The following is a 72,089-nucleotide window of genomic DNA, read 5'->3' as shown; positions in this document are numbered from 1 at the left end:
TTTGATCAGTTTAATCATTCCTCACTGAATAAAAGTAATTTTTTAAATAATAATAAAATATAAGCTTCTGAATTATACACATGTGCATGAGCATGAGTTCATCTCGAGATCTCCTGAGTGTGTGCAACATCGCTTCTGAAACGAGAGAAACCAGAGGGTGAAGTCACTGCTCACTTAATAATGTTGGGTTAAAAATAACCCAACTATGGGGTGTGTAGCACCTTCCCAACTGTGGGGTATTGTAACCCAGTGCATTGGGTTAAAGGCTAGTTGGGTTAAAAGTAACCCAACAGTTAAGCTAACTATTTATTTATGACATTATTTTACTAAATAAAATACACTTTGTTTTCAAATACAGATTGTTTAGTTCTATTAAACAATAAATATGTCTCAACAAAAATATATTTTTATATTACAAACTAAATATTGGATAATACATTGGATAATTGAATATACATAATTGTGAACATAAATTAAAAAGACACAAGTGTACATACAACATACATATTTTAACAGCCAACAGCCGGGTTATAACTAGAAATTACCCCGCGATTTTAAACATTTTTGGAAAATAACCCAACATAGTGACCCAATATGTGTAACCCAACGTTTGGGTAAAAAAAAAATAACCTTACGTTTTTTACTGTGTGGAGAAACATCTGAGACCGAGGGATAATCTCGTTTGTGACTTTCCCACATTCCGTTTCTCCTCGTTTGTCACTATGAAACTGCCGCAAACACACACACACACACACACACACACACACACACACACACACACACACACACACACACACACACACAAGTGCCAAATAAGCAGCGGAGGAAGGAAGGCACACAAAGAGACCCGGAGCATGTGCCCGTGCCGTAGCTCTTTCGGGAATCACTGATCCCGTGTGTTCCAGTGGCCCGGCACCGCTGGTCCCCCTGCCAGTAGATACAGGCTATTTAAATGCTCCATTGGAGAGAGATTAAAGTTTATGCAAGGTCACTGGGGATGTGATAATTATAATCACAGGTTTTTGGCTCTGCAATGACAGCCATTTGTTATTTTCACTTGAGTAATTCCCGCAGCCCGAGGATGTTGACAAGCGTGCACTGATTTAGTGGCCTGCAGTCCCCTCTTCCCTCCGGAGCCCCCCCACACCGGCCCGGACCAACCAGACCAGAGCCGGAGCCTGACACTCCCTCTGGGACGCCTCAACACCTCCTGGAGGAAACCACATCTGAACTCACACATATGGAGGACTGCACTGTTCTGAGTTTCAGGTCATACAGCGACTGTGTTCATCATTTTAAACATAGTAACATAAAAAGCTCTCGCTTTAACGCATGCATTCTTAAAGTCCCCCTGTGGTGAACATCCAGCTTTTAATGTTGTTTATGTGTCTATGTGGTGTTTTTAATATGCTTTAACTCAAACCATGTGTAAGTTCATAAGTCGACACCATTGCTGAGTATTTCCTCCTTAAAACTGCAGTGAACCAAAGACAGTCTCAAACACACGCTTTGAAATCGCTGGTGTTTCTGACGTCACAAACTACCTTGTAACCAATCAGATCAACGTGTGATCGTCAACCAGTGGATCTCTGAGCTGAGTGAGTGAGTGGAGGCGGGGCTCATTTGCATATTCATAGAACCGCGCATACTAAATGAGGCAAGGGTGTCGAGTTACATTGCAAACTCTGACTCAACATGCACCAATGATACATTTTCTATATGTTATAATCATTATGTTTACAACTTGTATTATGCACATTTCTGAAATACATAACTTGACACAGTCACCTCTGATAACAGATCACTCTAAATTGTAATGTAATGCATTTTCTGTGAAGCTGTATTGCGAAAGGCGCTCTACAAATAAATGTGAATTGAATTGAATTGAAGGCTATACAGTAGATGTCATTTTTCCCAGGCCGGGCATCACTGAACCAGCTCTAAAAAGACAACAGTGTTATTAGTCAGTGTTGGTGTCCAACGATAGTGTCAGTGCAGTCAAATCAATAATATACCTGAATATTAAGTGTCTTTTAAAAACACTTCTTACATGAAGACAGATAACCATATACTGTAGCAATAAGGCCCGTTCACAGCAAGAACCATAGCTATAACCATAACTATATTAGATATCGTTCTGGGCCCGGTTCCCCGATAACGCTCACTCTTAGCGCGCTAAGAAGACTCGAAAGATATATCTTACCAAAGTTGTTTATGTTCCTAAGTGTGTTCCCCGAAGTGTCCCTTAGGAAGCTTCTCTTACGCTCGACGTTACAAAGGCGCCGTCCCAAGTGAAGATGCTGAATTAGTTGGCATCGATTGCTCAGGATTTTCCACTTCACGCGAAGGTTTATCACGGCATTAAGAAAGACAACACAAATGAAACATTCCTCATTTCTATGAAGGAATTCTTCATTCCGGAATTCTATGCATTCGTTCTATGTAAATGAAACATTCCTCAAATTATTCCAGTAACATTTATTTTAACATAGTTTAAGTTATCAGTAAAATATAGACTAATTGTCAGTAATATGTTCAGACGATATGTTGTGACGGGTAGACGAACCGGATATCCCTCGCTAACCATCCACCCTCCTTATCCCGTTGTGCCACTTGTGCCGCTTCTTGACATGGGTTTAACGACTTCTAAAAATGATGTAATACACTTTTATATTAATGGTAAGGTGCTTTACAATCAGAATTGATTGGCAAGCAGCTGCAGTTACTTCTGTTTAAGACGGTATTGATTGCCATTGGTTAATGTTTTCAATAAAAAGCAACCTATCTACAATGAACAGAGAGAGGGAGTTAGATACAGAATATGGTGGGGAAGCAACGTAAAAACAGGGCACCAAGCTTCTCGTCAAGTTTTGCTGGACGAGGTGAGCTTGCACAAGGTGACACTGTTTTCCAGCTTTCGGGATAACTTGTGCAACAGCAACAAAAAAGAGCTATGGAGCGACCATAGCAAGGAAGATGGCTGCCTCCGGATCAGGCACACCAAGGTCCTGGCAGGACGTCAGGCAAAATGTCAAAAGGGCGTAAGTTTTGCCGAATAAAAAAATTGACATGGACTCCGCGGCCGGCGCCGTCTTTGATCGCTGTTGACACGTTGGATCGCTGCCATAGTTGGTCGCTTACTGGACACCACCATGCTTACCCATTTATAGATCTTAGCCATTTAGAGCCAAATTGTTTGCCAGATTTTAATTATCAAAAGTGATTGCCAATTTTAACGCTTTAATGACATTACGAAGTAGCCTAGGCTAATTACCACCATATTAGTTCTGATACCAAATAAAGTCAACTTCATAAATAGGCCTGTATCCACTGCGAACATATTTTATTATTAGTCTTAAAATGTCCATAACATAAAATCATTGTTGAGCCACAACTTTGTCAACATACCATAGTTTGCGCTGATTTCTAAAGACTGCTGCACAGTGGCGGCGACTAGCGTCTTGAGCTTAAACAACGCTGAGAGAGAGCTTACGAATGGTCCAGACCAACCTTACGAAAGTGTGACTTACAGAAGATATACTTAGGGTACGAACGTGTCGGGAATCGTGCCATAACGTTAAGAGAGAGGTTAAGGAATAGGTTAAGAACTACTTAGCGATAAGAACGTTTTGGGGAACCGGGCCCAGTTTATTCTCAGTTTTGTTGTCTTGTTGCTTTAAATGCTCAAGCTCTTTAAAACAGGATGGATTCTGATTGGCTGTCAATGTTTTTATTGTTCATCAGCAGGATAAAAAAAAAAAATCTGAAAGTGATTCCAACTTTATTGTTTCTCTGTGCCGTTATCGTTAAAGTTGTGCTGTGGACTCTGCTATTACTCAGTAAAAAACATTGGGTTCTTTTTTTAACCCAGCCATTGGGTCACTATGTTGGGTTATTTTTTTTTTTTTTCAAAAAACATTGGGTCATTTTTTTAATTGTTGGGTAATTTCTAAGTAATAACCCAGCTTTTGGGTTAAATATGTCTGTTGTATGTTCACTTGTGTATTTTGAATTTATGTAATTACGTATATTTACATTAAATTCTAGAATCCCCACTATTTAGTTAGTAATTTAAAAATATATTTGTTGAGACATTTTTTTTTATATATATATAAATAAACAATCTGTATTTGAAAATGTTGTATTTTATTTATCAAAATAATGTCATAAATAAAAATAAATAGTTAACCTAACTGTTGGGTTACTTTTAACCCAATGCACTGGGTTAAAATAACCCACAGTTGTGAAGGTGCTACACCACCCCATAGCTGGGTTACTCGTTGGGTTATTTTTAACCCAACATTATTAAGTGAGTACTTTATATTAAGAAAAAATTTTCTCAATTTTCAATATCTTTATGGTTATAGTTTTCATCACTGTTGTGGACGGGCCTGAAATAAGATGCGATATACAGTCAGGACAGGGACACACATTCATGCCACATTTACAACTTACTCTCAGCATATTTCCCAGTCAACAAATGGAGGACGACCTATTTGCCATCCAGCAGAAAGAAAAAGCACGAGAGAGTCAAAGAAGAAGAAGAAGAAGAAGAAGAAGAAGAAGAAAGCACTCATTAAGCATTCCACTCCAATGGCCTTAATCCCAATTGGATTTGTGAGAAATCTGAAGGCAATGCAATTGTGCAATTTGCACACAAAGTGGTCTGAATTGATCTAAAATAAACCCTCAACTTTAAATGTGCAAAAAAGACTAGCAGATAATTACATCATTTAGGAAATTGATCGGCCAGGAGTCAATGCACGAGCTTTCGGAAACTGAAGATAAATGGCAGCACTGGCTGTTTTAAGGGAGCCATTGACGTTGACGATGACCAAAAAGAGATTAAATATTTCAAACGGCGCAAGAAAGGTGAGGACGAAAATCAAAGCGCTTCGGGGGAACAATGGAAGACAGAATTAGGGCCAACAAAAGATTTCATTAAGCCAAACAAGGCTTAACTACAAAATCAATATGTCATAATTAAAGCTAGAGCCATGCCTTTAGAGCAAAGAAAGAGAAGAGTTAAAAGGGACTTATTTGGCCTAAATGATGGTCAGGGTTATTAAGATCAGACGATAAAAGTATTTCCTGCACAAAAGACACTACTTAATACATACTATATATTTTCTTTCCAGCTCCTTTGAGGCCGGGCCTTCCTTTCAGAGCATCTCAAAGAAATGGCGCTTGATAAATCTGTGAATGCCAAACAAGCCGAGGATTAAAACGAACCCGTCGTACTTAAGACAATATGGCAGACGCTTTCACTCAGACATTAAAAGCCTTTATATTCTGTTATGAGAGTGAAAGAAAGGATACGTTTTCTGATGTGCAGCATTTTAAGATGAACTTTCTATTCGTCAAAGAATCCCAAAACCGTGTATTGGGTTAAAAGCCAGTTAAGATAACTATTTATTTTTATGCATGACATTATTTTAATAAATAAAATACACTTTGTTTTCAAATACAGATTGTTTATAGTCTAGAGTCTAGAATTTAATGTAAATATACATAATTGAGTACATAAAGTGAACATACAACAAACGTATTTAACCCAACAGCCGGGTTATTACTAGAAATTACCCAACGATTTTAAAAACGACCCAACATTTTTTGGGAAAATAACCCAACACAGTGACCCAATAATAACCCAACTTTCTTTACTGTGTAATTTGCTTCTTTTTTCTTATTTTTAATAACAGAAATTAGATAAAATAACACAAGATAACTATATTGTGATATATATCGTTATCGTGAAACAAGAATTTAGGCATATGATCCACCCCTAGAAAACAGCTATTTAAAATTGTAATAATATTACACAATATTACAGTTTATGTTTACTTTATCCTTGATCAAACAAATGCTCAAAAACATTTAAAAATCCAAACTTTTGACCACAAGTGATTTTTCGCCTGGCGACAGTCAATGGCACACATCTCCTCAACAAGTCACATGATTTGAGGAATCACGCATGTCTCCGGCACAAACGGCGCGGGACGAACGGCACACTTAAGTTTAATACTAAAGTTAGGGGTTTGTTCAATTCACTAACTCTAAACGTGAGCGAAAGTAATAGTGATGCTCGCCTCAGCAATAACTAAAAACTCATATCAGCATCTCAGATAGTTGGGATTCAATTTGAAATGCATTCTGGGTAATGTTCTAGGCCTGACGTCCTCACAGCCGCACGTTTCGTTCTGTCACTCTGAAGTCATTAGACGCAAATGGTGTTTCACGAGCGCAGCCCTGATCAGTCTCCGTGATGATGGCTGCTTTTTAGGGCTCATCTGTGTAGAAAAAGCTCATAATCCGCACTGTGCGCAAGAGGGCGGTTTAATACATTACACTTGAATGGGAGTACAGAATACCTGCACACACATCTGACAAATGAACATTTGTTCTGCTTCATCTGAATCTCATGAATACAGCGCCACAATCCATCAGAAAGCCTTTGTTAGCCTCTCCCCAGCTCTCATCTCTCGGACTCTTCATTAATCTATATTTGTGGGAGTAGCAAGTTGCACGGTTTCTCCTCGAATGACCCGTCATTAAATATGTTTCAGGTCGGGAGATACAGGAGAAGTATGGATATTTTTCCGCTGGGATGTACGCTTGGCGTCCAGGTCGCGGTGAGGTCACGCGAAAAGCCCTTAGGCTACGAGAATGGTCAATACGCTAGTCCGTCTGAACAATCAGCGTTTTATCTTTCCATTTCCATTAATTAGCTGTTATCAATTAATAGACTTGTAAATCTAAAAAACCTTTTAAAAAAAAAATCAATTTTTAGAGTTTGACCTAAAGCTATTGTGTATATGTTTTCTTTTGTTTTCAGAAAGTGTCTCGATAAAAACTCAATATGAATTCATGAGGTGTGAAATCCTCCTACTATTAATTCTGATATTTTTATGAATTCAATTAGCAGGTGAAAGTTGCTTTAAATTCAGCTTGAGTATAGTTTAGCAAACATATGGTTTATGATCTTTCCATGCCAGTTTAGGATGAATATAATGCTGATTTTTAATAATTAAAGAATATACAGACAATGCAAGACAATTGTGCAATTAAGTGTGTGTGCAACACTTTACAATAAGGTTTCATTTGATAACATTAGTTAACATGAACTAACAATACTTCTACATAATTTATTAATCTTAATGTTGATCTCAATATTTAATAATACTTTTTTAAGATCAAAAGATTAGTTCATTGTGATCTAACATAAACATCAACATTTTTATTAACTAACAATAACAAAGGTTAATAACTGCTGTAAAAATATATATTTTGTTAAACTTTACTATTATTATTACTTTTACTATTATCATTATTGATATATATATATATATATGTATGTGTGTGTGTGTGTGTGTGTGTGTGTGTGTGTTATCTATGTTTATGTATTGACTTTAGTTGTTATTTATTGATATTTTGTTTTAATTGTAATTTTATTTTTGTTAAGTTTTTTGTATATGTTGGGGTGGGAAAATTGTTCTGTATCTGTATTGTTCTTGTGCATTTTGTTGTTGTTGTTGACAAAATTAATAAAAAATAATATATATATATATAATATATGGGATTCCACTTTATTTACAGTGTTACATATAACTGTAAATGATGTGTAATCACATGTGACTAAGCCTATAAGTACATGTAGTTAATTACTTAATGTTTGATTACACTGTAACAAGGAAACCTTAAAATAAAGTGTAACAATATATATATATATATATATTTTTTTTTTTAATGCATTAACTAATGAGAGCTTACTGTAAAATGTTTACATGTGTTTACCATATAAATAACAATAAATATGGATTAATGTCTAGCAATGTAAATGTCTTGAAGAAAGTATGCCTTTGTGTTTTGTAAAACATTACATATTTAGTTTTATAATAAAACAGAATTTTTCAAAATTGTGAAAATACTGCGCAGTAAAACTGAGAAATGCTGACCAGTAAATACACACAATCCTTATAAAGCAGTTGTTTTAGTAGCCATGACATTAAAAAGGCTAATGCATTTTACACTTTATTTCTTTATGTCTCTTAAATAAGTTATTAGTGATGGAGTGCATGTTTAAGCGCTGGATATTTCTAGCAGGTGTAGATATCTCTAATGAACACACAACAACTCAGGATGTAATTCTGAAATTAAAGATGTATTGAGTGTAAAGTGGTGTATTAATCTGCAGTGGGTCATGAGGAAGGGCTTTCATTAGCGCTGGTGTTGATCTGCTCATAAATAACACACACCAGCCGCTGCTGATAAGAGGATCTGCTGGTGATACTGGTCCTCCACCGCATCGGTCTCGTTTCAGGGGTCAGCGTTCCCCACACAAATACAGGAATTAATGGCAGTAATACTCACTGCTCTTCTGAAGACACTGAATGCACTCTTCAGATCCCCACTCATTCTTTATACGCAACTTTATACGCAAATCAAAGACTTTAGATGTACTCTGATGGTGCACTGCTATTACTTATGGATGTGAGAAAGTGCAACGGCGGAATAAGTCCCGCCTTCCAAATGAAAGAGCCAATCACTAGCCGCGTTTCCTTTACCATTCAAACTGCACGAACTGAAAATATGGCCAATGGAAACACGTCATTTCAGCAAAAACTCCCACATATCGCACAAAAGTGTTACGCTCGCATGAGGTGGTTTTTCAGGCAACTCGAAATATTTCGCAAAACTCCAATGGAAACAGTTTTTGTGCATTTACAGTCACCTGACGTACGTTAAAGTCGATCATGATGTTCGTAAAAGTCGGCGCGGTATATTTGGACAGAAGACGAGACAGAATTCTTTATTAAACTCATAAAAGACAAAAAGTATTACGGGAATTCTGGATTCCAAACAACAAAGAAATGCCACAGTTTATCAAGATGCTGATTAGACAGAATGATTATTGCACAGGTGTGCCTTAGGCTGGCCACAATAAAAGGCCACTCTATAATGTGCAACCTATGGGGAAAAAAATTACATTAGTAACTCTATTCAGTGTTTTGTTATAGTGATAATGCAAAATATTAGTGTTTCATAATTTTGAGACGACTGATTTTGGTTTACAATTGCGTTCGCTTTGCGACAGAAGTGTTAGTTACTCATGATTCTGATCCAATCTATCCAAGACTGATTATCTATTTTTAATTTTGAGTAAATATTTTATAAACTTATTGGAGTTGACTGAGGCTAATTACCACACTTTGTACCGCAGTGAATATTTTATATCATATTGGTTTATTATTATTAAGATATTATATTATTATTATTTATTACTGATAAGTTAGCACTTTAGCACTGTATAAAGTATTATAAATATGATTACATATCATCTGGATTACATAATCAGATTCCTAAAAAGAAATACTTGTAATTAATTATATTACATTTTCAAATACTCATAATCAGAATACAGTTACTTCTTTATTGATTACATGATGATTTAGTATTGGCAGTAAATTATTCATAATTCACTGATTCTCATTGAAACGTCAGGTCAGTTTGAGAAAGCCTGGCGTATGTTTAATGCACTTCATGTTGTCATTAAAGAGTGGGATAATTGCTCTTTCTCTTTGCATTTTTATATCAATATGCTACAATATTATTCTCTTCAAATCAACATGATAAATGAGTTATGTCAAAAGTAATCTAAAAGTAATCAGATTATATTACCTAAAAAGTATATTTTAATGGATTACGTTACTAACTACAGTTTTCATCATATTTTGTATTCAGTAATGCACAGCTCATAATGTACGGTATAATGCAATGTATATATTTTTTTTATAAATAATAGCAAACAAAGTTAAAATTCATTATAATATTTGCAGATTCCTTGTTTTTTTTTCTGAAATTGGTTGTTTGTCGTGTTTTAATGCACTATACTTTCTAAAGGCGTAACATAAGGTATTATAACTGTGGTTTCAATTATTCCTGAGATCATACAATGCATTATAAAGTGCATTACAAGGCATAATTAATGCATTAATAATACTTTTATAATGCATGCACATAAAATAGACTAGTGAGAGTATGAGAAGTGTGTTCAACAAGAGTTTACTTTCTGAAGGCGTAACAAAAGGACTTATGTATTATAACTGGTTTCAATGCTTCATGAGATTATGAGATGCATTAATAATACTTTTATAATGCACATTGTTAGTGGGCATCTTAAATAGACTAGTGAGAGAATGACAAGTGTGTTTAACAAGAATTTACTTTCTAAATGCTCGCAGGGCCAAAAGTGCGAAAATCCCTTCGCTATTTACGCATCTGAGCCTGAACTTTCATGCCAGAAGCTTTGATTTACGGGGCTTTTCTGAGAGAGCGAGCGAGAGAAGCTAATGTCATTATCTCACACCAAGATGGAGCCGGGATTAGCGGCCAATGTAAATGAGATATGAGAAGGGTCCGGCATTAGCAGCAGCCTTTCTTCAGCGGAATAGCTTCAGCAAATAGAGGGAGATAAGGAAATCCCTGTAATTACACAGAGACACATTGGTCAATTCAGCGCTGTGAGTCCCTGAGCTCTGTAGCCTCTCGGTGGGAGGGGAAAAGTGTTATCCCGGGCAATATTAAGTGATTCTGCGGGATCAATAGAAGTACACCGAGCCAAATGTAAAGATGAGCACTGGCCCTGCTGCCTCTTTGTGTCCTGCTATCGCTCCATCATTTTTTGGTAATATCATTTCTGAATTAAATTTTATGGCTCATTACTTTCCGGCGCAGACTGTCTATAATGGAATCTCAAGCGGGCGAGCGACGTCTTTGTGCCGTTGTTAAGACGTTATTTATTTCTAATTGTTGGAATATAAAACGGTAGCTTATCATTTTTGCTATTTACATGCCAAAAGTCAATCACGAATTGGTCCAAACATGGCCAGCAAACACTCGCTTCAGTGATCCGCGTCAAAAGCGGCGACCTTCATATTGCGGTATTGTGCGAGTCATGACTACACACGACTCTTTTCAAGAGAAAAGGAGCGCTTTCGGACCAAACGCTTTGGCTGAGCCTGTAGCAATACAGATAAAGGCTCCCGGTTTTTTGTGGCGCAGTAAATAATGGCTGTCGCGCCAAACAGCCCAAACTAAATCAGTTGTTCCAGTGTAAAATAGCTTGAGCTTTACAGTTCCCTCACACAGTGATTTTGGCTTCAGAAGACTCGCGCTGGTCAGTCATCCAGAAAGTGCACTCAGTCCCAAACTTGCTTTCTCTCTTCAGAGATGACTTTGTGAACAAGAGAGCTGAGCGAATCCCTTAAGATTCATTTTCTTGCAGGTCCGTCTCATGGAGTTAAAATTGAACCTATTCTGCGGGCGAGATAACCTTTTCTAGATCCAGCCCGGCTCAACGGAGTGAAATGAATGGTTGTAAAGGAACTCTATTAGGATGACAATTCATGTTTTAGCTCTGAAGCACAGGCTTTCCAAATTAAGGGTGAGCGAAGAGATGATATAAAAAAAAAAAAAACACAAAATCAAGCTGGAATATCTCTCTGAAGAAGAGCTGGTGAATTAGGATCACTATAAATGATCTTTCATTTACTGTATAATACACTTTATAACAAGGTCCTGTTCGCCACGTTAATATTATATGCAACATTTTCACGTTGCATCTGTTAATATTACTCAATGGACCTGAGCTAACATGAACTCACGATGTACAGTTGTGTTTTTATTAACAAAGATGCTGTAACAAATGCACAGCTCATTGTTAGTTAAAGCACTAAAGGGTTTTTATGTTTAAATGTGAATTAAAGCCTTAAATTCAATCTGTTCGGTACGTAAAGCGATCGAGTCTCTTCAGAAAATCCGGACTAAACCGCATTCGTTTTACGATCTCGTTATGAACTTTCTGAAGTGTCAAAACGGTAGTTGCGTAGCTGTCAATGGAGCGACAGAAATTCAAAATATCTTTCAAACATGAACGAAAGGTCCCCATGTACATGTTTGCTATTACAGTAATTACAATAACTGGGTAATAACTAGGTACCTAACCTTGACCCCTGTAGTTACCTTATATAACCAGTACTTTCTTAGGTAAGTACAGTGCACATACTGTAAAATAAAGTGCAACCCAAAAGTCTTACGGGTTTGGTTGAACTAACCCTTTAACAAACGTTAACTTTTGGGACCTTATTGTAAAGTGTACCAAAATCTTATGAAAACAAGACTGGGTCATATTTATCGATTGGACAGATAGTCTCGCCCCAAACTCACACCACTGGATGAGCCAGTGTTATGTATAACATAACCCATCTTTATATATATATAAATTATTACTTATATAACTATAGGTTATGGTTTATTTATAGCCTTCTCTGGATATTGAGCTGGTAAGTAACACCACAGTTACAGCTCATTTAGACTTTATCTTACAGATGTTTGTGTTACAGATGTGGTGTAACTCTTTTACATTTAAAATAATTGTTTGGTCCCACTTTATATTAACTACCTTTGTAAGTACTATGTATTTACATTAAAATTAATAATTTGATACAATGGACTTATTGTGTACATACATGTTTTTACACTCTACTTATATTTTGAGCTGTAATTAATTTATGTAATTATGTAATTACACTGTTGACCTTCCCTTACACCTTAACCCATCAGATTGTTTTGTCCTATATCTTTCTCGTTATCGTTAGTTATGGTGTGGACGGCCCTTTAGATTAGGATTTGGGTTTAGGGTTGCATGTAATTATGCATAATATTACTATAGTAACTACATGTAACGTTTAACAAGCACACTGTAAAATAAAGTGTTACCCACACTTCATCTTTAAAGGTCATGCAATAATATATCACTCACATTACAGTAATGAAAATGTGGTTAATTTTCATGAATATAATGTTAATGTTCCTAAAATAGGCTTCATTTTCTTTATGACCTATTTGTATTTCTATTTGATTGTATTGTATATAGTATTATTAATGTTATAGATAGGACTACCACATGAAAAAGAAATTTACTTTAAAATGCACATTTAATCAGAAAATACTCCATTTAAAGAAAGCTGTCCTGTCCTGCACATTCAGGCCATCAGCCGTGTGTGAACGGGCCGAACCCCCACACACACTTTCCCGTGGACTTTCAGGTCTTTGCTTGTCACAAGGTCACCGGGAAGGTTTTAATTGCTGTGGGCTGTTATGTGCTTTCACGGGCTTCGCCATGATAAATTACTCATTGGTTGAAAAGCAAGTCTATATAAACAAGCTTATCTCGTCTCCTCTGCAATGAAAAATGAGTTGTGAGTATCATTGTTAATCACAGTAATTGTTAATGTTAAGAGGCCTGGATTTCCAAGTCTCCTCATTATTGATCAAATTTCTTTTTACATTAAAAGTCTGCTGATTCCCCGACACATCCTACTTCCCGGTAATTCCTCTAATTAGTTATTTTTAGCCCCCGCGCCTCTCGTACCAGCCGCGAGAGATAAAGCGAATTACGTGTCGGACGGCTCACACTTGATGTGGCGTGGTTGTATGGCGGATGAATTTACCCCGACCGCCGGATGAATGGAGGGTCTCACCTCTCGCTCCTCACTAGATTACCACCTAGAGCCGGGCCGGGACAATGGCAAAGGCTAATTAACTTTAGCCGTTTAATATCTGCAGATTACAGAGTTCAGCTTTTCCACATGCGCTTGCGGTCGCACTAAACGCCAGCTCTGATGATTAATAAAAGAAAATATTTAAAGTCTGCACACTGTAAAAAAAAATGATCGTGATTTTAACGGTAAAAGACTGTAAAAATGCTACGGTGGAAAACTGTTAATTGGTTAACAGAAAGTTTCCGTACTATATAACCGTTATAGAGCTAACTGTACATTTAATGTCATTTTACAGTAAAATACCATTAAATTTACAGTTTTTGTAAGTGAAAAAGAACAAGTTATAATTTGGTTATATGTTAGGGTTAGGGTATAGGGTACTTAAGGTATATACTTAAACTATAGGGTATTTAATGTTGTTAAATTAATGTTACATTTTTCAAATGTCATGTGTGTTATGATGGTGTTTAGTGTGTGTGTGTGTGTGAATGACACTGTGCAGCTTCTATATATTAGTATTAACTGTCTTGTGGAAAAGCTGCTTGTGATGAGCTTTGATTCATCATGTGACTCTCATCACCACTGTGATTGGTGGTTTTCAGTACAAAACAGACATTAGTACTTCAATAGGTCGGTAAATTAACATCATATCAGTTAATAAAATACGTTGTTTGTTTTTTTACTGTAAATTTAAGTTAAGTCTGTAAAACCTTAGATGTTGCTACCGTATTTTTTACGGTAAATTTCTGGCACCCACAACTGCTGTAAATTTAACAAAAACATTTTTTCAGTTCAGGCCATCAATGGAACGGTTTTTCTCATGCAAACACAACAACTGAAAGTAAAGCTAATATTTCAACATTTCATGCCACAAGAATCACAATTACATTGCTAATTAATTATCCGACTCGCGGTTAAAACAGGCCGTATGTGTTGTAGCACGGTTGGCGCTCTGATGTTACGCAAAGCCAACTAATTAACCTTTCCTCTGCAATTGGATTTGCTACAAGATCATCACCGTGTTGATGAAATAATTAATGTAAATCCCATCTCTCCATTCTGTTGACATTGTTAATTACTTGTCAGTGATCAGCCACCGTTGACTGCGCTCCGCTGAAGTCGGGACGGGACGGGTCGACTCCTGGGAAGCCCGACGGCTCGTCACGTGATAATGGCACCGGCACTCATAATTAATTATCTTCTCACCCGAGATCTGCTCCAGATCACAAACTCTCCCATCTAATGAGATGGCTTCTCCAATTATCCTGAGCGGGAGCCAATGCCCACTTGTCAATAAATCAGGGAAAGCGATGGAAGCTCATTGAGGCTAAATTTCAGAAATTATCCTATTTGCAGGCAATGCCAATAAGTCACATTACTGCGCTGAAGACTCTTAAACACATTTTGCCATGTTTCCCCTTAGTGGTAATTGGTTTAAAAGGTTCAAGAGCAATTTTCAAGAGCAGAGGGAGGGGATGATGACAGCTGGTTGGTCCAGACTGCGTTTATTAATGGATTAGTTCACTTTTCAATTAAAATTCCCTGATAATTTACTCTCCCCCACGTCATCCGAGATGTCTTTCTTTCTCCAGTCGTAAAGAAATGAAGGTTTTTGAGGAAAACATTCCAGGATTTTTCTCCATATAGTGACTTCAATGGGGTCCAACGGGTCCAAATGTGCAGCTTCAAAGTCTCGACATGATCCAGCCGAGGAATAAGAGTCTTATCTAGACAAACCAGCGGACATTTTATAACAGAAATAAACATTTATGTACTTTTATCCACAAATGCTGGTCTAGCACTAGCTGTGATGCGCCACACATTACGTAATCAGGTCGAATCGTCCGACATCATTGTTTTACCTTTCATTTATTTATTTTTGTAAATGGCGCTTGACTTAGTCTTTGCACGTTCACTTTGTAAACACTAGGTCGGTACTTCCGCCTACGACACGCTAATTCAACGTGATTAGTCTTTATTAATCGATAATCTGCTCCTACAATCATAATTGGTGTGAAAAGGAATAAAAATGGTCTTTAGCTGCCTCGAATGTTCATTTCAGCTGAGAACTGCAGTGAACTGTATGAATCATAGACTGTAAAAAAAGATGGACGACGCCCCTTCGCTCTCTTCCATTGATGAGAACTGAAGCCTCCAGAGTCCCGATATGGCGCTGACATCTTGGGGCTTGAGTCTGCGCAGTAGCGATCTCGGGACCAGACCTGCGCAGTAGTGAGCAGGAAGTAAAGCCGCAAAATCAACGCTCCGCCCTCACTCTCGCAGAATGCACTCAGGGAGAGTGGATTCTGCACACTTTAAAAAAAAATGATTGCAGTACGACAAGAGGCTTGTTAAAATAAAGTAAATACAATCTCCTCAGTCCTCCGAAGATCCCGAAAAAAATGTCTGTTGGTGCTACAGTGACTACTTCGCTCGAGAACCTGTCAATCACAGCTGTCAATCATGACGTTACACCACCGCATCACGTAACTAACTAAAAACCAACTTATTTTTGAAACAGACACTTGAACTTACACCAGCGTGATAAAAAAGAAAGCAAATGAAAGAAACCACCTTTGGAAAAAAGATATTTGAAGTGTAATTTAATTGTTTAGTTGGTCTCACGTCCCGTTGAATAACATGGGGAGGCGGGGCTTATGACCTATACTAGGACCAGTCACCGGGGGGCGATCGAGACATTTTGGCTTCACTTTTCAGGGCTTGTGCGGCACGCTTGGTATGAATAAATAAGTGTATGGCGTTTAAAAAAATGTAAATGAGGTACATAAAAAATAAAAATAAAAATGTATAAATAAAAATTATTTTAATTTAATTCAACTGGCAGTAATGTGATAGTCGCTAGTGGAGGGTTTGGGACTGTCCGTGTTCTTGTGATGTCATCAGTCATTCAGTGCTGTAGTCACATGACATTCACAGCTCAGGTGATTAATGTAAAAAGTGATATGGTTCCATGACCCAAACATGGCAGATTTCAAACCATGACCTTCCAGGAGGTCCGGCACCAGTTGAGTGACTGCCACTGAAATGAATGGGAATGCTAGTGGACAGCTTTCTCCAAGTTAAAGATGGCAGTAAAATTGAAAAATTTCTCAAAGTTTAGTTGCATAATGAAGCGTTTTCCCAAACCCTTGTGTTTTTCCTCTACCAGGGCTGTACGGTAACTTTTTTTGCACATAGCACAAGTATAGAGCTGGTAAGTCCCGCCCCCTTCGCTAACCCCGCTGGACCTCTAGGTTGAAAAATCGTCAATGCAAGTGAATGGGAGAAAATAATTATTTTCTGGTCCCGTTTGAATTGTGCCATGAATGTGAACATATGTTGTCTGTGAATTTTTTATATAATCTTTCGTGTGAAGAATGCTACAATTTAGCGGGTAGAAGTTTGATACGGTTAGACTTTGTGTGAGAGCACTTTGTGGACTACAACTCTTCGCTGCTTTCGACGCGTTTGAAACGTCACCACCATTCGCACATGGACACTAGCTCACGGATCCCGCTAAACATGACTGTGTCTTTGGTGCACTTCACCGCCTTCTTTCAGGGAGAGGACAAAATCGTTGAGGTTGGCGAAAACCACGGGTAAGTCAACTTTATGGGGTGACGTCACATAGGCGACATGTAGTCTTTCTCGTTATGTCTTTTCCACAACTGCTAGCCGACGAATCATACCATATACTGTCAAACGCGTAACATGAAAAATTATATAAAAAATTCACAGACAACATATGTTCACATTCATGGCACAATTCAAACGGGACCAGAAAATAATTATTTTCTCCCATTCACTTGCATTGACGGTTTTTCAACCTAGGAGGTCCAGCTGGGTTAGCGGAAGGGGCGGGACTTACCAGCTCTATAAAACGTCTGTTATCAACCCTGAAAAGAAACACAAGTAATGGAGTTCATCACTTAAAGAGGCAGTGATGGTCCATGAAGTGCACACAAAATACAAACCATCACAAAAATGGAAGAGTGCAGAAACATAACACCTCTTACCCCTCAACATTACACATCAGAGTAGAGCAGATCTGAGGGCAAAAACACTAACCTATCCCATGACACTCATTAATTAACTCACTAATACTGCCAACAGTTGCATCTTTTCTTCAGTTTAGTGCATAGTGTGTGTGTCACAGATCTGGCATGTCTGCTGCCCACTTGTATTTCCTTTTTCTATCGGGGTTATATCTATACATTTTCCTTTTTTTCACGGGCTCGTTTGGGGTTTTCGCGGATCACTTGAAAATATCGCTTCATTTTCTCGTCAACTAGCAGCTGCGTAGAAATTATGGGCACGCGTTACTTAGGAATTCTGGGAAATGGAGTTGGACAAAATGACTCAATGCAGCCGGGACACGAGTTTTAATCACACAATAGACTACAACTACCAAGTATAATAGCAGTGCGCCATCAATCTCACACACAAACAAGCACAACAATCACTTCACGCTATAAAGCGGCTGCGGTATGAACATGCAAAACTGTATCGCACGCCTGCCACAGTGGTACATTTATTCATCGCACAGACCAATTTTTTCGTAGCACACAGCCTTGTCTATGTCCTTCAATCAAACCAAAGTTGGACTCGAAGATCAGCTCAATCTGAATGATATTGAAGAACAAACAACATGATCAGACTAGAAGAAAATCAAGATTTGCATCATTCAGACAGCCTTCTTGAGGATCCACATTTGTTAACTGAGTGTATTTTTTAAGGTTTGAGTTTTACTTGGATTCCTTTGATGACGCATCACTTCCCCCTCTCGCTAGTCACATGACTCACACACACACACACACACACCGCACAAACCCCTGGCCTTGTAATTACTCAAACCCAACAGAACCTTCAGAATAGGACTTAAGGTCCCGTTTCATGATTTTAATTAAAGATAAGTTCCTCTTTGTCTAAGTCTATGCTTAGGTTACTAATCTGAATTCAATACATCCATATGTTGCTGGTGAGAGGCTAATGTGCGAACAGGGAAAATATTGAAACCCACTGCATTTAATTTGGTTCTGATCAATTCAGATTGACCACACTTAACATGCAAATGCCTCTCAGGTCAAACTTACCCTGCTGTTATTTGGCCGTGATTCAGAAAGTCTTACAGCACAGCCAGATATGCTACACCTGTCGTTTTGGATACACATGCTGACACTAATATTATAAGAATGCCAATAATCACTCGCCGGCTGTTAAGCCAACTTGTCAGAGGCAGTAAATGCATGCATTGGTATTTTACCCCAGACATCCTCATTGGCTGAAATCACTTAGCAAGTAAAAACAATGGCTCTTTTCCAAATCCAATGCAGACGCCTCATTGCCTACATAGGCAGCTCCCTTATCAGACAGCAGTTCACACCATAGTGAAACCTCAGAACTGGCAGTTTTGTAACACTTATCGTTATAGGCCAGAACCCCAAACGAGTTGCTTTTTAGCACGTCTGGTGACATTGTCCTGAAGTCAATGGGGTTTTGGTTAAATGGCTGAAATAAGCACTCATAACGATATTTTCACATTTTATTCTGTAACATAAAACCAGTAAACCCCCCCCCCCCCCCTTTTTAAAGCTTTCTTTCTTGTAAAAGGCGATTGCTAACAAGTGGCTGAATGAAACTACAGAGGTTGTCGAGGACACTAAACACCACCGCACCGAACGCTGAAAACTCATTGTGTTGTGTTTATAATCATGCACTTCCGAACTATTCTACCTCAAACTCTCAGGGAAAATGTGTGCTTTTATAAAGACTTAAAGAGTTGACTGAAGCTCAATGGTGGTGAAGTCGCACGACTGTAGAGGAGTTTGTTTATTTAGCTTTTTGAGCTGCCGACTGGATTTAGGCTTTAAAATTGGTAAAAGTTGTGTTTATTTGTGAACAATGAACAAAACTTACAAGACTTGTGTTGGTCACACAGCTTATTTTCTACAATAATCCAAAAGCCAATGTTTTTGTCAAGGGAACTGGGGTGATGCAAGTTACAGGTTGAGAAAAACACATGCATGTGATGAGATTTCTGCAAAATTATGTTGCTTCTTGCACATTTGTGAGATAAAAACACCATGCCATGTTATCTGCTTCTTCAAGTCTCTGAGGTCCTTGATCATGACACATGTTTAACAGGACTCGCACCCGAACACTTCGCATCACAAGTGTGCTGTGCCAGATGAGATACTGAGCAAGTTTAATCATGACTTGTCTATTAGTTTACAAATCATGCAACGTGAAAATAAGTGTTTATTAATCGATAATCTGCTCCTGTAATCATAATTTGTGTGAAAAGCAATAAAAGTGGTGTTTTACTGCCTCTAATGTTCATTTCAGCTGGAAAGTGCATGTAGGTAAAGGGACGTTTAAAGTGAAAATCCAGCTTTTAATGTTGTTTATGTGTCTATGTGGTGTTTTTAATACGCTTTAAGACAAAGCATGTGTAAATTCATAAGTCGACACCATTGCTGAGTATTTCCTCCTTAAAACTGCAGTGAACCAAAGACAGTCTCAAACACACGCTTTGAAATCGCTGGTGTTTCTGACGTCACAAACTACCTTGTAACCAATCAGATCAACGTGTGATCGTCAACCAGTGGATCTCTGAGCTGAGTGAGTGAGTGGAGGCGGGGCTCATTTGCATATTAATAGACCCGCGCATACTAAATGAGGCAAGGGTGTCGAGTTACATTCAAGATATTTTAAGGCATCAAGACATTTTTTTCAAGAATTTTTTTATTTTAAATATGTCATTTTGGTGATCAAAGATGAGTTTAAAGGGATAAAAGGATTGACTACAGCGGGACTTTAATAAACATTAAGTATAAAAATGCTAAGTACACAAATATAGGGCAAAATAGTCCATTTAATTACACTTCTCCGTTCAGCTTGTTTGATCACATTCTCAATGAAATACACATGTGATTGTGCCTGAATTTGGCCAGAACAAGGTACAGTATCTTAGGCCATGTTTCTGCCGGCAAATATCAGATTTTTTGCATATCCACATTTTATCCAGATGAGGTTTTTGAAAGTATGGACAGCAAAAAAACACATGAAATCTGTTTTGTTTTTTTCCAAATCTGATTCAACTCACATTTTTAGGTGGTTTGAAATGCGTTTCCAATCAGATTTTCACAGATGCGTCTCAGTCCGGACGCTCTGGACACTCAAATTGTAATTGGAAAGCCGGAAGTATTCATTCATATTTCCAGTTCTGCACCAGGACTCGACAGGGCGCTTCTTCGGAGAGCGAGATGATGCACCTCCCTTTTTGAAGCCTCGTCACATTCGTGGGCTCTGTCCTCACCGACTTCTAACTTATTGATCACCTGCAATTAATAGTGCAGACGGTCTTCCTGAAAAGATCTGATTTGAGGAAACAAATGCCGCTCACTGGGTTTCAGAACACGGTGCAACTATCATTAGAGGCGGTCAATCATTTCTTCGTCCATTTGCATTGCTTTGTCTAAACGAAAAAGTAAAAGTAAGGCATTTGAACAGAACAAGCGGCAGAAGAGGATTGTTAATGATATAAGCCTCGGGCAGAAAGCAAAGAGAGCTTTCTAAAAATCAATAAAAATGTTACATCCATGTCGACTCCTTGATATTTTTCCAATTACGCATTTCCACACTGCTCCTCTGCAAACCTGTTTGTTAGAGCTCTAATAGATGAACGCTCAGCACTGCCTGATCAGGAGTGACTGGAACAATCGCACTGTTTTACAAGGTAAGCGTTTTGAAATTGATTTGTTAAACAGCATTTTTAAAGACACTCAGATTCACTGACGGAGCATGAGACTGAGACGACTGCAATTACAGGCTGCATCTGTGAGACATCTCATAACTTGACATCGGTTTCCCACTGAGACGGATCCAGGAAACTTCACATCTTTAATTCGCAAATTAGCGCCTCCCTGGAAAAGTGGGAGTGTGTATAACGCTAAAAACAAGTAATGGAAAGATAATGTAGCCCATCACTCTCCAGATGACTAATAATACGCCGCGCGGCGAGAGCGCATACGCTCGCATATCAGTCACAAATACCACTTAAATCCCATTTAATGACCTCAACTATGAATTCTGCCCTGCAGAAATGTTCATGTTCCTTAAAAACAAACAAAACAACATTAGATTTTTATAATGCATCAGCTAACTGTTCTGGTTTATGGACATGTTCTTGCTGTACTTAAATGAGAACGCATGCAAGTGAAAACATTTTCAACAAGGTCCCATTAGTTAATGCATTAACTAACATTAACAATGAGCAATACGTTTGTTACGGGATTTATTATTCTTTGTTATGATGAAAATAAAACTGTTCATTGTTAGTTCACGTCCATTAAATAATATTAACAGATCCGAACTATTGATAATGCATTAATAACATGTTGAAATGAATGTTAACTGAGGTAACACTTTAGATTAGGAAACACATGAAGAGTTCAGATGCAAAAGCCTCTCAGTGCCATCTGAAATCTTCTTCTTGATCATTTTTATCAAGCTTGTATATTTAAGTTAAACTTAAATGGCAATAAAAATTACCTATAAATTGTCATTTAAGTGAAATAACTGAACTGAGCTTGATAAAAATGATCATTCTAGAAGAAAATTTCAGATGGCTTTTGCATCTGAACTCTTCACATATTCACTATTAAAGTTGCTCATTATCATGCATATTACTAGCACACTGGCTGTACTTATGAAGCACATACTAATGCCTTATTCTGCATGAACATATTCTACATCCCTTAATTCATAAACATAACCACTACAGATACCTTACTTACTACACTCTAAAAAATGCTGGGTTGTTTTAACCCAATGTTGGGTCAAATATGGACTAACCCAACGGTGGGTTAAAAAATGCAGTTTAAAAATGGACAAATTGCATTTTGGACAAAATCAAAAATGGACAAAAATGCTAATTAAAAAATTGACAAATTGCATTGGTTACATTAAAAATGTAACCCAACGGCTGGGTTTGTCCATTTTTAAATTGCATTTTTAACCCAACGTTGGGTTAGTCCAGAAACAACCCAGCATGTTTTAGAGTGATATATCAATAGGTAGTAATTAAACAGTTTATGAGTGAAAACTCCTAGATAATAGTGAAGGCGTTCCCTAATCTAAAGCATTACCTTAACTGAATTAACAGAAGGGCAACACTTTATTTCACAGTGTCCTTGTTACATATGTTACATTACCATAGTAATAACAGTAAATTATGCATAATTACATGCAACTAAATCCTAATCCTACCCTAACCCTATAGTAAGTACATTTAGTTAATTACTATCACTCAACAATGACACCTTAAAATAAAGTGTAACCAACAGAAGCTCAGTAACGTTAACAAACGGAAACTTATTGATCCCGAATATTTAATGCAATAATACATGCATTTTTTCAGGTTTGTGTAATTTATTCAAGTGCATTAGCAGTAGTTGCCCTTTTGTGTGTTTCAGTCACATCATTGTTTCTGTCGCAGCACTCGCTTCTTAATAAAAGGTGTGAGCGTCACCGCTCGATATGAAGCGAAATGCTGCTGTTATTCAGTCAAATATCATAGTTGAGGCTAAATAAAGAGGGACACAGATGAATGATCAAAAAGGGCACAAACCAGCCCAAAGAAGAGCCCGAAACAAACCCTTCCCTGGTCCCCGTGTTTATGGGGGAAAAGGGATGGTTTAAAGGATGAAATTGAACGGATTAGCATGAGCCGCGCGAGCTCTGATTGCCTCTGACTGGAAATATTTGAAAGCCACCAGGGGCCCCTCAGATGTTATGATATGGTCAATTCACAGCCCTGTGTGTTTTGCTACAGGCTTCGGTTATAGAAATTGAATTGATATTTTGTAAACTTCATTTGCGGATAATATGATCTGACAGGGACAAATGCACAGGCGAATTGTTTTCAAACCGACTCCAAATGAAACTTATTACGGGGGTAAATGTGTATTTCTTTGTCTTCCCTCCGCTCTCTCTCAGGCTCTCTCTTAGACCCTGAATATGTATCCATTTTCAGGGTAATTGAATTGATACTGTCATGTGTGCGGGGCCAACAGATTCACGCAGCAGGGCGGATGGCCCCGGTGATTGAATCGAGAAACAGGGGGAAAAAAAATTTCCTTGGCCATGAGCCCGCTAGGTCACAGTGCCATCATAAGATAGACACACCTCACTGTTTTCTGATTACACCGACGGCCCCAATTGTCTTTCCAATAATCTGCCCCTGTGATATAATGCAGACTTTTCCAATTCCACCGGCTCCGGCCAGACCTCAGATGTGTTACATATTAATTTCCTTCCCCGTAAAATTTGCTCAGCTTTAGCTCAAATTCAGTTAGCCGGATTGATGAAAGTGGCAAAAGGATACGACGTTTACTGATTCTCCCTTTTCACCTTTGATTAGCTCCACTTGTGAATTATTCCTTTGCTGTCAGTCTGCTATTTAGCAGCCGGGTGGGCCGGTCTCAGGGCCGGGGGAATAAGAGCTCGCCGAAGAGCTTCTGCTGCTGCGTCCTCACGGCGGACGGAGGAAACCCGGAGTTTTTTGTGATTGGGAGAGAAAAAAATAAATGTTTTATGTTTATGTTGAAATGGTGCTGGATTGTCAGGTTTTGTTTATATCAGCTCGAGCGCTGCTGTTACAGCTTAAACGCGCGTTATTATGATACAGGGCATTGGTTCCGGGAGTAAAAACGACTAATTTATATGTAAATCTTTTGGAACAAACAAAAAAATCACTGAAAACATGTAACGCTTTGAAAGCTCTGGATTTTTACTTTTCATTTCTACTTTTGTTTTTTCTTTCATTTCCTGGCAGTTAAATTACATTAAATAATGTTAATAATGTTAAATATTTAACATTAATAATAAATACATTAATAAAATACATTTTATTTATTTATTTTACATACATAAAAATAAAATACAATAAATATTAATAAAACACATTAAATAATGTTAATTTAATATTGTGAATATGTAATACCTCTTATTCTCATGGCATTGAATGAATAAAAAATAATAAAGTATAATTTTTTTTAATGAAGTATAATATATTAAATATAAGTATTAATATAATAAATAGGGCCTAAAAAAAAAAAATGGTTCCAGGAGTATTTTTTTTAATAAGAAATTAAAAATAAGTATAATATATTAAATATAATAAATACATAGGGCAAAAATATAATAAAAATACAAGTATGATATAATAAATATATTGTACTTATATATTATTCTATTATACTATATTTATAATATAAGTAGCCAATTATAAATGACATTTTCAGTTCCATTTTTGGGGAATAGACCCCAAAATGACATTTCCCACTTAAATAGTTATAAATCATGAATTCTTCGGAGCACAGACTTAGTTTCTTTGTAAAGACAACACTTGGCAGATTATTGTAGAAGTAAAAAAAATATATATACATGTGAAACTGAAATAAATAAAAAGTATAAGAAAATTTATAATTTATTTAAATATTTTACAAAACATATTTCACTCTAAATCTGCAAGAAAATCAAATTAAAAAATCTGAACAAGTTGTGTTCAAACTTTTAGGTTGATATCTTAAACAATGAGCTTTCAGTAAAGAGTTTGTTTGGGTGCAGTCCCTCACTTTTCCTCTAGATTACAGCCAGACTCCATTACTGGACATTAAAGTGCATTTCCGTATATGGTTTGAGTGATCTGAAACATATTGTCGTAGAGATTTTAAACTGTATATTAAACTAATCATGTGTTTAACATCTAACCTTATTTAACATCTAACATTGGAACAGGATGTACTGTATGAAACCAATGGAAAACTTGTGTCTTTGACTGTGTGCGTATGTATGTAAAAATAACACAGTTTTGGGAAATGAAACTAGACAGTCTGTTAGAATCTTGTGATTATAGATGAAGTCATTGCAAGATCAGAGTTTGCTTTACCTAGTAACAGAGGGGTTTGCATATGAAGAACCAATCAAATAGTGGGGAAATTATGTAATGCAGCCTGACATTTATGTCATACCTCTATACTATAAAAACTGTTGTATATGTGTTTTACGGTGGGATGTCTCAATGGAATTTGTCTGAGATCCACCGGCCTTGATTCTTCTTGGGAGAGTTCTCTGAGAACTGCTCGAAGACTCTCCCGGCCGTTATTAAAGCATTTAGAGGACATTTGCTGAAAGTCTGTCTGTTCATTTCTGCTGCGCAGCAGGTCAGTTTAGGGAATCAAGTAAGTTAGAGTAAGAAACTCGGCCAGATGTCGACTGAAGACGCAAGAGCTAGAGTATAAAGGTTATTAAGTGTCGATTGGAGACGCTCTGTGTCGATGAGTAGACGCAACAGTTTTATTATTTATTAAGTGTCGATGAGTAGACGCAACAGTTTTATTTTGGATAGTTAGGTTAAGGGAAAATTCCTTTACAATATATTTTCATCATTTTTATACAATTCATGCAGTAGACATCCTATTCAGTAGTAGTATGGGCAGTTTGGCAGTGTACATGTAAAAGACATAAAAGACATGCAGAAAAAACACATTGCAAATGGAGAATTTATCTAACATTTTTAGAATGTTTGATTTTCTATTTTTTAAAAAAAATCATCTTTCGAACTCTTGGCATTAAACAAAAAGTTTTTTTGTTCATCACAATTTCAAAATAAAGGTCTGAACACGCCTTATGAGTGAAAATATTCTAGCCTCTGTAATTTGTATTGAACATCACCAAATATGAAAACTAGAGTTAGCTTTTGATATATAGTTTGTCAAGATTACTTCAGGTTTTTGACTAAGACATTATTGTTGTAAATATATAAATGGCAAACATCCCACCAGTTAACAGGTTTAATTAATACATGTAAGTATAATAAATTAGAGTAATACAAAACAAGTTGAAATAATGCAAATTGATGCAAATACATGTTTCGTAAAAGATAAATGAAATACTATTAAAATAGTTTAAGTTATGTCTTTTTTCACTTGATTTAGTCAGTTTGACTGCAAGCTCGCAAAAAAACATGAAGATAAACTCAAGTTGTTCTGATAGTAGGAAAGTTTACGGACTTACGTACGGGTCGGGGTCCTGATTAATGACATTTTATAATAAATGAACGTGTAAAAACTGACAGCTTGAACATGCCTGAACATAGTTCCAGTAAAACACGTGCTGTTGTGCTTTTAGCATTCATTCTTTAGCCTCTTTTGTTAGTGAGTAAACATCAGCCTAATTGCCTATCTCATGTTAAATTATCTTTTATGGATATTTAGAGGGCATGTAATTGCCATGGTAATAAACATTGACTTCTGTCTCCCAGACATGACTTGAATCCTCTCTATAAAAATCATCTGCGATGGCAACCTGCCAGCCTCCCCTGATGTTGGTGAGCAGTTTGTCATAAAATGCTAATTGCTTATTGACCGAGACCCTATATGGAGATAAGAAGGCAAGGTACACAGCAGGCATAAAGCTGCAGATATCACGGATCATTTGAAGACGGGATGGGCTGAAAGGACCGATTGGAAGTGCGGGATTTTGCTCGTAGCTCATTTTAGTCACTCAGTCCTTTAGGAAACGGAAAACCTGCAATACCAATTGACCCATTTAAGGCAGTGTTTCCCCACCCTGGTACCCAAAAGTACACATTTTCAATGTCTCTCTGACCTGACAGACATCTCAGGTCTTGAAGTGTCTACTAACGAGCTGATGAGCTGATGGGCTGATGAGTCAGGTGTGTTTAATAAGAGACAGACATACAACATGTGCAGAGTTGGGGGTCCAACAGGACCAGGGTTAAGAACCACTGATTAAAAATATATATTCTCTCATCAATCAAGCCCCGATATACTCACAGCGAAGTTCATTTTCGTTCTTCACTTTGGGGTAAAAAGAAGTTTGAAATACGTAACCAACAATATACCGTTAGCAAACATCCAGACGCCGTCCGCGCTGCTGAGTGGCGTTCAGATGAATATAAAGTGCCTCTCCAGTGTGTTCAAGTTTGCACTCGTGTCTGATCTTGACGGACTGAACAGAAGAAATTAATCGGAGAAGATTTACACCTCAAAGAGGGCGGAGCCTCAGAGCCACACCCACATATTACATCATCACCATGTGGACCAATGGTAGCTGGAAGGTGTTTAGCAGATAGAGCGAACTTTTCGGAAAGTTCACTTTGACAAGCGGTTTCAAACTCCCAAAACGAACACAAAACAAACTTCGTTTTGGCCTGATTTTGTTCGAAATTACATCACACCAGTTCTTCGATTTCGCTTGAAGTATATCGGGGCCTTTGCGCTCCCTCATGTTGTTCCAACCTGTATGACTTTTCTTCCGCAGAACACAAAAGAAGATATTTTAAAGACATGCCACCAAAACGGTTTGGTTCTCAACATTCTTTAAAGTCCCCCTGTAGTCAATCATTTTATCCCTTAAAACTCTTTATATCAATTATTATCAAGATATCGCAAATATCAATTACATATTTAAACGTTTTTTTTTTTCTTGAGAAAATGTTTTCATGCCTTAAAATATCTTGAATGTAACTCGACACCCTTGCCTCATTTAGTATGCGCGGTTCTATGAATATGCAAATGAGCCCCGCCTCCACTCACTCACTCAGCTCAGAGATCCACTGGTTGACGATCACACGTTGATCTGATTGGTTACAAGGTAGTTTGTGACGTCAGAAACACCAGCGATTTCAAAGCGTGTGTTTGAGACTGTCTTTGGTTCACTGCAGTTTTAAGGAGGAAATACTCAGCAATGGTGTCGACTTATGCTTTAAGACAAACCATGTGTAAATTCATATTAAAAACACCACATAGACACATAAACAACATTAAATGCTGGATTTTCAAACCACTTTAAAATATCTTATTTTGAATTCTGCAGAAGAAAGAAATTTGGGTATAACATGTAAATGATGAATTTAAATTTTTGGGTGAGCTAACCCTTGAATGTTTTGAAAGCAGAAGTTCTGGGTTAAAGAACTAGTGAAACTTCGGCATCTGTGGTACTTGCTAAATCATGAACACATTTACTTAATGCGAGACTAAAGAGCCGTCAATGAAATTGCTTTCCACAATGTTATAGTAAGTGAAAATATCCTAAATAATGTAAGTGAGACAAATATGCTAAGTGAGCTTTAAACGGCTAATCAGCCACAGGTATTTAAGGGGAAAATTGGACTAAGACTTACAACACCATCACAAAGAGCCGTAAGGTGAAGGTCTTTCTGATAAGCCAAGCTTCTGTGATGGTATTGATTTTACATTGCATTTTTTTACACACTTGTTTTGCTGCTATGTTAAAGAGAAGCAGTGATTACAGTGATCTTAGCAAGCATCACACACACAACACACCAGCAACTGTATAGAAACCAGCTCACAACACCTTGACAATTAAATAGCGATTGCCACTGAAACCTCCCAGAACACCTTGGCCCAACTTCAACACAAACATAATAGTAGATCTTCAAACTGAGCCTAAATGGCTGATCTAGATGCGACTTTTCATGTATCGGGTGAGATACTAAACATTTCCCTTTACAGTTAAGGTGTAATTGTGGAGTCTAAGTCTTCTTCTTTAACTGATGCTGCATTTATCGGACGGTGTGTGGATTTTTATCTAAGTGCTCTTAAAACAGTTGATCAATGAATCAATCTGGAGCCTTTGCTCTTTGTATGAAAGCACTAAACCCGCTGGCTGCTGGAGAATAGTGTCCTCTGGCCGATCCGATCCTGCTTAATGTGATGTGAATATTCCTCCAGCAGCCAGGATTCACTCGATAATGCTGCTCTCACTACACAGTAAAACCCTTGGGTTATTTTTTTTTAACCCAACCGCTGGGTTACACATATTGGGTCACTATGTTGGGTTATTTTTCCAAAAATGTTGGGTCATTTTTAAAATCTTTGGGTAATTTATAGTAATAACCCGGCTGTTGGGTTAAATACGTATGTTGTATGTTCACTTGTGTATTTTGAATTTATGTACATAATTGTGCATATTTACATGAAATTCTAGACCCAATATTTAATTAGTAATTAAAAAATATACTTGTTGAGACATATTTATTGTTTTATACAAAATAAACAATCTGTATTTGAAAACAAAGTATTTTTTTATTAAAATAATGTCATGAATAAAAATAAATTGGTAACTTAACAGTTGGGCTACTTTTAACCCAATGCATTGGGTTAAAATACCCCACAGTTGGGAAGGTGCTACACACCCCATAGTTGGGTTACTCATTGGGTTATTTTTAACCCAACATTATTAAGTGAGTAGCAATCCACAGCAAAGAAACACATGGACACAACGGGATTTCTACATGGAATATTGATAAGTACTCGTCATACAACAGCTGTCTACTGAAGTTCTCACCAGAGAGGTTTTACTGTTTAGACACTGGAAAATTACAGGAAACTTAAAAAGATGGAGTTACAGGGTCATCGGAACAGTTGTGCTCTGAATGTTTTTCATGCATTATTATGCATTTTTCGGGTGTTCTGGGTTGGTCGCCAAGTTGTTACTTACTGCCCCAGGTCAAAACGAGCTGACCTTCACTTTTCTAATGACGGTCATGGCGTAGCGTAAATATTAGCAGTACGTTGCATAAGTTGCGCTTAGACTTAAGTTGAATCCGTAAATCATGGGCTAGTTTTCATTTTAAAGTGAACTACTCCTTTAACTGTTTTGCTATGGGGGGTTGGGCAGGACTGACAGTTTCTTTCAGTTTTTCCCCTCTGTTTGGCCTAAAACACTGTGATCATGATCATCCAGTCTGAAATGTTGACTACAACGGCGGCGTTTTCTTCGTATTCACGATTCTTTGAAGCCTTTATCCACTGCCTACAACACACTCGATCCATCACTGAAACCGAAAGTAACTCACTCCCGCTAAACGATCTCTCTGAATTCTTGCACTGGGAACAACACAAGTCGACACTTCTGTGACTAAAAGTTTGCTAAGAGTATTTCCTACTGAAGCAATGCGGTATTTGACTCTGTAAGCGTATCCAGAGCACACTGGTGGGAGGGGCCTTAAACAACAACAGGCCCAGTGCATTATGGGTGTTGGAGTTTTTCTAACTATTTTGCAAAAGGGAAGACAACAGCCTTTTTTCAGTTTTTTTCTAGTCAGGCAGCACCAATTTTAAACGTTCTTCACCTTTCTACTGCATAGTTTTATTAAAAGCCCATTTTGCCAGCGGTGAAGTCTTGCCAAGACAGAACCGAGTTTGAATCCGCCTTTTCCCAATCCATGATCTAAACAGAATCTGCCACTATTATAAATAACATCTATTTACACTTAAGACATTTTTTTTTTGGTATATTGACATTGCTTAATGTAAAAAGCCTCTAACGTTATTTGCACATAGTAGAAATCGCCTCTGCCTAATTAATAATAAATGACATCTATTAACAATGTGACACACTGTCATGTCTTTTTCTTGATCATGTGTCTACAGTTCCTCTGTAAACATGGCATCTGCCGTGACGAGTGCATGCGCACAGTGCTGCGGACAGCAGATTAATGGCAAACTTTCTTTACACTCCGGCTGAAGATCAGGAAGCGTCGAGCACTTACAGCAAGAGATAACGTTAAAACCACACCGAGATATAGAAGCACAGCAGCGATGAGGGTCATGATTTCTGCCTCATAACTCCAGAATTATTTTGCTCAAAAGGACCAGGCTTCACAGATAATTAAAAAAAAATTTCACAGTGCAGATCCAATTTGAGATTATCCTACATGAGGAATATCAGTGCGAAGAAGAAAAAAAAATAGAAATTATCTATGTGTGTGTAAGAATGCGGTACTGTGTATCTTTTTACACACATGCAATGTGCACTGAATTCATATGCGTGTATTAGCAAAGTTACACTTGGAAATGATGGTACAGGCTGGCTGTTGTAGCTGATGAGAATCTAATGCACAGAGAATAATGTCTCTAAACTTCCATCCATTGACTTCCATTCATACGTATGCGAATGCGGGAGACCGGAAGTGCGAGCTCATGCGGATTTCACTGCATTCGAAACTTTAAAGCTGGAGGTTTTCACCATTGCAGGAAAGTGGAGTAGATTGCATATTTTTACATTTTGGATTTATAATTAAATTTGTTAAATTTGTTTAAATATGTGAAAGAGTGAACAAAAATGAGTGCATTCGGACACAGTTGTACATTAACACACATGCTTCTCATCCTTCCCTCGGGTCATTTTGATGCAAAATTCATTTATTTAAAAAGTTTTTAAAAAGTTGAGTGTTCATCGGAGGGTTTCAAGACCCTGGGACTTTTAGGACTAGACAGTTTCTGATTCGAGGAGTTTTGTGTCAATTTTGACCCCCTTAGGAATGAATGTAATGGTTATGGTTAGGGTTAGGGTTAGGGTTAGGGTTAGGGTTAGGGTTAAGTGCTTCAGTACACATAGAAAAACCTAAAAAATGCTCAAAATTCAAACTAATCATTTTTCCACAAGAAGTCGGTAAAGACACCCAATATAAGATATTTTGAGCTGAATTAAAAGGGTTATGTGTGAAATTGTGAGTTACTTTGAATTCAAGTTGAAAGAATGTGATGAATGTGCTTACAGTAAATTATTTATTTATTGATAAAATCTAGTTATTTAAAAGTAAATAAAATAAAAAATAACAAAAAAAAAATCTCAAAAGAAAAATTTCATTCAAAAATCTTATCAAAACTATAATGAAATAATCTTTCTGGTTAAAAGATTTTTTGGCATAATTTTATGGTTTCGGGTCATTTTGAGCATGAGGGCGAGAGAGTTTCCCACTCAGATCACTCATGTTCAAGCTGGTCACGTGAATTTGCCGCAGTGACTGGACCTTAAGTCAGAATGTCAGGATAGGAGTCAGGAGTTTGCTAATGCACGCATATGAAGGAAACACACACTCAGTTCTGTGCATTGTTGCGTTCAAACCATAAAACGCCTAAAACCATAATTAAAACCAGCAACAATTTTGCAGATTAAGTAAAGGTATTCAATCTATCAACATGCTTATATTGAAGAAAAAAGCAAGCAAGCCCAGCCTAGGTGAGAAAAAGTAACACAAATGTAACTTAACATATTACTTCCCATAAAAAGTAACTAGTTAACGCAATAAGTTTCTTTTTAGGGAGTAGCGCAATATTGTAACACAGTACTTTTAAAAGTAACTTTCACCGAACACTGCTTATTAGATCGCGATCGGAAGTAAATACAATCACTCTATGGTGGTTTAAAGAGAGTTTTGAGTAAAAGTGTAATATTAGTCTTTTAAATTGTGTTATGTTATGTAGCTTGATGCTAATGTAGCTCTAATGCACCCGTATTCCATAAACTAATTTGTTTAGAGTTCACATAAGGTCCAGGAATATGCTTTTTTGTTTGTTTTCCAGAAAGACTTCAGATAATAGGAGGATTAATGTATAGCGGGATCAGAGTGGTGGTGATGGGCAAGCCATGTAATGTCAGCATAAAGGCTATAAACGTTAAATACAAACAAAAGAAGAATGATGAAGATTAGGTCTAATTCACGGCACAAGTGTGACAAGTTGGTTGAGTGAGAACAATAGAGCATGAATGGAGAAGTTCCCCTTTTCCAGACATTAGTCAATAGACAGTAAGTACGTGTTTTAAATATGTATTAGCCTTCTCTAAAAACTCAGATGACATGGACTTATAACATGTTTCATAAAAATCATAATTTTAGAGATAGCATCCTCAGATTTGAAATGAAGCATGACCACACTTGTGGCTTCAGCTTTATTGTGTTTCCAAGTTTATACAACACAGACACATCATATTTATAGACATTTAAAAATATATCCTTAATTTTTGTTTTTACGTTTATATATATATCCATATTAATAACAGTCTGAGTAATTCTGAGTCTTGAACTGTAAACTCTCAAGTGTTGGCTTTCGAAATATACGTTGGTTATGTGTCTATCCAGAATGACTTATGAGCAGCAACCTTTTTATTTTGGGGTATGTCATTTATGCCCCACTTGCCAAAATGGGGGTTATAGGTAGCTACCTGAATCATGACACACTTTTAAGGTTGCATCCAAATGTGTAATGGATTATCGCAAAAATAAACATTTTTTAGGGCAGATCTTGGTTCTGTGCATCCCATTTAACATTATCAGAAAAATATGCATGGATTAATCTACAACATGTATTTAGAAAATAGACTAAAGGAGTTGTGAAGTGTGTTCAACATGCAAACACTTGCCTAAAGCCAGACGTTTCTGATGACCGTCTCTCCAGCGGTGTCAGACTCTGACGGATCTTCAGCGCTCTCTCCTGTTGTGCGTATGGCTCAGTGCCACCTCCTCCATAATGCTGAGAAAAGCCTTGCCAAAGTAAGAGAAATGAGATTCCTTTTTTCCATTTATACAACATTGATAGTGAGTAAAAAGAGAAAACATTCTCTAAAGATAGAAGATACACGCGGAGGCCGATAAGAGAGCGCCGGGCCAGGACACGGTGGCGCTGTAACTATTTCATCTTCCATGGTAACTTAAACAGCAGACAAAAGCCTTCACACTCCAGGGCCCTCTGCCAGCATGCCAAGATTGACTGGGATTGTAATAATTCATAGCCTTTGGAGGCTTGACTCTCCCGAGGTGAGCGACTGCATTAAGCTCTGATGAAATGGCCACTTGGCCTCCATGTGTGCCGCATGTGGTCAGTTCATCCGGGCGGTGACCCGAGATCTGCTGGTGTGAATGTCAGCCGGCCCGCTCAACGGGAGAGCGGAGCGCATCGGCTCACGGGGGGCTGTGGGGTTCGGGCATGGCATCGGGGAAGCGTGCAAGATTGCGCTAAAGATGACTCTTGTTGCATGTGCCAGATGTGTGAGAACATAAGAAACACGCGCCACCTTAAAACCCTTGTGGTTTAAAAAGAAAACGGTAACACTTTACAGTAAGGTCCATTAGTTTAGTTACCTTAGTTAACATGAACTAAGAATGAACAATACTTCTACAGCATTTATTAACCTTAGTTAATATTATGTATGTGAATGTACATGAACAAACAATGAACAGCTGTATTTTTATTCAATAACATTGACAGAGATTAATAAATATTTTGACAAATGTATTGCTCATTGTTAGTTCATGCTAGTTAATACATTAACTAATGTTAACTAGTGAACCTTATTGTAAAGTGTTATCAAGAAAACATGTCATAAATTAAAAGAAAAAAATTCTTCTTCAAAGAATATGAAGCATATTGTAGGACCATTATGATTTGTGTTTGCATTTTTTGTGAAATTATTTTAAATGACAAAGCATTTTAAATTCTCATCATTCTCAATGGTTATTCTTATGAATGTTTTACAAAGATGTAGTTTTAGTCAAGATCACCTAAAACCGAGACCAAGACCAGCGTTCCTCAAATCCATCTAAAAGATCTGCATCTACTGCCTGAGAAATGTCGTATATTTAATCAATAAATGCAGTTAGAATAATAAGACAATATATAGAGCTGTTAACAATCAAACGAAATCACTAACAACAAAATTCATCTTTGCACAGAAGCTGCATCTGAATCTATGGAAGCTTGTTTCCGCCACAAAATAAAACATTTTAAAAGATAATTGCGACTTTTTATCTCAGAATTGTGAGATATAAAGTCAGAATTGAGATATATAAAGTCAGAATAGTGTGAAATAAAGTCAGAATTGAGATATATAAAGTCAGAATAGTGTGAAATAAAGTCAGAATTGAGATATAAACTCACAATTGCGTGATATAAAGTCAGAATAGTGTGATATAAAGTCAGAATTGAGATATATAAAGTCAGAATAGTGTGAAATAAAGTCAGAATTGAGATATATAAAGTCAGAATAGTGTGAAATAAAGTCAGAATTGAGATATAAACTCACAATTGCGTGATATAAAGTCAGAATAGTGTGATATAAAGTCAGAATTGAGATATAAACTCACAATTGCGTGTTATAAAGTCAGAATTGAGATATAAACTCACAATTGCGTGATATAAAGTCAGAATTGTGAGATATAAAGTCAGAATTGAGATATATAAAGTCAGAATTGAGATATAAACTCACAATTGCGTGTTATAAAGTCAGAATTGAGATATAAACTCACAATTGCGTGTTATAAAGTCAGAATTGAGATATAAACTCACAATTGCATGTTATAAAGTCAGAATTGAGATATAAACTCACAATTGCGTGATATAAAGTCAGAATTGTGAGATATAAAGTCAGAATTGAGATATATAAAGTCAGAATTGAGATATAAACTCACAATTGCGTGTTATAAAGTCAGAATTGTAAGATATAAAGTCAGAATTGAGATATAAACTCACAATTGCATGATATAAAGTCAGAATTGTGTTATAAAGTCAGAATTGCGTGTTATAAACTCACAATTGCATGATATAAAGTCAGAATTGTGTGTTATAAAGTCAGAATTGAGATATATAAAGTCAGAATTGAGATATAAACTCACAATTGCGTGTTATAAAGTCAGAATTGTGTGTTATAAAGTCAGAATTGTGTGTTATAAAATCAGAATTGTGTTATAAAGTCAGAATTGTGAGATATAAAGTCAGAATTGAGATAAAAACTCACAATTGCGTGTTATAAAGTCAGAATTGTGTGATATAAAGTCAGAATTGTGTGATATAAAGTCAGAATAGTGTGTTATAAACTCACAATTGCGTGATATAAAGTCAGAATTGAGATATAAACTTACAATTGCATGTTATAAAGTCAGAATTGTGAGATATAAAGTCAGAATTGTGTGTTATAAACTCACAATTGCGTGTTATAAAGTCAGAATTGTGTGATATAAAGTCAGAATTGTGTGATATAAAGTCAGAATAGTGTGTTATAAACTCACAATTGCATGTTATAAAGTCAGAATTGAGATATAAACTTACAATTGCATGTTATAAAGTCAGAATTGTGAGATATAAAGTCAGAATTGTGTGTTATAAACTCACAATTGTGTGTTATAAAGTCAGAATTGTGTGATATAAAGTCAGAATAGTGTGTTATAAACTCACAATTGTGTGTTATAAAGTCAGAATTGAGATATAAACTCACAATTGCGTGATATAAAGTCAGAATTGAGTTTGAATTGATTTGATTACCTTTTTCATTTTTTATTCTGTGGCAGAAACAAGCTTCCATATGAATCAGTACAATTACAGCTGCATAAATATCATCCAGATCAATGTTTTAAAAATAACATTGTTTACTGAACGTTTGTATAAATCAATATCACGTTTGCAGTCGTGCTCATATTTGTGAACACAGCTCTCTTGCTCTTGTGATATTGCTTAATTATATCATATGTTATCATATAAAAATCAAGATCTCATACAAGTACTATTATGCAGCCAAATCTTGAATTTTGTGGGCATTTGTATTCATTTTTGGTAACATTACACAATCCTCCATTAGTTTCAGTTGTGGTTTTGACTGGACTGTCAAAGTCTGAGACAGAGACAATACCAAGACCTTCATAAAACACTCCAAAGACACATTAAAGACAGTAAAACAAATACTACCGAAACCAAATACTTTACTATTTATTGATTTAATGCATTGAAGTAATGAGAATTATATATTTTTCCCCCACAGCATTAAAAAAATGGGAGTAAAATGTACTTGTCATGAAAATGTAAATCATGCAAAACACTAAAATTGCAAATAAAGCAAAAACTGGAAGAAAAAAAGAGGATTAATTTTCTTTAAGCACAATATAATTCCTTCAAGTCTTTTTAAATGATATTGAGTAAAACATTTAATTCCAAAATAAAGGAAAGGTCAACAAAACCGATTACAGAAAGACATCGACCTTATGAATTTATGTAAATTACAATATACCAATATACCAATATAAAGTGTGGGTAAACGTGACTAAATGTATGTTTCTTTAAAAAATATCTTTATTTAAAGGCTTGTGCTTGAATGTGGTTTTGCAGATCATGCATGAATTTCTTTACCAACTAAACTAATACTAAATGGCATTATTAGTATTGTTATTTTGGATGTGTTGATCTAAAAGCAGACCCGCTGACCCTCGCTGTCCTTCAGGAGATTGAGCGTGCACAGTTATGCAAAAACACCACGGCAAATGTGCGTAATGAGGTAAAATGAGAAAACCTTTAACATGAAATTGTAAACCCAGGGACCATTGAAGACATAGCGTCTGCCTGCCCGCAAACCTTCCCACAATCCCCCACCTTATCATCATTAGCCACTGGATACAGATACAAAATAAGTAGCCCTTACAGTGGGCCATTAAAGTGTCATTTGGGCAACTGTGCATGAAGAGCCCCAGATAACACGCAGTGCTGATGCAGATCCAAGTTTTTGAATCATAGCCTCATATACAGCGCTTAAATCACACTGCACACTAAAGCAGTCAAGGGTTTCATTAAAGAGCCAGTCACTCAGCAAGACAAATACTTTCAACACAACCACACAGACCAACTTACTGAGGGACGCAAATGTGTTTCGGCTTTTGTTACATCCTTTGCATTTGATTGCACTGAATGCGAAACTGTCTCCATTGTAAAAACACATACGAGACATGAAATTAAAGGTGATGCTATTTTTTTCTCTAATATTCGGACTTATATGTAGCATATTTGTATTCTGACATCTTAAAAAGCGAGACACGCATTCAAGATGGATCTGTTTTTCACGGCTAACCTCGTTTTCTTCTGGGTAACAGATCGCAAACCAAAACTGGACCAATCAGCTGTGAGCAAACCATCTGATGCAATAAAGCCACGCCCCCTGTATTTACATAAAGACAGTTCACAGTAAATGCATGTTAGAAACAAAACTGTAATTATTCATTATATTTATTTTATGTGAATTAATTTGGTTTACATTAGTTAATGTATTAACATGAAATGACTATAAGCAGTACATTTGTTTCAGTATTTATTAATCTTTGTTAATGTTAGTTAATACAAATATAGCTGTTCATTGTTTCTTCATGTTACTTGCATTAACTAATATTAACAAATGCAAATTTTGATTTGAATAATGTATTAGTAAATGTTGACATTACATTATTTATTAATCTTAGTTAATGTTAAAGTATTGTTCATTCTTAATGTTATCTAATGAAACATTATAAAGTGTTACCGAATTATATTATATCCTATAATAGCAATTCTATTTTGAACTTTTAAGGTAAATTAAATATTCAAATTACATACATTTCTATTAAATATGCATAATTTAAATTACATATTAATATATACTACATATACATGCAAGATTTAGAATTTACAAAACTTTAAAAACTGCTAAACTTACATGACATGAAACTATATAAATTATTAATTAAAAAATTCAATTGATTCGCTTGCATTGATTTTCTTTCTCAAACTTTCAAGTCTTTTCCTGCCTTGTAAATGTGTTATATCCTTAGTAAGAAGGATACAACAAATTGGCGACGAGGATGGGGTTTTCTGCATTCTAACACTGTATACGGAGAGAAAAGGAAAAAAAAACGAAAGAAAGAAACCGGTCTAGTAAAATACTATGCGTCATGAGCAACGACTCCCAGTAGGAGTTGTGTTCTTCTGTGCATATTGGCCAGTAGGTGGCGGTTCGTGATGTGTGTACATTGAGAACCTCTACCGCCACCTACTGGCCAATATGCACAGAAGAACACAACAAAATGTTTTTCAACTAGTGATATTTTTTCATAACAATATGTTAATCAGAAAAGTGAATCATGACGTACTTTCAGGTTGAAAAAAACATCTCTGGATCAAACCCTCATTTAACAGAATATTTTACGCGCTGAATGTGATCGAAACCCATTTGTTTGGTTTCCACCAGCTTCGAGCAACAGGCCAAAAGAGGGAAAACACGTTTGAAAACAATCATTATATTGAATCAGTTCCATCGGGAACCACTAGGGGCTCAGAAATCACGCACTGCAGCTTTAAGAGGCGTCATGCATACATGATCGGAACAACTATTGCTTTGTTCTGACCCTTTACGGCATGAGAAATCACAACCTGATGCTCAAGTGCAGATTTTCTCAGCCTACTTCGCATGTAGGCCAGTGACCAGGACCAGCACTTCTGATCGTTCTTTATCATTATCATTTTATAGGCCGAAAAATATGATATTCCTCCCCCGTAGCATGTGAAGGAGAGATACAGATTATGAATGGTGTGGTCTGGCTTAATAAACAGCTTTGGCTGACACAATCTGCAGCATGTTGTGACCCGCTCTACATCTGTAAGAGCCATACATTCAGCTCGCGCTTGTCCTCACGCCAATGCATTAAATACATCAGAGCGCAGAGATAGCATCGCTTATAGCGCGCGCTCCTGATGTGTGGCCTGTCGGCATGCTAACATCTCCTCGGAGAGTTTTCTAAACGCACTAAATCAGGCCTTGAAAGAAGTGTATATATATATTTTTTTAGCTGATAACCCCCTTCTTCAAGAAAGTATTCATTGAAATGATATAATAACTGGCACGGAAGGTAGACGGTGTTCAAAAAAAAATGGCGAGTATTTGCAAGTTCCTTTTCTGACATGGGCTTTTATGACGGGAAGAGTTTAAGCATCCCGAAAGGCGAGGTAAAATTGAATGCCAAAAAACTCTAAGCTCGTGTGTCTAAAAAGAAATTCAATTAAAGGGGATTTTAGCGTTGTGAATGCATGAGAGTCTTTGCGCCGCTGATAAGGGTAAGACCACCTTTATGCCAGCAAACGATCCGTTCCCTCTAAACGTGTAATCCTCACTCGCAGCACAATATGGAGAGCTGAAATATCAATGCGCTCGGGAACCAATTTAACCATGTTGAATCAAGTGAGGGGACAGTTGAGGATGGACTTCATGTGGCTTAGAGAACAGCGCTGAATCCTGCTTGATAATGTCCCACTAGTGGCAAACAGTCTGTATTATTGCTCTCAATGGAGGATTTTGTATTGTCCTTCATTTTCCAAGGCAAGTGCCAGTTAAGGAAAACTCGAAATTCCCATTGAACATCCCGGCGAATGTGTCGAGGGATCAAGCGCTATCAGCCAAACACTCTTTCAGGGATGAACACGAAATATGGGGGGTTTGAAGATGGCTCTGATTTATAATGGTACACATAATTTAAAGATGTTGCATTGGACACAAGAGGGTGTTGTTGGTGTTTAATGCCATCGAGTCAGTGGGAAACTGTATATTTTCATCTGTAGCAGCATGTGAATGACAAAATACACAGATAAAGCATTAGATAAAGTCCCCCAGTGGGGAAAATCCAGCTTTTAATGTTGTTTATGTGTCTATGTGGTGTTTTTTAATATGCTTTAAGTCAAAGCATGTGTAAGTTCATAAGTCGACACCATTGCTGAGTATTTCCTCCTTAAAACTGCAGTGAACCAAAGACAGTCTCAAACACACGCTTTGAAATCGCTGGTGTTTCTGACGTCACAAACTACCTTGTAACCAATCAGATCAACGTGTGATCGCCAACCAGTGGATCTCTGAGCTGAGTGAGTGAGTGAGTGGAGGCGGGGCTCGTTTGCATATTCATAGAACCGCGTATACTAAATGAGGCAAGGGTGTCGAGTTACATTCAAGATATTTTAAGATATGACAAAAAGTTTTTTCAAGGAAAAAACGTTTAAATGTGTAATTTTGGTGATCAAAGATGAGTTTTAAGGGATACAGTTATTGACTACAGGGGGACTTTTAGCCCATAATAAAATAATTACTTTTACCTCAAAGCAGGTTTATTATAGTTAAAGCTACACTGTGTAGGATTTTCTCCCATCTAGCGGTGAAATTGTTAATTACTACCAACTGGATATTACTTTCTAGCCCCTCCCATTACGAGGGCGTTTTAACTCCTACGGTGGCCGTATTAATTCAAATCTGCCGGCAGTCGCGAGTAATCTCCCCCTCGCATTCGTCACGGTGCCACTGAGTGTAAAAACGCGAAAGGCGAAGCTTGAATTTCCAGGTTTGTCCCTCTTTGGCTAATGTATTTTCAAGATGGAGGCGCAACATGGCTGCCGCCATTCGGGCGACTCGCTCGTATGCATTCAAAATGGCAGATTCTACGCTTACGAGAATACTTGATTAGTTGGTAGAAGTAATTACACATTAATGAGCACATATCATTTTGAAAGAACAAAGTGTTTTTTTTGCTAAGAATCAACTTACAAATTACACAGTGTAGCTTTAACTAAAAAAAAATTTGTTACTTGAATTTTTTTTTTTTTTTTTTTTAAACTTTATTTCAGCCAGTTGCCAATGCAACATGTCTCATTTTCATTCAGTTTAATTTGATGTTCAAAAATAATTAGAAATAAAATAAAACTTAATAAAAACAGACATTTTAAAAAAAAATACAAAACAACAAAATTACTCAAATTGTAACTAAAATGAAAACTAATGTTTTCATGTCTTTTATTTTGTAGTTTCTCAAAGTCATGTGATTCCTTCTCCCGTCATGTGATCTCATGTGTTTTGTTCTGATTGGTTCATTGTTTGATTACTTGTTAGTGATTATGCTGCGTTCATGCCTTTCGTAATTACAACAAAAATAGCATCTACATTACCACTCCAGTTACCACCAAAATGATTCCTGATGCATCTCAGTGAGCTGCTGCCTTTACTGGTGAAGTTATCCACAGCCTTCTGGTATCTTCTTCATGTGTGCTTGTTTAAGCCCATCGAGAGCTGAAACAGACACACCTAAAGACAGTGCATGTGTTTGACCTCACAGCGTTTGGACCTCACTTTCAAGTCACCCGAGAGACTGAAAATATAATGTTTTCTAAAAGAATATCTGTTTAAATAAACACTGATGTTGGACCCACAGATTTGAATGAAACACCAAATCACAAATTCAGGCCACTAAGACAATAAAAGAAGATCTAAAGGCCAGTGTAATTGCTTCAGTAACAGTTTATGGACAGTGTCCACTCTTTAACTGTGTAATAAAACTTCAATTACCTTCAATGAACCTGCATGACATCCGGAATCCTAATACTTCAGTGGCGCCAAACAGGCAAGAGGTTAACCATCTCTAAAAGACGTTTTCTAAAAATAGATTCAAACATTTGTGTAAGGAGAAGTCTCTGATTCAGAAGTGCCCCGCACACCTCTAAATTACCCATTGCACACGAGTAATTGAATGCCTAAGATTACGCTTAATTAATAAATTACCGGCGCACGCACAATGAGCGGTCATTAATGTTGATTCCATACATAAATGTTTTAACGGCTTACGCGATCATATTACGCCATCTCAAATTATTAATTAAAGAAAGCCGATTAAATTATTTGCTCCATTATGTATTTTAGGGATTCAGAGAGCATTGTGGAGCGTTTTCCCCTCCACCTTTTTAGCAGGCGGGATTTAAGTGCCTATTTGAAATCAATTTCTCTAATAATGATCCTAATGAGCTCATCAATTAAGTCTGCCATAATGGGATGTTAGCTCTGCTTGTGGTTATCACTTTAAGTCCGCCACTAATTTCCATGCTTCATCTATCAAAGATGATTGGCTAATACGGTGTCGGCCTGTTAGGGGTGATATGGAGATCCGGGGAGTCCGAAACCTTCCAGAGCGGATCACGCGGATATCTCGGAGACGGGTCGGATGCGGGTTCACGTTTGGGGGCGGGGCTCGTCCTGCACAAGCCATTATGCAAATGAGCCTGATAATGGATTTCAACATCGCGCTCTTATTTACATAAGCAAGCTTTTCAGTGGTCGTTCCACATCAGGGATCCCATTATTTGTCTGCTTTCAGGGCCGTTTATGAGCTTTGCCCTCTCCTCTGACCCTGCCGTTTCACACACTGACAGTGACAAGCTAGCGCTCGCGTAATGTATGCTTTGCTTAACCGTCGAGTGTTTTCTCAAAGCTCAGGGTACGGAGCAGTTGTTTAACCCCGGGGTCTAAACCGACACACACACACTCACACTCAGCCGGTGCTGGTCCAGACGGCTCGTTTCACAGATTACCTAAGGAATGTGCACCAATCGAGAGGAAAACCCAGTGCGATGTTGTTTGCAAAAGAGTTGTTTTCCAGCTGTTTTATCATTGCTTTTTGTTGTTAGGTTTAGTAACTTGCTGTTTTGTGACATTTGGAGTTCATTTTCTACTCAAAATCACACATTCAATGATCTCAAAAACGATTCGACGAACATTACCGTTGTTGTTTATTGTTCGCATGCATTTTTTAAAGCTGCTTTGAAACTATATGTATTGTGAAAAGCGCTTTACAAATAACAAATGTGAATTGAATTGAATCGAATTGTGTACCAAGTATTGAGATGTCTGCGTATCACATTATTAGATATGTTGTCTACACAATATTTATACTGTATTATTTACTTCAGTAAAGCAAACACTTTAAAAGCGTGGATTAATTCAGTGTTATATTGTTTTGAGTAAAGTGCATTACGTTATTGCAAAGTTAACTTTTTCTTTTGTCAAATCAGCTTATATCACTCTAAAAAATGCTGGGTTGTGTTAACCCAATGTTGGGTCAAATATGGACTAACCCAACGTTGGGTTAAAAATTCAATTTAAAAATGGACAAACCCAGCCGTTGGTTTACATTTTTAATGTAACCAATGCAATTTGTCCATTTTTAAATTGCATTTTTGTCCATTTTTGATTTTGTCCAAAATGCAATTTGTCCATTTTTAAAGTGCATTTTTTAACCCAACGTTGGGTTAGTCCATATTTGACCCAAAATTGGGTTAACACAACCCAGCAGTTTTTAGTGGTTCAGATAACATCATATTTTGAGTTTCTGTTGATTAAACCAATCTCCTTCACTGTATAAACTCAATTTTTGTATTTCAATGAACTCAAAATCGTAAGGTAACCAGGTAACTTTTTTTTTTTTTTTAGTTAAACCAACAATATTTTTTTTACACTGTAAAAATCACTCAAACTTTAACTGGCCAAGTTCATTTTACTTAATTTAGTTGAATAGATTTAGCTTAATTCCATATGTGAAAAATATGCATGCAAATACTTTATTTCTTGTGTTTTTCAGTGTACATATACACTCAAAATAACACTTTTTTTTTTTTGATTCATGCAATTTAATTAATAGTAAAATTCCATCAAACTGAATTGAATAATCCTTACGTAATTTAATTGAATAAACTGAACAATCCTTTAATCAATTATTCAATTAAATTATGTAAGGATTATTCAATTCAATATATTTTGAGTGTATATGACTGCTTAAGGATCCTCAAAGCCATTCATATTTATTATTGATATTTGTGTGCAAACATACACCTGATATTCAGTCTATATTCTGCACGCCTCCTCCACATTCAGACACTGTATACCTTTGACCATTTTTTAGGACTACAATGAAACTTGCATTATTTATGCATTTAAAACATTGACTTCTCCATTAGATTCATCTATTTTTACTTTAAGGTTTTAAAACATTGTTTAATTTTCAGAGTTTTGAATCAAACAGACAGCCAAAAAATGTATAAAAATGCATGTGATTTATACTTGCAAAATTAAGTGTGACACAGCCAAATGAATAAATGATGCATGGCTCTGTTTGATTAATTGGTTTATCACAAATTTTAAAGAACTCATTAATTATTTCATGGTAAACTAGGTAAGTAGTGCAAACAACCAAGTGAGTAGAGGTGACAGATATTTCGCATTTTATGGCGCAGTCTAATCAAAAAATAAAACAGGTCAGCAAACCGATACCAGATACCACCGTATTTATCCGTGCATCATGGTCTTGATGCTTTGATTCGTAACCAAACCATCAATTCCAAGTTAAAGAAATATATATACCCACTCTAAAAAATGCTGGGTTGTTTCAACCCAACTTTGGGTCAAATATAGACAAACCCAGCCGTTGGGTTAAAAAAATTCAATTACATTTTTAACCCAATGTTTGGGTTTGTCCATATTTGACCCAACGTTGGGTTAAAACAACCCATCATATTTTAGAGTGTATATGCACTCAGCCTTTCTGTCTGATCAGCATTTTTATTTTTTTTCATACTAGAAGCGCAATTTATTGATGCAGCGGTCGCATTTTGTAAATGCTAAAGCGGAGGACAATAACTGAAATACGGGGGAAAGTGTATTTAAGCGCAGGGTTTGCACATAAGTGGGGCTGTACATAATGAAATGCTAAACCTGTGCTGCTAACAATCGCAGGCTTGTGTCGCAGCTTAGCCTGTTGGTCCAGGGCTATTCGTCATAATCAGCGGCACTTTTCTCATTAGTAAAAAGCCATTACTCCTGGACTTTATCAGCCACCCAGCGTTATCGGCGCGCGGCAGCAATCCTAGCATGCAGCGCTGGGACGAAAGGTGTCCCGCGCGCCTTAATAACGCTGGTGTTTCAGGAGTCCTCGGTCAGGTGTCACTTCACGCTCAGAGTCGAGTGTGTTCCCTGTCCCAGCGCAGAGCAACAGGCGCTCAGACCGAGAGGAAAGTGTTCGCTGTGGGCCGCGGTCAGCACACACACACACACACACGAGGAGTCTTCAGGGTTTACAGGCCCAGAGATGGAGCTCATTGTTCGGCTGTCAGGAAGACGAGTGAGTCCCAACACACCACTGGGACCACTGGGACCACGCCACTTAAACACTGGGGGATTTGATGCACCAGCGAGCGTCAGTTAAATTATCAGCAATAATCCAGTATTAATAATCCAACAATACCAACTGATGTTCTGCATCAAAGTTTTAGTTTAATACTATTCATCACACGGTTTCGGTCACACTTTATTTTAAGGTCTCATTGTTACAGTGTAATTATGTATTTAAGTACTGAGTGATAATAATTAACTACATACAAAGAGGTGGTAATAAATGAGTACTTTAGTACAGGGGACTTTAACTGAGAAACAAATATTTGATCTCAAATTATTTTGAGTAATTAAAAAATTTTGGGGTTGAAAATCTGTTAAACAGAAACACAATATTAAATTCAGCTAAAGTTTCATTGTCCTTCCCAATGTATGATGTAAAATTAAAATACACTGTACATTGTAAAACAATGATTTTTCAAAGTTGAAGATGATTAGAGTAAATACTATTTCCGTTTTTCTAATGATAAATTTCATGTTAAATTCAATCTGTTACTTGCCTTTTTTTTATTGTTTGTGAAACTTAGTGATTTTTGAGTAAAATTAGTTTCTACGACAAACTTTTATCAGCGTACAACTATATGACTGTAAATCATTAATAGTTGTTTTAATGGCTTTGTATCATAATAAAGTATGTTAAATTATCAGCAACATTAACTGATGTTCTGCATCAAAGTTTTTAGTCTTTGCATTTCAATCCTATCTGTCACACTGCTTTCTTTTTATTATTAACATTATCATATATTTTTTTTTTGTTTAAAGGTTTATTATGTTTACTTTGCAATATTTATGTTTCCTATGGGGGTGTTGCCAGATAAATAGGTGGTAATAAATGAATACTATAGTAAAGGGGTCTTTAACAAAGGAACATTTATTCTTTGATCTCAAATTATTTTGGTAGATTTTTTGTTGTTGGTGAAAATATGTTAAACAAAAGCACACAATATTACATTAAGCAGAGGTTCAGCTAAATGTAAAATTAAAATACACTGTAAAAAAATAATAAAATAAATAAAGTTGCACATACATTTTATTTTATCAGAGTATGTTTTACAAGAAAATACTATTTCCGTTTTTCTAATGATAAATTTCATGTTAAATTCAATGTGTTACTTGTTCTTGTACAATAATTGTTTGTGAAACTTAGCAATTTTTGAGTTTCTAAGACAAACTTTTATCAGTGTACAACTATAAGTGTGTTGTTTCAATGGCTGTGCATCATAAAGTATGTAATGTACATGTTATTACAGCAAACGAACACTAATCTGAGTGGATAATGTTGATTTGACACTGGGGGTTTCGCATTTAAAATGCACCACTCAGTTTTACAAAATATGTATCAAAGGTCTGTAATCCATCTCTTTAAAATGCTTTTTAGATGTGAATTGAGGACTAGTATAGGATTTACTTTGTTTTTATTCTTGCCTGAACTAACTTTTTCATAGAAATTACATTTGTTTTTTTCTGTTGCATTTACTTCACCACAGAATCTTTTTTTTTATCGGTGTGTGTGCATAATGTTGAGTTGACACTGGGGGTTTTGCATTTAAAATGCACCACTCAGTTTTCTAAAATCTCTAATCCATCTCTGTAAAGGGTTGAAGATCCCCTGATCCTGCTGTGAAAGCCTCTGAAAGCCCGAGAGCAGATCTGCACTAGTAAACGGCGACTGTGTCCCAGTGCTAACCGGCGCTGCGCTTCACCTTGATTGTAACACATGGCCTGGCGCGCTCAGAGGTCATTACGGTGTGAACGAGCAGTCTGTGGGCATGTAATTAATACTGTAGCGTTAACATTTCAGTGCTGAGCGAGTTAATCACCAGAGGAGTTACCAATGCCTCCGCATCGCCCCTCTTAATCTGTATTTTACGAGTGAGAAACTTTGCATTATGCAAATCGGTGGATGGGAACAGGTGACATTTCGACGGAGAGCAGGAGCAACAGCCCAGTCTGGTCTGGGACGCTGATTTAGACATTAGTATCTGTCATCGCTGAGTGCCCAAGCCTTGATCTGCATAGCAGGGGGAAAAATCCTGTCTAATCCATCAGATTTAAGGTGGAAACGCCGTGAATGTGACTCTGGACAGATATTGGATGAGATTAAATAGACTGTTTGTTTTCTTTTCAAATCTTTCCCGTAAAACCATCCCAACACATACTGCGGTTCAAGCATCCAATGAAAAAGCACATTTAATGTCCTGCACTGACGTATTTGTTGTTGGATTTGGCCAAACAGCCAATGGCCTTTAGTTCACGTCACATCCGTGAATATTATATGCAACATGTTATTGCTAATATACACATTCAAATCTCAATTAGTCTGTGGGACTAGATATCTGAACCCTGAAGCCCACACTGTAAAATCCAACATTCTAACTAACACTTTTTTAGTTAACTTTACTTAATGTCTTACTTTAATTGTAAAAATTGGAATCTACTATTCACATATTATTCCTTGTTTGCTAAAAAAAATAAAAAAAAATAAAAAAATAAAACCAGTTAAGATTAATTGATTGGTTTGAGTGCCATTTTGTCAAGCAAAAAAAAAAAAAAAAATATATATATATATTACAATAAAGGCAGGGATATTCTTAATAGACTTTTCACTCATTTCTTCCACTTCTGCCGTTATTTTTCTCTGTTTGTATTCACTGAAATATTTGAGAGAACATCACATAAGCTGACTTCATAAATTGATGTTGATTTTCCTCAAATGTTTTAGTTTGAACTCACCATTATGATGATCAGTGTTCCCTTTGGCAATATATATATATATATATATAACAAAACTATATTCCATGTCAAATAACAATCTTTTTTTGTCAATTTTTTTTTGACAATATCCTGCAATTATCCGTGCTTGAGTCACACACAGACTTCAACATTCAGCCTACAAACCAGAACAATGGTAACCATTACATTTTATTTATTATGTACTCTTTTTTTTTGTTTCAAGAACTCTTGTGTAAGTGAACTATACTAACTAAATATTTGTCAGTACAACATACTATTCATATTTCACTTTACTTAGGCAATCGATTTTCATGCTTTTTTAAGTAAGTCTAACTAATTAGATTTTATAGTGTACAAGAAATCTGCAGAATAAATAAATTCCACAGATTTTCTCCAAAAAGTAGCACAAAAAAAAAAAAATTCATCTGGACCAGTCTAAAAGTCTTAGACATAATAAACTAAAAAATAATTAAAACAAATCAATCCCAACAAAAAAATATATAATTGCCAAAAAAAGGCACTCAAACAAGTCCCAAATGCTACTGAACGCTCCCGTCAGACAATATTTACATATTTGCAATTTAACTACTATCGTATTGCATAAAAACAACACTAATAGTTAGGCTCAGCGTACTGATTATGTTGATGTTGTTTTGTAAGTCATGTGTGCTGTTATTGAACTGGATACGGGTAAGGTTTGGACAAGTTTAAGGTGTAATTACAATGTAATTACATAATAGCAGCTGTAATAAAGTACAATGTAAAAACATGCATGTACACAGTAAGTGCACTGTTTCATGTGATTCATTTAAATGCAAGATTGAGTATTACACATATTGGCATATATGACCAAATTCTAAATGCATTTCAAATCCAAGCAAACAAATGCAAATTTGAGGTTGCACTTTATTTTAAGGTGTCATTGTTACAGTGTAGCCTACTGAGTAATATTAAGCAACTACATGTACTTACTAAAGGGTTAGGGTTTGGTTGAGGGTTAGTTGCATAAAATTATGGATCATTTACTGTTATTACTATGGTAAGTATGTAACAAGGTTTCCAATTTTGAATAAGCAGCTAAATTCAAACAAAAGCAAGAAAATGCAGTCCTGAAACAAGGCCCTGTAATAAACCCCCGTTTCCAAGCAAAAAGTCAAACGCATAAGATCCTCTCCTCTCATCACAGGCACGAAACACGCCGTTCCACCTTAAATGAGAGCATCAGCTCAAGCTTGGCTGCCCCTGGCTAATGTTTGCATCCAATAAAGAACAAATCAGCACCCAACTTGACTCATCTTATCACGCAGTCATAACTGATGATCAAAGAAGTCATAAAGATCCCATTTAATCTTCCGCCTATCTATCACGCTGATGTCTTCATCGTCTTTGTGCAGCGGTAATATCAGCCCATTACCAAAGCAAAATAGATCTGGCGTGCATACAAGGCGAATGAAGTGCTCACTTTGACGTGACAGCGTGATCAGTGAGAGCGGTAATCTGCGGGAATAAAAAAGATCTCAATTATTGGCCCGGCGTAATGTGGGAGAGCAGCTTCACGCACGCACATCTGCTTTCATATATTGTGACACGCGCTGATAAAACATCCTTGCCAATTTACAGTCTCTCTGCTTGAGTAATCTCCAACAGCTCTAATCACTCCATCAGCCGGCGCAGAGACGGGCCGAGTCCGCACGGGGACAGAGACATCTCCGCACACAGGCCTGTTCAATCGCCACCCAAATGAGTGGGATATTGGAAGACGATCCTCAATTCAAATTACATTTGTAAATGAGGCAAGCTCTTTTAATACGGAGGCATTAGGGATTTTTATCTTGCGGGCCGCAAATATAAAGGGACATTACTGGGGGCCGAGGGTGTTGTGTTTGGCTCAGGTAAATTACAGCGGATCCGCCGACCGCACCAGTGGACACCATTACTGTAATAACTTATCTGAGGCGCGCCGGAGAAATGCATGAAATAACCGCTAACCAAACACACATTTTTCATCTCAAAACACTGCCGTTTAGTCAGTGAAAACCTTTCCAAACGTCAAACCTACATACATACGGCCACGGTATTACTGTGGAAATGGTTCTATTTTGCAGTTGTTATTTCGTTTTACACACACACAAAAATTACAGTAATGGCCAAGAGTGATGTATATTGTGTAGTTGTGCTCGGAGTTTGTGATAATGACGCAATGAAACAGGCCAAATTGTGTGTGCGTGATTTTTGGCCAGAATGTCATATAAAGAGAGTATGAACACATGCAAAAAATAAGAGAGAAGCAACATTTTTCCTGTTAGCTTTATGTTTTTCTATGCATTTTTTATTATTTTTTGCATAGTAAAACAAAATATGTATCTTTAGTTTAGACCTTAAGTAATCAAGATTACTGTTTTGTATTATTTCCTCGTATTTAAACATAAAATATTTGCCTCATATTTTGATGGTTTAATCAAATTTGTAGGTTCATTCAAAACAAATTGGCCACTACTGTATATTATACCAGCATAATAATTATAATAAAAGGTTTAGCTGAAAATTATATATTTTATTTTTAGAATTAATATTAAAACTAGACCGTCCTTACAGAGAAGTTCAAATCATCAATGTTGCTAAATTACTTTAATTAGTGGCCTAGACATCTGTGAAAAAGAGCAAAATCTGACATATTTTCATATATAATTTTAAACCAAAATTGTAAAAAATAAATCATAATCCTAAAACTTTCTGCACATTTCCATGATAAAATGTGAACAAAATTCAGTGTGGTTTGGTATGTAAGCTTGTTTCCGTCACTGAATAAAATAAATAAATAAAAAGAGTTATTGCTTTTTCTTTTTTTCTCACAATTCTGAGTTTATATCTCACAATTCTGACTAATCTCGAAACTGAGATAAACGTCAGAATTGTGAGATATAAACTTGCAATTGCGCAAATTATTATAAACTCGGAATTTATATCTGACTATATATGACTTTTTTCTTAGAATTGTGAGATTTAAACACACAATTGCAAGATCTAGTCTGAATTGAGAGATAAAAATGTTCTTTATTTTTTCCTTATTCTTTATTATCTTTATTCCATGGCAGAAACGAGCTCCCATAGTTTGTCAAACGGGTGAAAACCCACAAAAAATACGAGACAAAATCAAACATCATCAGAAGACTGAGGGAATCCTCTGAGCAGTAATTAACAGCAGCGCACGAGACTCGTCGTATTTTATAATTACTCCTGCAGGCTTGGGAACGGCCCCTCGCGCAGCCATCATTACCCCAATTATCATAAATTTCCCTGTGCACCAATTAACAATATGGGAGGGCAGTGCTGCATGTATTTTAAGTGTTATAATTAAGCCAGGCTCTTTTGTTAATTAGCCTGTTCTGACTCTTTGCTTTTTATGCTGCTCGTCTACTCATTACCGGAGTCATTTAATTCAATTAGCACCTTAATTAGATGAACAGCCATGTTCTGATGTTGCAAGTCTTGTTGGAGGAGCACGGCATGATTAGCAAAGACAAACACGGCATGCAAATCGTGGACGCCAATGCTGGAGGTGGACTGGAGACGAGCCAGATCTCACACGCACGCACACACACACACACACACACACACACACACACACACGAGAAATATAAACGGCTCACTGACAAACATCGTGATGGTTCACATTTACATGCATGAAAATGGGAAAGTGTCGTATAAGCTGAAACTGGTCCACAGCTCTTTTAAATTCCACCATTTTTTAAATCAGTTTTTTAAAGGACTAGTTCACCCCAAAATAGAAATTATGTCATGTGGACTTGAACAGATAATTTTTTTGGGGCACAATAAGCAAACTAACACTCAGTAACACTCATCCCATTTAATCCATATATTTTAGCATGACAACGATCAGTGCCGTGTTTGAGGAGTGTGACGTATGAGGGAACCCGTGATGAATCAAACCTGGAATAGAGCAAAACGACACTCCACGACACAAGTTAACGTGATTAAACAATTAACAGCGTTCTGTTGTTTATGTAACTTAACTATAATAATTTTAAACACATTATATATTTAGCAGATAATTATAATTATTTAGCGATAATTACCAGAAGTTATTACTCCCATCACCAGGACGTGACGTATATTTAACGAGAGTCCTATATTGTCATTGTACGGGAAACGCACCCCAGTTTAGTTCCTGTCTCTAGGAAGCCCCTCCTTCTGAAAAGCACACTGTGCTCTGATTGGTCAGCTGGTTCAGTGTGCTGTGATTGGTCAAGCGCTTCAAGTGTGTTTGGGAAATGTCCCGCCCCTTACCATAACCGCCAGTTTCAACACACTACTGACTAACTCAACCAGGCCCCGCCCCTTTATTTGGCGCATTAATTATTTAACTGAGGAATATTGTGACGTGTTCGTTCTCGGAAGAAAACTTCCGTTCCCCTTCACTAAACCTAACCGATGGTGTGACGTGAGATAAAAGCACATTTGCTGAAGCAACATGCCTTGTTAGCTTGTTTCTAGTCTTTGTGCTCTTTGATTGTCACTTGTGTTTCACGGGACTCGTACCTGAGCGCTTCGCCTCACAAGTTGTACCAGGTGAGCTACTGAGCAAGTTTACGAATATTGCTATGTGGTAAATGTGTTTTGGAGTTTTGTAAAAATGCAGGTACAGAGACTTGCTTTGACAGTGAGCCTGAGTTGCGTTGTTCACTGATGAAGAAGCTCTCACACTGTAGCACTGCATTTGGTTTCGGCACATGCAAGAACCAGTTCCAAGAAGCCATTCTTCACACAACACAAAACTCACACACAGTCAAGGTCCTTGCACACCGAGTCCGAAAAACACCTCCCGAAATGCTTGCTACGGATGAAAAAAACACAGAAAATCGAACCCGATCCGATTTATTTTATGACGGACGAAAGTTTCGGAGGCAGTGTGTAAACATGATTGGCACAACGTGAGGTCGTATTTATTTTTTAGCGTGAAAATTCAAGATGAGAATTTCGGACTCAGTGTAAAAGGACCTTTAGTCTCGCGTAGGCAGATCTTTAGACTGGCGGCAGAAGGTCTGGACTTTCATTGGTTAAGGGCCGTCTGACTGACATGTACAGCAACCAATCAATTCAATTCACGTTTATTTGTATAGCGCTTTTCACAATACACATCATTTCAAAGCAGTTTAGAGTGTTCTGTTATCAGAGCTAACAGTCTAAGTATTTCAGAAATGTACATACACAAAGTCACAGTCACAATCGCAATTCGTTTAGGGGTGTGAAAACGTAAAGTCGATGTCCCTACAATAACCGAGCGGTGTGTAAAACTCTTGGACGTATTTTAAAGAGTCTATGCTGTGAACTTCTCAGACTTTTGAAAATCAATCCAGCATTCAGATACTCATGATAAGCGCTCATTGTCCCAGTTGTAAACATGACGTCTTTCTTTTTCCATGAGGGGGTTTGGCATCACGGCATCTTTACTTCCAGGTGTGCCTTATGCATCAGACGTTCAGCCGGCGGTCCGGGGGCAACACATGTAAGGCTGAGACTGTATTAACATGTTACTGGCCACTCTTTTAATCCACATAAGTCAAATGGAAAACACATTTCTATGGATGTATTGGATATTATTCGGCGCCGTGTTAAACATCGTAATGCCGCTGTAACCGGGGTTGCCTACGCTGCCGTCGCATTCAGAAAAAATTAGGGGTGTAACAATACATCGTGTCACAATATATCGCAAAACAAAAATGCAACAATATGTATCGTGTGTAGTTCACCCAAAATAAAATTTACTGTGTGAGGAAAAAATTCAAGTTCACAGAGTTTTAGTGTCAGCACTACATTAAACTACTATATATAATGTTGAATATAATGTATAATAATGCAATGGGGGAATATGTGCCAGATGTCTGATTTTACCAGTAAAAGTGGCCTACATTATTTTAAATATATGCAGACTTCAGATGCAAAAGCCTCTAAGTGCCATCTGAAATTTTCTTCTAGAATGATCATTTTTATCAAGCTCGTATATTTAAATTCAGTAATTTCACTTTAATGACAATTAATAGGTAATTTTCATTGCCATCAAAGTGAAATAACTGAACATAAATATACAAACTTGATAAAAATGATCATTCTAGAAGAAAATTTCAGATGGCACTTCTTCATGGTCTTCATATCTAGTCAGTGAAAGAGATCAAGCATATTCATCTAAAATAATTCAGTGTTTTCATCTTCAGAATCATGAATATTGTTATTCTGGTGTCTCTATTGTCCTGTGCTTTGGGTTTCAGCACCAAGTCCAAGAATATTCATTCACACACACAATGTAACACCAAATTTAGCTTTTTAATCAACAGTACATTTTTGTTAACCTTTAATCATATGCCTAGGAGTATCGCAATAATATCGTATCATGAGTTCAGTATCGTGATGTGTATCGAATCGTGACATGAGGGACTCGTTACACCCCTAGAAATAATATAACTTCAGAATAATGTCACTGAGTTCATTCATGAAGTTGTGTGAACAACACGTCATCCGTGTACCTCAGAGCGATGATGTCTTTACATGCCTGTGATCGCGATTAAATTCGGCGTACACCACACAGTTTGATGCGATTATGGTTACTACGATTATGAGCGTTAGTTTGATCGAAGTATTTTGTAAAGTTTAATCACAATATTGCCAAAATCCCATTATAATAGCAGTGCAAGGGTGCATGTAAACGAAGTCAGCGACGTCTAAATGCACATCATTTTTAATATCAGCAAAGAATATCAAATCGAATAAAAATTCAAATCACATGACCATTACATGACATAAGAAGAGTCTACATACAGCGCACAAGTTGAACGAACTTTTACTATTCTTATATATGATGCTATTCGGAGTTGGACAGCCACTATGAACTGACATTATATGTAAAAGAAATGCGTCAAGATTTTTTGTTCTTTTTTTAAAAGCACAAATATTACATACTGTATATTCTCAAGTAATATGAGGTGATAAAAACAGCACTCATAATGATTATGCAAACAGATGTGATAGAACCAACTATATTTTGTTCTACATTTGTAAATGTCTCTGCTTGTATTATCACTTTGCACAAAAACACTTACGGTTACAGTGTAATTATGCATTTAAGAACTGAGTAATATTAATTAACAACATGTGCTTACTATAGAGTTAAGATAGGAGTTGAGGGTTAGTTTATGCATAATTTACTGTTATTACTATGTTAAGTACATGTAACATAAGTAACAAGGACATAAAGTGTTACCAAAGTTACTAATAAATGAATAAATGTAAATGTTGTCCATTAGTTTCTCGATGGAATATAAAGCATGTCACACTGTAGGAGATTTCATTCCCACTCACAGTTTGACGTCATGCCCACAGCCACGCATAAACAACACGTTATTACTTTTCCCGAATATTAAGTGGGAAGAGGGACGTTTATTGCGGAGCGCTCGCAGTCGTAGCCCAGCGCTGAGACTGACATGTGAGATTAAGAGTGTGGGATTGGAGCAGAGGTAGTCTACTCTCACATCCCTGTTGACTCCGATAAGAAAGCCCATTCGATGACATGGAGGGACAAACTCAATTAACTATAATGGAGAGAGGCCATTCCAGCCCTCTGTTGACGGATGGCTACAGAATTCAGTTTTCTTGCTCAGAGAGATCTTAAAACCCGCTGAAAGGACGGGAGACAACAGGGACAAGCTGAATCAAAGGCTATCAATGAGAAATATCCTAATCTGTGGATTAAATGCCTCGCGGCCACAGTTTAATTTGAAGTGGAATACAAACCATCTCGGCGGAGTAACTCCAGCCGTATCGTTGGGCGAAAGGATAAAGAGAGCAGGCCGGATAAAGGAGGCAGGTCACGCTGGGAAAAAACACTGCAGCCGATCAACAAGCGGATCATCAGAGACACACGTCATGACGTACTCAACAAAGCCTTGTTTAATGCATCTGTTGAACAACTGTACATCTCATTGTAAAGGTCAACACTTCTAAATGATTATTAACCTGTTGATAAACTGCCACAGCCCCAACTAATATCATACATGCCATATATACAACATATGTTTTTTGACAATCTCTGAGGACTTGGAAAGTTTCGGATTCCCTTTATGAATGACGAATATTGATACCTGCTGATATAGACAGATGTTTACTTACATTAGGCACAGAACGCACATGCTAGTTGACAGTCGCCTTTAGTCCTTTCGGTGTGTTCAAGCACAGCTTTTTGGCCAACGCAGACAACAGTCAGACTTCTTAAGGTCCTTTCACACTGGACGCGATTTTGACGCACGAATAATTCGCACGATGGTTTTATTTTTTGACCAGCTGTGTGTGTAATGAGTGCCTCCACACCGAACGCCAATGTGCTGCGGCGGAAAAACGACTTATTTTCGCTTCAATGTCGATTTTTTTTTACTTTTGCGGCGACAGAAAAGGCTTCAGCCAATCACACACTACAAGGACAACGATTTGAAAGACGATGTGTGGCGTAGCATTGCCAACCAACTCGGTTATCACGACTGTGAGTATGTTGTGTTATGGTTTTAGTCGTTGTATAGTCCTGTGCTGTGTAGGCTAGCAGGCTAAACTACATTTGGGATAGAAAGCTAACACTATTATCATCAAAGATAGAGACAGAGACCGTGTTTACTTTGAACATGTAACAAAATGTATTGAGACTATTTAGGGCTGCTTTTAGTATCTATACATTCTTTGAGTGATATCTACAGTTTCTAGTCGAATGATTTTAACTTGTTACTTCATGTGTTACGCGTAATGTGTATTGACATTACAAAACGCACTGTGTTTAGTTGAAGACGCAAAAAAAACAGTGGAAAACCCTCAGGGACGCCTATGTGAGGAAAAGGAGAGAGGAAAAGGAAACTAAAAGTGAACATTAGCATACTCCCCTTCAGACTCTCTGCTCTTTTCTGTCTTTTAAAGAAAATGAAAAGCTCGTCTTCACTGGATGATGATGATGATGATGATGATGAAGGGTCCATGTTTTCTCAGCTGTCGGCGCGAAAGTTTTGGAATGTTGAAGCTCTGAACGTCACAGACGTCGCAAATTCGCGTCGCGGCTGATGTGAATGGTTTTGACGTGAACTATTCGCACATGAACTATTCGCTTTTTCGTTTCGCTTTTTCGTTACGCATCCGGTGTGAAAGGGTCTTTACTCTCAGAACGGAGACTGAATACCTCATAATTAAAGATGCCAAACTGTGTGGAGGTCCAAAAAAAATAAGTGCTTTGAGAAGATGATTTCTCATGGGAAGTTACTCCCAATTTTCCTGGAGCCAACTACTTCAAATAAAACTCTAGGCACAATGAACCTCTCAAACCTCGTCAAACATGACAACAATCCTCAGAAGAGCTCACTGTAACAGCCTCATAGCTTGTAAACACAAATTTGTTTCCTTGGACAGATAATAAAACAGGTGCAATCTGACTCCTCTCAAGCGGTGAGGCTTTATCAAACCTGAAACGACTCTTTTTTCCTTTTCACAAGGTCATTATTCTGCAGCTTCACTTTTTCCATTAATGACTATGATTATTCATTCAATGAAATATTCAGTCAGCTATTCATGAAGAAAAGCAGTTTCCACATCAGGTGCGACTAGAGTTTTTCCAGCCGCCATAAAACGAATCACTGACTTACTTTTAATAAATCCAGTGCTTTCAAAATCTTTTAAATCCCACAAATTCAGTCTGGAGTAAAAAGCTCTGCCGTGCGTGTGTGCTTTTGTGACAACTCTTGAGTGTGAGATGAACATCAGGTCAATTTAGAGCATGGAATTGATTTATTACCCATAATCCCATTCACAAAGCAAAGCAGGTCAGATAGGTGGAGGAAAGCAGATTTATGTTCCCGTTTCTGTCAAAGCCGCTGGCACACAGCTTGATCATTTTAAATCCAGAAAGTGTCTTTAACCAGGTAACCATGTGGAACAGACATGGACACTGGGCCGCTAAAATAAAGCAATCCAGCAACACTTGTTAATTGCATGTCAAAAATATACCAGCATCTTTCAGCACGAGAGCCTTCATCAGGGTATTAAACGCAGTCAACACAATATGTTTTTAATATGCTTTAAGACAAACCATGTGCAAATTCATAAGTCGACACTAGGGTTGGGGACCGTTCACATTTTAACCGGTATCGGTACCTGAAATTCAGTGCCGGTACCCAACGGTACCCTTTTTCGATCATTTAGGCATGTTTACCTCAATAACTGTAAAGAAGTCATTTGTAGAAGTGTTATACCAGAGCTGCCTTGGTCGCTGTCTGCCATTGTCTGTGATGCTTGAATATTAATAAAAACAACAATTTTAGTAATAAAAAAAAAAAAAAATTCTATCAAATGTTTTGTTTTCCACAAATTTGTGTTGTGAATTTTCTAGTAATCAAATGAAGACATAAAACATAAATTTAATTGATCTTTTATATGAAATTAAACTTTTTTCTTTTGTCAAACAACATAGAAGAAAAAGTGTGATTATTCCTTAAAAAAATATTTTTTGATAATTTATTATTATTAGTAGTGTTAGTATCATTATTAAATTGAGATATCTAAATTCTACTGTACAACAGTAATATATTATCAAGTTAAACCAAACTTTTATTTTGACGGGTTGTGGCGAAGACCTTTGAGTTTCCGTGTGTTAAGGATATAACAATAGGTTTTCTTAAATGAAACTGTAAAATGCTGATGAACTTTAGTGACTCTCAGAGCGGCTCTGGAGAAGAAGTTCATGCATTCATGTTCTCATATAGTGAGACTGCAGAGGCTGAAAAACACAGCGAGCGTCAACCAAACCCTAGTCGACAGCATTGCTGAGTATTTCGTCCTTAAAACTGCAGTGAACCAAAGACAGTCTCAAACACACGCTTTGAAATCGCTGGTGTTTCTGACGTCACAAACTACCTTGTAACCAATCAGATCAACGTGTGATCGTCAACCAGTGGATCTCTGAGTGAGTGAGTGAGTGGAGGCGGGGCTCATTTGCATATTCATAGAACGCGCTTACTAAATGAGGCATGGGTGTCAAGTTACATTCAAGCTGTTTTAAGGTATGAATACATTTTTTTCAAGGAAAAAACGTTCAAATATGTCATTTTGGAGTTTTAAGGGATAAAAATTATTGACTACAGGGGGACTTTGACATTTTTTTTTGTGATTACCTCATCTAAATTTACCCAATGGAGTTTGGATGTTGGGAATGGCTTATTCAACTCTACTTTTAATGTTTCTAGCCCATTTTGTAATCCTCTCTAACTAACCCACAATACTTCAAGGACAAGTTGTTCCTCTATTCCAGAGTTGATTAGTTTTCAGCCGCTACTTTAAAACGATTGTTCTCACTTAAGGAAAGCCATCTGACTGTTAACTGGTTGTGAAATTCCTCCCTCCAGCTAATTAATTAGTGTAATAATCAAGTTAATGGGGAGACATAAATGGTGGTGTGTGTGTCTAAGTGCTTAAATTACAGTGCTTTAGTGATCTTTAAACACAATTCAAGAAGTGATGTAGGAACAAATGAACCTTGAGATTGTTTGGCCTTAATTTGGAAGAGCTCCAGTATAGTCATTTTAGGAAGTACCTCTGAATTTTCTTTGTGATCAGAGCGGATCAAAGGTTAAGATATTTCTGCATGCATTGGAATGAAATTAAAATAGAAATCTGTATACGGGCTTGGACAACAAGAGACGTCCCATCTACTCAAGCCAATCAGCCCCATTATTGACACCCCCAGTGGAATGATTACAAGAAAAAAAAAAGGGATCTTCACACCACCGCCATCCCGACGAAAAAGGCTGACTGTCAAAACAGCTAAACAATAGAGTGGGCTTGTAAGTATCCTGCTTGTATCAACTGATAAATGGGCCGCTCTTTAAGGAACTTATCTCTTTAGGACTTGCAGCATGAGGAATGGCATCATTTGTACTGTTTGCCTGGCTGGACGAGTCAAGTTGGATCCATTTAAAAGATAGTGAGATACTGTCGACAGCAATAGACAGGGTAATTGCAGAGCCACTACTGTGGTATAAATTACATCACTCCAAATGGCAGAAGGGCCCGCAGAGAGCGGGAAAAAAATCTGACAATTCACTCCACCTGCCACCCTACCATCGCTTATCACTGCTTAACAGAGAAAAAAGAGGCAGGTGAAAAAAATTAGGTATTGATCAAATTAACAGTTTTAGCAATCTGTTTAAAATGGGCGGGGGCAAAGGAGATGGAACAATTAAATTCCCTCGGGATAACTCTCCACCTCCGGACGAAACGACTCCAAGATATATACAGCCCTGCAGAACTGAAACACAACGACAGACGACACTAATAACGCGGGATTCAAAAGCTACGACGAAGAGCATATGTGAGTGTGTCCTCTATAAGCATGTTCGAATATACAAAAAACATAAAGACTCATTGTTTTGGAGCAATACGATGCCAATTGTAGTCTATTTAGTATACTTTGACTTGTGAGGAATATGACTCAGCTCAGGTCCCTCCTTCAAGTTAAATAGTTTAATAGTATAGTTCAAATACTCCAATAGTAATTCACTTAATAATGTTGGGTTAAAAATAACCCAACGAGTAACCCAACTATGGGGTGGTGTAGCACCTTCCCAACTGTGGGTTAATTTAACCCAATGCATTGGGTTAAAAAGTAACCCAACAGTTAAGTTAACTATTTATTTTTATCTATGACATTATTTTAATAAATAAAATACACTGTTTTCAAATACAGATATATATATTATAAAATATTGTATAAAACAATAAATATATATATAAACAAATATATTTTTAAATTACAAACTAAATATTGGAGAGTCTAGAATATAATGTAAATCTAAAAAAATTTGGGTTGTTTCAATTTTAATTTTAAATTACATTTTTGACCACACGTATGGGTTTGTCCAAATTTGACCCAAAAATGGGTTAAAACAACCCAGCATTTATACACAAGTGAACATACAACATATGTATCTGACTCAACAGCCGGGTTATTACTAGAAATTACCCAACGATTTACTTTTTTTTTTTTTGGAAAATAACCCAACATAGTGACCCAATATTTGTAACCCAATGGTTGGGTTAAAAAAAACAACCCAACATTTTTTACCCAACGCAACGTTTTCTATTAATAGAGATGATTGCCTTGACTTTATTTTTTGATCTATCTATATTCACAAAGCTGCAACCAAGACCCTCAACCCTGACCTTAGTGGCAGACAGATAAAACGTATTAGGTTATTATTTTTCCGCCCCATAAAATAATAAGTAAAAGCCTGCAATTAGTGATGAGCCATAAATCTAAATATTCTGATGTGTATTTTCAAACGTGAATTGTTGCAGCCGTCTATATGCATCTCTGGACATCCTTCATTTGGATGAGCTGTATAATACTTCCCATTTTAAACATTTCCCTTGCCATTGTTCCGGAGAGAGAGGGCGAGGGGCTACGGGACGGTTTGTGTTCTGCATGGTGGTTTTATGCATCAGCTGCTTGATTTCAATTTACATGTATGTCCTGGGTTACGGCTATATTCATTTGGCTGAGGTAGTTAAATCAATGGAGTACAGTGTAACCTTCCCCGCCGAGACAAGCCACACATTAAAATGGGCCTTTGTGGCGCGGGGCAAAGGTAAATAAAAGGCTCGTTGTCCATTCGTGTCATTTGTTTTGACCTGAGCTCTTCAAAATCAGGGGAGCAGCACAAGCTCCTGATGATAAACGATATTCTCGCTTTGTCTGTTAAACCAAACTCGCTATTGCCAATCTTTTTTATATTATAAGGGAGATTGTTTGGTTAGCATTTCACATTTTTTTAGGGTACGCTCTTAAAAATAAAGGCCATTGAAATACCATCGGTTCCCCAAAGAACCTTCCAGTGATCAGTTATTAGAAACACTTTCTATGAAGCCCATGCTTATAATGAATTATAGCTCCATTTATACTTATCTATAGGTATTACTATTTTATAAATACATGTATATAGACTCATTAAGACCTATACTGCTTTACAAGAACAGTTATAGTTATGTTTATATTATTTTTATGATTACTTATAAGTCATGCATTTTCTTTTTCAATGCGTATGCTCATAATCCATTATACACTGATTTATAAGTATTAATTAGTCAGTCGTATGGTTCCATGAATGCATTTATGAAGATGCAACCTGCAATGCTATAACGTTATTATATTATAGTTACAATGACTTATTAGTAATTCAGATTTTGGGTCAAATAAGTGAATATATTGTTATTAATAGCTGTGTTGTGTTCTTATAAATACTTATCGTGAGTGATAATACAGTCACTAACTCTATAAATGCATCATTGATGGCTTTATGTAAAGTGAAAACATGTGCAATTTTCCTAAAGCAAATGTTAAGAAATTATGAAGATGTGCTCATCATACATCACGTTTTTACATGTAAATGCAACTAATGAAACATAATTCCTGAGATAAAATAACAGAAGTCATTAATACAAACAGTTGAAAATGTTGATATTTTCAAACTAGCAAAATACGGCAATATTTTTAAAGTATAATTCCATCCAATTTGTTAAACTGATTTAACAAATCATAAATCACCATTCATGAACTCTAATGCAAATATTAGCCATTAAAGACATAATTGAGAACTAATTGGTGCAGCAAACAAATGTCTCTGGATCTATTTTCAATTATGTATAATTAAATCAGTGTTTAATGGATTATGAGCATACGTATTGAAAAAGCAAATGTATGACTTAAGTAATTATATAAATAATATAAATGTAACTATAACTGTTCTTATAATGCAGTATATGGCTTAATGAGTCAGTATAAATATATTTACAGAATAGTAATACTTATATATTTATAGTATTTAGTAATACTAATAATGAATTATGGCCCCATTTATGCTTATTTATAAGCAAGGACTTCATAGAAAGTGTTACCGAACTATTTTTAGAACCTTTTTCCAGAATAAAGAACCTTTTGTCCAACGGAGAGATTCCATAGATGTTAAAAGTTCTTCATGGAACCATCAATGCCAATAAAGAACCTTTATTTGTAATAGTGTATGTCGATATTTAAATAACTAGAAATACAAAAAATAAAAGCTATGTATAGCCGAAATCCATGGCAAACAAACAGAGATATATTTCAAATGACGATATAAATCAAAAGTTTTCAAATCCCAGTCTGTTCTGTGGACGTTCAGCCACATTTGTCACAGCACTATCACACCGTTGTCTCTCCTAACCATTTCTGGGACGGCCATTTCTCAAAAAAAGATTTTTCTAAATGCAGTAATATCTTTCCCGATAGGATGCCTTTCCTTCAATGCATAATGTCTTCAACAAAAAAATCCCAGATCTGTGTTGTAAAAGCTCTATCTCCCTGGCTGGCTGAACCGCTTTAATTCCCAGACACCTTATAGTGATGGCTTCAATTTCCAGGGCTTTTGATAAAATCGGGCAGTCTCTGGTGGATTGGGATTGAGTACCCCGCTATGGACGCCGTTTAATGAAGTGTCATAGTTTCAGCGCCTGATGTTTGACATAACCTCATTCAGTGCACTTGTGATAAATGTGAGCCTGGCAATCATAAAATATATAGCTATAATTGAGTTAATATGATTTAAAATACTAACCATTTGTACCATGGGATTGTGCTGTCATTTGCCTTCCACAGGTATACGGTGCAGACACTACAAAGTGTAAATGTTTCATTATTGTGCTATCGACTCATCTTGACTGTCAACTAATTCATTAAAATACACATAATGATGATAAAATGATTATGGTACAGATGTAAAGATAATGTCATTAGGATTGCTATGATTTCTCAAAAGGAATTACAGATTTGCAGTTTACCAAAAGCAAGCCTTCTGGTTTCACACTGAGCAAGACTAACAACAGGGACATGTGCGACGAAATGACTTAAAGTCCCCCTGTAGTCAATAATTGTATCCCTTAAAACACATCTTTGATCACCAAAATTAAATTTTAACTTTTTTCCTTGAAAAAAACACTTCATGTCTTAAAATATCTCGAATGTAACTCGACACCCTTGCCTCATTTAGTATGCGTGGTTCTATGAATATGCAAATGAGCCCCGCCTCCACTCACTCACTCAGCTCAGAGATCCACTGGTTGACGATCACACGTTGATCTGATTGGTTACAAGGTAGTTTGTGACGTCAGAAACACCAGCGATTTCAAAGCGTGTGTTTGAGACTGTCTTTGGTTCACTGCAGTTTTAAGGAGAAAACACTCAGCAATGGTGTCGACTTATGAACTTACACATGGTTTGAGTTAAAGCACATTAAAAACACCACATAGACACATTACATTCTGACTTGGTGGCACTACACGCCCTTGGACTGCTCTTAAAGTCCCCCTGTGGTGAAAATCCAGCTTTTAATGTTGTTTATGTGTCTATGTGGTGTTTTTAACATGTTGAAATCGCTGGTGTTTCTGACATCACAATCTCCCATGAAACCAATCAGATCAACGGTGGGCTTTAGCATCTCATTAACAGCGACTGAGTCAGACTGAGATGGCGAACGGGAACATGGTTTGTGTAACATTAGCAACACATTATTAGCTGTTTGATAACAGTCAAGCAAAAGGCTAATCATATTAATTACCATTTTGTGTTCGACGTTGTAAAGATTTCAAGAAAGACGAGCATGAATGCAACAGACCGCTCATCATGAGACAGGCTCTCTAACTATAATAACTATTTAAAATACAGTGAGCATTAATAACCGCGTCAGCCGGTGTTGAACTCCCTTCAAGCCAGTCGTGATTGTCACGAGTTATAATCTGTAGGTGATACAAAAAGAAGTATCCCAGAAAGCCAAACACCAAAGCATGTTATTTCCATCTTAAAGGTGCACTGTAACTTTTGGCCCTCTAGAGGTTAAAATAAAAACTGCATGCATTTTGTGGAAGAACATTGTTTTGGTTGTGCTTCGGCTCTGTGTGACTGCGGATGAATATGATTATTCCTCATAACTAAAGACAGAGAGATTATTCACACTCAACTAACCCCTGACACTCCCACACCATCACACACACACATGCATCAAAGCAGCCGGAGCAACTTTACTCTATTTACGGATATGACGAGACACACATGCACGAGTGACGCATGTACGCAATTTACCTGTGAAAACCATCCCGTCAGGACTAATATAATACACTTATATAGGCTTACCATAGTGAACCAGAGTAAAAAACACCTCTGGGAAGAAGAACTGATGATGTATCGATGTAAACAAACAAACGTTACGTAGTGTACCTTTAAGAAAAGAAAAATGAGATGTTTCTAAGACGATTTTTGCGAACTTCTTAAGAATTTTTCAAGAATTGCAACATTCTCAAGAACATCCATGGAATTTGTCTGGAGTTTTCCTGAAAAATCCATATGACCCAGTGGCGTTTAGGACAATGTGTTGTGGTCAGAATGAAACACTGCCCAGCTCAAAACATCATTCTGTACTATAGGGCTGTTTTCTTCTGCATCTTCTTATATCATACTGTATAAATTCCGGTGCACAATACAAATAAATACTGTAAGAGAACCTCGAAGTAGAAATATTCTAGGTAGGTAATCTAAAACAAAACTGCAAGAAGACTGAAACTTTAGCTGTCGGCATTCTCCTCAGCTCAATGGGCAGTGATATTGTGTTCCTGAACAGTAAAACACTGTGGCACAACATTGCTCTGATTGACCAAACTCAACAGTTTCTGAGCACAAAAAAAATGTTTTATCAAGAATTTGCCTCGTGACTATATTTACAATATAGCACGGCCTCTCTGATCTTATTGCATACATAATACATTATGTATAGTATTTCCTAAAAAGCAGCTTTACCAGTATTGCCATGTGTTCATAAATGTCAGTGAAAGTGCATTGGCTGAGTGTCTGGCCATCATAGAAAAACACATGATTTCATCTGACAGCTCGAAAGAATCACTTTCCTGTCCTAAAACCCCCTCAACACGGGCTGATATCTGCTTGTTTATTGTGTATCTGGTGGGATGACCATTGTGTGGTGGAGGAGCTAAAGGATATCTGGCAGGTCACATCATTGGAGGGGGGTTGATGACTGGGTTAGATCTCCATCACTCTCCACTCGAGCGGAGAATATGTCCCCAGCAGAAGTACACTGTTTAGATGGTGATGGGATAGTGAACAGGTGACAGGCCGCTGACAGCCGTTTCCCGGGGAGAAGCCTCCATTAGCCCTCCGTTACCTCTTCACTAGTGTTTGCATTGCGACACAGTAAAAAACGTTGGGTTATTTTTTTTAACCCAACCGCTGGGTTACACATATTGGGTCACTATGTTGGGTTATTTTTCCAAAACTGTTGGGTAATTTTTAAAATCATGGGGTAATTTCTAGTAATAACCCGGCTGTTGGGTTAAATACGTATGTTGTTTGTACACTTGTGTGTTTTGAATTTATGTACACAATTATGTATATTTACATTCAATTCTAGACTCCCCAATATTTACCCGTAATTTAAATATATATTTGTTGAGACATATTTATTGTTTTATACATATGTCATTAATAAAAATAAATAGTTAGCTTAACTGTTGGGTTACATTTAACCCAACTTGCTTTTAACCCAATACACTGGGTTAAAATAACCCACAGCTGGGAAGGTGCTACACCACCCCATAGTTGGGTTACTCGTTGGGTTATTTTTAACCCAACATTATTAAGTGAGTACAGTCAGCGGTAAGTAATGGTACTGTCAGTGTAACATAACCAGAGCTGGTATGATTCCCTTATACATGTGGTGTATCAGAGAAAGAAGCTTGGCCTTTAGATAATGTTTGCATGCTTTGCTCCCTACTTCTGTTTTGACAGACAAGGGAGATGGAGATTCACATTGACATGAAATGGCATTCAGAAACCATTTTAGTTCTGAAATGTCACGTATCTTCGAGTTAAACAGGATATTCAACGAGATAAAAATGGATCATGACTGGATCATGAAGAGTGGGCATCCCATACCAGAACAGAGGCAGGGCTGTGAATGCAACAATGCAAGTTGCTTGACACATTGATTGTTACGATGTATCAGTGTTAAAGGGGCTGTATGTAGAATTCAGAAACCCTTGTTATTAGCGACACCGGTGGCCGTTAAGTGAACTGCAGCAGCACTTATTGCTCGCGCTCGTGCACACGTAACGTACACTGACCGTGATTCAATACCTGATTATACTCACAGCGAAGGTCTTTTACGTTCTTCGCTTAGATGTAAACAGACGTGTGGACTACCTTTACAGTGATATACTGTTAGCAAACACCCGACGCCGTCCACGCTAATGAGAGCGACGTTTAGATGAATATATGTATTCTATATGTATGTGCTGCACACTTTCCTCTCAATAACAAAATAAACACAACAAAACTGACAGCGGTGAGAAAACAGCAGTTCAGAAAGCATCTGATCACAGTGATGTGGAAGTGTTTGCAGCAGAGCTGAGAGTCAGCGGCATCATGTCGACAGATGACATGTATATTTAAGATATTTGTATATTTGAGACTATAGACTGTATAGATCTGGCTATGTGAGACTATAGTTTGAATTAATTACTCTGAATGGATTTTTTAAATGTTTTTTTAATGGTTTGAAATGATTCAATGACTCAATCATAAATTCTTCACTTGTTTCATTACTGGTTGAATCAGCATTTTTGAACAAATCTCTTGAATTAATGATTCAATGACAAATACTTTTATAACAGTCACTTGTCCCCAAGAACTATAAAGTTTTAATAACTGTTCTAATTCTATGAGAATAGTGAAGTCCACATCACAACCACAGTGCCTTGCAAAAGTATTCATACCCCTACAATGTTTGTTGTTTGAAAATTAAAATGTATCTACACTCTATACCTCAAAAAAAAAAAAAAAGATTTGCACCTTTATTTGTAACATTATTTATTTGTGAACCTATTTACAAGGACACTGAGGAATTTTTTTTTTTTTTATCAACTGATGACCGATAAAAACTTTGACAGCCAATCAGAATTCATTCTGCTTTAAAGAGCTCGGAATGGAATAGGCCTATTGCAACGTTTATTATAAATGATTTATTCGAGCACATCATTGCTTTTTGTTAAATTCATGTTTCTGGTAATCTTGAATCAGAATAACTTCAGCGGCATCTCTTCTCTTCTCTGATGACGAGGGCGGGGCTATAACCTGTCACTCACATGAGATCAGCCAATAGCAAACCACAACCATCCAATCAGTTCCTCACAGACACAATCAAGCCCCGCCCTACATTTGTTCTTGTTCCTGAAGCGTTTCAGTCGGATATACGTCACAATAGGGAAGAAAAGACTTTAACCGAATAATCCTGAGTTTATAAAGTGCTGATGTGAAGAGGTTATTCACTTAGTGCACTGGTCGGCTGTAATTTAAAGCAACTAGCCCCCAGATTTCTGCCCGCTTTCCCCCCCCCAACCTTCATGGGTCTCCCTGAGCGAAAGTTTTCAGCAGGACATTACACACTAGAGCAGGCAGCAGATTGTGTGAGATTACGACAACATCCCGGCTCTGTAATATCTCCATGTTTGCAGTCATGGCCCGTCACCTCAGCTGACCAGTGGGGACGCCCGCGCCTCAATCAACTCCAACTGTTATTAAATACTGACCTCCATGAAGAAAAGTACAATGTAATGATGGCTTAAACAAACACAATTTATCATCGTCCTCACGCTGACATTACTTTACCCTACCAAACCCAGCCAAGCAGGCCCAGTGCAATTGGCCAGACTGACCCCGAAACAGCCTCCCACAATCCCCTGTCCACAGTTCAGCTGCGCTCGGCCTACTCGCTCACACCCAAACAAGCGCTCGGTGGAGTTACTGCGTTACATGGAATACAAGGATCAAATCATTTACAGACAAACCAAAAATTATTCAGACATCAGATATTATTTTTTGTATTTTTTTTACTAGTGTGTGCAGGACACTAGAGTTCATTTCTGTAAGTGAGGAGAGCAAAATAAATATAAATACCCCAAAATGTATAAAAATTTGGGACCAAAAATGATTCAGACACTTTGAGCTGATCATGTTTTGCTGAAAGTGTTTTCTCTTTAATAACTAATGCTCTTTTTACACACAGACTGAACACAATGAAGCATTGCTTGGTGATTGGTTGAGCTAAACTGGTATTATCTAATTGTGTAGTTAAATTTAACAGCTGACAGATATTCAACATAACTCATGTGTGAGACAGTCTAACAGAAGGACGGACAAAACCAGTCAAATATCAACTGATCTGAGAACTTCTTCTCGTGTTTTATCACCTTTATAGCGAATAAACTGTGATAATGTGAGAAATGTTGAAGGTGTCTGAATAAATTTTGGTTTGACTGTATTTATATACTACATAAATATGTTGAAGGTGCAAATTAACAGTAAATGGTGATATTATTGACTAACTGTAAACATTACAAAACCAAAGTGCTAATAAATTCTGCAAAATCCATTAAAAATGTAATCGCTCAAAGGTTTCTCTTTCACAGCTCCAGAGATCTGCACATGCAGTTCTTAGTTGCTTTTCTATTTAATTATGAACGTTGTCTCAGATGTGCATCCTAAAATTAGTTCGAATAAATAACAACAGATGCAAATGAGGTAATTGTTGACATATACAGTACAAAGAGATACGCAATTAATGCAGATAGCATAACTCAGATCATGTGATTAAGTATTTGATGAGAAATGTTTGAGTCCATATTAAGATCTTTAACTTTGTCTGAACACAATTTGAAACACTTTTGAGGAGAAATGTGAGAATATTTAAGATATTTTAAAGAGATAAAGTTTGATCCCAATATTTTTCCGTTTTTTATAAGGACTTCCGTATTTTTCGAGCCGGGAGTGAAGTGAGCAACGGTAACACTTACTAAACAGACGGCAGATTCTGCATTTTCTAACACATTTATTTCATGCATGGCATCTCTATCTAGTATATCCTAATCTCTCAACACGATCACTCGTCAAGCGCCAAGCTCGTGATCCATGATCGATGTTTTTCCTTCTTTTTTGTCTTTAGCCGATCTCGGAAGTCATCTAAATTATTTTATTTTTTTTTTATCTTTGTGACTTTGCACCGTTGATGTCCATTGTCTAGCCAGTGTATTGTGACTGTATTATGTACAGTATTTATTAGCGATGCATCAAACTATACGTGTTCTAAAATCGGCTCAAAATATCAAACATGTTCTGATGTCTTCCGACTGGATGGAGTCTGTGCCCATCATACACTACGTGACTTTCTGTGCATTCTGTCAACTCCAAATGCACAAAATCTGCATACCGGCGCAGACATTCGGCCACTACTGCCGACTCTGAGCAAAAGTCGTGTAGTGTATTCCAGCCTTTAGTTAAACATCACATTTGTGTTTCATTTTTTTCGTTTTTACTGCTGAAGTAAGAGCATTGCACTCTCTTCTTCTGTGATCCAGAACAGCAGAGCAGCTGAGAGGTTAGTTTGAGCAGCGCCCTCTACTGTACAGACGTGGATTAACTTGCCTGGGGCTTATTTGGGTTTTTCTACAAGTAAGCACAGCCCAGCTTTATCACATCTATGCAGATGATACCCAGCTCTATTTACCATTAGACTCTGGTAGAGATTCTATTTCCTCCCTGCTAGCATGTTTAAAGGATATAAGGATATACATATTTTTCCAATTGAAGGTCATTTGGGTCATCCTGTTTGGCCACATTTCTCCCACATTAAGCGCTTTTAAAGCATCAATTAAAACCTATCTATTTTCTCAAGCTTATAAAAAATATGGTTTTATTTTGTGTGCATTTTGTAAAATGCTAAACTTCTTTTGCTTATTATAGATTTCTTCTGTTCTTATTGTTTGGTTTAATTTTTTGTGTGTGTATCTTTTAATTAACATGTGAAGCACTTTGGTCAACATTCGTGTTGTTAGAAGGTGCTATATAAATACATTTTGACCTTGATCTTGACCTTGAGACAAGAAAAACTAATGTATAAGTAATGTCACTCACTCACTTACTTTCCATAAAAAAGGGATTACTTTTTAGGGAGTAAC

Source organism: Rutilus rutilus (genome assembly GCF_951802725.1).
Source record: "Rutilus rutilus genome assembly, chromosome: 14".
In the NCBI taxonomy this organism is placed as follows: Eukaryota; Metazoa; Chordata; class Actinopteri; order Cypriniformes; family Leuciscidae; genus Rutilus; species Rutilus rutilus.
The sequence above is the reverse complement of the archived record's forward strand: the minus strand, read 5'-3'. Positions refer to the sequence as shown.